General features: G+C 44.2%; 3 protein-coding genes and 1 long non-coding RNA gene across 6 annotated transcripts; 3 read left to right on the forward strand and 1 right to left on the reverse strand.

Annotated features, from left to right (window-relative positions):
• Window positions 1-1725: 1725 nt before the first annotated feature.
• On the forward strand, window positions 1726-17893 carry arhgap22b (Rho GTPase activating protein 22b). Its single transcript, XM_003961539.3, has 10 exons — window positions 1726-1880; window positions 7235-7434; window positions 9356-9443; window positions 14002-14130; window positions 15363-15570; window positions 15636-15768; window positions 15843-15916; window positions 15997-16118; window positions 16276-17272; window positions 17344-17893. The coding sequence occupies exons 1-10, from the start codon at window positions 1838-1840 to the stop codon at window positions 17564-17566; spliced, it is 2217 nt and encodes a 738-aa protein (XP_003961588.3). The 5' UTR covers window positions 1726-1837; the 3' UTR covers window positions 17567-17893.
• A 2358-nt stretch (window positions 17894-20251) lies between these two features.
• mapk8b (mitogen-activated protein kinase 8b) lies at window positions 20252-36007 on the reverse strand. 3 transcript variants are annotated; one of them, XM_003961538.3, is made up of 12 exons: window positions 35709-36007; window positions 32127-32294; window positions 31635-31764; window positions 31387-31445; window positions 30327-30465; window positions 28952-29117; window positions 27059-27130; window positions 26109-26291; window positions 25380-25504; window positions 24765-24828; window positions 24507-24584; window positions 20252-23965 (listed from the first exon to the last, which is right to left on the reverse strand). In XM_003961538.3, the coding sequence occupies exons 2-12, from the start codon at window positions 32246-32248 to the stop codon at window positions 23814-23816; spliced, it is 1290 nt and encodes a 429-aa protein (XP_003961587.1). In that variant the 5' UTR covers window positions 32249-32294; window positions 35709-36007; the 3' UTR covers window positions 20252-23813. The 3 variants fall into 3 exon arrangements, with proteins under 3 accessions (XP_003961587.1, XP_029691033.1, XP_011603410.1); XM_029835173.1 differs by lacking the exon at window positions 27059-27130 and adding an exon at window positions 27611-27682; XM_011605108.2 differs by having other exon boundaries at window positions 23822-23970; window positions 35709-36006.
• Window positions 35882-53647, forward strand: frmpd2 (FERM and PDZ domain containing 2). Its single transcript, XM_029835157.1, has 30 exons — window positions 35882-36092; window positions 39135-39256; window positions 39360-39523; window positions 39999-40064; window positions 40149-40328; window positions 40435-40510; window positions 40811-40889; window positions 41071-41227; window positions 41319-41390; window positions 41482-41656; window positions 41733-41868; window positions 41957-42095; window positions 42352-42504; window positions 42595-42780; window positions 42862-43021; window positions 43099-43297; window positions 43449-43549; window positions 43774-43854; window positions 44793-44900; window positions 45054-45170; window positions 45525-45700; window positions 45914-46012; window positions 46142-46223; window positions 48747-48832; window positions 50128-50323; window positions 51451-51665; window positions 52805-52871; window positions 52952-53102; window positions 53248-53300; window positions 53473-53647. Exons 1-28 carry the CDS (start codon window positions 35986-35988, stop codon window positions 52987-52989), a joined length of 3537 nt encoding a protein of 1178 aa, XP_029691017.1. The 5' UTR covers window positions 35882-35985; the 3' UTR covers window positions 52990-53102; window positions 53248-53300; window positions 53473-53647.
• Window positions 53648-54102: 455 nt separating this feature from the next.
• Window positions 54103-57773, forward strand: LOC115251144 (uncharacterized). The gene is made up of 3 exons (XR_003889700.1): window positions 54103-54274; window positions 55656-55757; window positions 55922-57773. It is a non-coding gene; the product is annotated as an uncharacterized lncRNA (long non-coding RNA).
• The last annotated feature ends 707 nt before the right edge of the window (window positions 57774-58480 follow it).

Genomic DNA, 58480 nt, shown 5'->3' on the forward strand with positions numbered 1-58480 from the left:
TCCTCCGTGTCTTTTTATGTTTTGCGTTGTTTTTATTTTATTATCTTTTCACCAAACATCACTGTCTGCGATAAAGGATCCCGTCTGGGAGGGCCACACCCTCCTGAGGCGACCTCGCTTCCATGCTGCCCAGGTCACAAAGCAAAGGCGGGGATCTTTTTACTGCTGGCCTGATTTTGTTTGTCAGTGTGTGTGTCTGTGTGTGTTTTGTGTATGTATGAAGTAAGCTTTTTTTTTCATTTGATGCTTAATTTTGACCGTTTGTTCCTCAGAAGAAGACAGCCCCTGTGTCTCCCTACATCTTTACTCTGTAATAAGAGCAGCTGTGGTTGACATGAGGCCAGCCCTGATTCAATTGCATTGCCAGGCTGAAGGCTATTATCCTCTGATACACAGAGGAGGAGGAGGAGGAGGAGGAGGAAGAGGAGGAGGAGGGAGGCCCGACTCCTGTGGCACAGCTGCTAACAGCTACAAAGAATCAGCCCTGGAAATCCGCTTAGGCTGCAATTAACCCGAATAAGACTTCGCAGAAGTTTCTGACAGCCGCTCCAAACTCTTGTTACAGCCAGCACAACGGCAGAGTTCGGTAATAATCAGCACCATAAATAAAGACGAGACAACAAAAGAGGCGGAAACATAACGAGTTTAGGCTCTACCATCTTGTATTGGTGATGCAATTTGTTGTCAGAAGCAGGACCACAGTATAAAACAGATGAGATTAACCGGTGGCACCAGCTAAAGGGTTAACAGTCAATCCCGGGCTGTGATTTGCAGATTTGACACGTGGATCGTCGTGGACACGGCCAACAAGCCCCCGGGCTTTAAATTCAGGGCCAACCACATTCCTACGCTCGGCGTGTCTGGAGGCAACATGGAATTGTCTGTTAGCAAGGTTGGCGTATTGTTTTCCCTCCTCCAGATTGTCTGTGTTTGCACCGCTGGAATGCCTGTAGCATGTAATTACGACCCCCTGACACGAGTGGGGAACTTCCCACAGGGGACAAGAGTCGCTGTCGGACTCGAGCGGCAAAGAAAAGCAGCGTAATGTGGCAGATTTAACAAAAAGAGTGAGGTGGAGGTATGGCGAGAGGTGGGTGGAGGTCAGCGGCGGTCCATCCAGAAAGCAGCGTGGCAAAAGAGTTATTAAGGAGGGGCTCTGTGGCTTAAATTAGATGTGGATGGAGGAGACACCTGTCAGATGAAGACCACCCCCCCCCTCCTCCCTTTTTCACGCTCCCTATACAACATAATGACACATCAGACGTCTGTTGGCGGTCAAGCACAAAGCAGGACCTCTGACTTGAATGTCTTTAATCTGGGCCGCGGTCTCCAGTTTAGGGTTCAGTTTGTACATTTCTGGTGAACATATATACAAAAACACATCTCGGCTCTTGATGATTTTAAATACTGTAATCAAAATATGATCTCAGTTTCCTGTTTTCACAGAAAACAAAAAAACACATCGTAATTAAGAGTCTTGCATCATGGGACATTTATGCTCTACCTCAGGCAGACACACCTCTATAAATGATGTAAAGGGCCACTGTGGCTGTGTGTGTGTGTGTGTGTGTGTGTGTGTGTGTGTGTGTGTGTGTGTGTGTGTGTGGGTGCACACAGAAAAAAAGGGGGTAGTTCCTCCTCCTCCACCTCCTCCCCCCGCTCTTCCTATTCTCCTCCCATCCCCTGCTCACCCAACCCCCTAGCTACCCGGCTGCACTGCAGAAGGTCAGAGCGAGAAAAAGAGGAGGAAGAGGAGAAAAGGGAGGCAGAGGGAGAGACAGGGGTGGGGCGGCTGGATGCGCACGAACATGCCGAGAGGTGAGCGTGTGGCCGAGCGATGACAGCCATGCTGAGCCCAAAGATCAGACAGACCCGGAGAGGTAAGCCCACCGTTTGTTAGTCCTCCTCATCTACCTGCTGTGGTCCATCAGGGTCCCTCCGATCCGAGAGTCCGTTTCTCTGAGTGTTAAGATTGGGATTTTACACACAGAAAAGAACACTTTACTTTACTCTGTGTTTCAGAGTTTTTGTGAATAAAGGGGCCAGGGTGCCCAGGCTGCATGTGTACATTAGCGTCCTACTACAGCTGGCAGCAGCCGCCGCCGCTGTGAATTCTATTGGGGGAATCGAGCAGCATCTCTGGTTTCATCACTGCAGCGCTCAGCGCTATCAGGCTGCTGTCAGCTGCTGCTGCTTCTGTGTGTGTGTGTGTGTGTGTGTGTGTGTGTGTGTGTGTGTGTGTGTGTGTGTGTGTGTGTGTGGGTGTGTGGATATATTAATGTGCCTGTGTGTTTGCACATATGTGCATGTATGTGTGTGTCCCTCCTTCCCTCTTTCCTTGGCACTAACCTGCAGGACTGTAATTATACAGCTGGGTCTGACTGAGGTAGAATGAATAGTTCCCAAGAATGAAATGTCTGAATCACGCACAGGAGCAGCCCGACACCGGCAGAAGAGCGGATTAAGTCTCTGGCCGTACGTTAGGCTGCATTCCCCACAGGATTCACTCTATTGTAGAAACACTATTCCATCGATCATTCTGATTACAGCATCACGCCAACGTGAACGGATATGAGAACAGGTGTGTGAGTAACGTTTTACACGCTTGCACGTGATTGTAATGTGGTTAAATCAAAAGTTGGAGGGGGGGGGGGGGGTGTTGCAACATACCACCAGATGGTGCTCTGAAGTGTTTCAATCACCAACTGACTTCTAAAATGGCTCAAAGATGAAAAAAAATATGAAAAAGTCCATGAAGGATCAGTACAACCGTTCCAGGTTAAGGTTGCCATAGCAACAATGCATACATTCAGATTAGGTGACTGCGATGATGCCGCTGTAAGTAAATGCTAAACACTTATGGTTTGAGCTTCAACTGAGAAATAAAGCCTGATTTTAAGCAGATCTTTGCTGCATTTGTGTTGGCTTGGAGAGGATTCAAGTTTCTAGCTTGAAGCCATCTCTTCCCTCGGCACATTCACGCCCACTTCACAACCCATTTGTTGCGTGAAAAAGCCATGAATAAACGGGTATGTGACAGATGTGGCGAAGCACCACAAGTCAGCGGAGGTTAAAGCGGGTCAAAAAAAGGACACAGCGCTAGCGGGCTAGCTTTTAGATGATAGGTTCAGATTCTGAATGAGAAGCCGGAAGATGACAAACTAGAAATGGACCTTATTCACGTTATCGACTGTTTTATTGATCAGTGAGATTCATGACTTATTTGAGGCTAGAACTCAGGAGATAAGCAGGACTGTGTAGTAACAATGCTAGTTTTTTGACAAAGCTTAGCAACCACTGTGCCTGCTGTGCAACAGTCCTTTCTAACCATCTAATGGGGTTTTATTTATATGTACTGTAGTTCTGCCAGTCACCACAAACCAGCAGAAACACATTTAATTGCCCACATATCTGCCTTTTCCCCCCATGTCTTCATGGCGTTATAATCAAAATCCATATGCAGAAGCACCCTGTGACATTCTGCGTTAACGAGCCCAAAACAGTCAGTAAAGGAGCCTGGAGAGATAAGCTCACACACTGCTACGCTCAGAAATGAGTATTGGGAATGAACGGATATTCTGCACAGCCGCTGTAGATCGGTTCTGCTCCACTGCAGCTTTAACGATCAGCCTATATGTTATTGAACACACCCCATTTCGTGTCATGCATACACACAAGTGTGTGTGAAATGGATAAGACATTAATCAACTGTAATAACTGGAAGTTGTGCACTGGTGCACCTGTAACTGTCATTTGTTACCCACCATAAATCAGCACTGAGGGACCAAATTAATGAAACTGAATTTAAGTGCGTGTGCGTGTGTGTGTGTGTGTGTGTGTGTGTGTGTGTGTGTGTGTGTGTGTGTGTGTGTGTGTGTGTGTGTGTGTGTGTGCGCGTGCGCGTGTGTGTGTGTGTGGTGGCAGGGGGGATTTGGCATCTCTCCTGCTAATGGAAGGGTCATCTTTCCACTTCCTGCTGATGGTTAATATACATTATGACTCAAACATGCAGCCAATGATATCATGCACAGCCTGCATGGATCATCATCCTCCCTCCAAACTTATGATACCTACATTTAACAGCGTGACCATCAGGCTTTAGCTAGTAAATTAGCCAGTTAATCATTTCTAATACATTAAACCCAAACCACACACCCGACCATATCCCTCATTTTCATTTTAAATTTAAGTTTAAATTACTGTTCTGGAGGAATAACAAACAACGACTGAGCCTACAAGCTACTGTATAAACCTGCAGCAGGTTACAGGTTAAAATTGGAGCAATTCACTCCATTAGCACAGTTAGCATTACTGTTGGGGGGATGTCACACTTGTTAATTTCACCATGTCAGAGAGCGAATCCACCTCATCACTGGATCTCTGATGGCAGGAGGTGTGAAAACAAGTCAGACTGAAAGTGTGACCAGGAGTATTTCCTGAACAGCAAAGCAGCAAAACAGCAATGATTGTTATCAGGTTACGCTTGAACTTTTATAGTACAATATGCCACAGTGGTCATATCTCATATGACTTTCACATTTCTGGGACCTCAAATAATAAAATAAGGAACATGTGAAAACACCAATTTACACTGGCAGAATACCAATGATGACTTGGAGATGATAACGTAAATATGCTCATAAACAAGTTGAGATGGATTTATTTGGGTGCAAATAGAGTCCAGAACCCACTGTGGTGACAAAGATGACTCTCAATACGATTACATCTGAGTCAAACTGCACATTTGTTATTTTTAGAGGCCCTGCTTCCTGATCCAGGGGGCTCCCAGGGTAGCTACTATTATTGTAGCTACGCCTCTGTTCCCCGGCAAATAAAAATAATCAAAATCTGCTCGTGCGTCATGTAGGAGCTAATTAATGAGGAGAAAATCCATTTGTTTTTCCCGGCTATTTAATGCCAGACCCACAGCAATTCATCCGTGACACAAAACCAATTTGCATACAGTAATTATAACGGGGATGTTGGGGGGGCACATCATGATAAACAACACGTGCGTGCTGCTCGTCAGCCATGATGATGAGCAGGATTATCATAATAACTTCTTTCTGCATGAGCTGCAGTTACATGTTCTGTTTCGGTGAACTGTTGCGACTGTGAGGAGAAAAGTTCTGACTGTGTTCAGCGCTGGAGCTGATAGAGCCCACAGAGGGGCTCCACCCATAGACAAGGAAGTTCTGAATCACCCTGAGCAGAAGGTCCAAACTGGCGCAGTGGAACTTGGCCGGTACACACACACAGCCACACGCTGTGACTCAGGCATGAATCATCGGTCAGTCTGTGTTCCACTCTGTCAGTGATCCAGACAGCTGATGCGTTAAACGGTGCCGTTCGTTCACACCGACACCGAGTAGGATGGAAAGAACCGGACCTTACGCTGTGAGGAAAGACGGAGGGGTGAAGGAGAACCGGCACGGTGCGTGTCAAGACTTAGATGCTCGATTTGTGTTTCACACCAACAAAGAATGGAATACTGAGCTTGATACGCAACCAAACTGATGCTTTTACGGCCTCTCCAGAATGTTCTGACACAGAAGAAAAATGGCCTGTTCTATAAGCCTCATGGACAAGTGACTCAATATAAAAGAATAAACATTGATTTTTCAGCCCCCTCCTCATTCATCCATCTCCTTATGTTCTTTGGGTGTCTCCAGCAGAGCGGACGTCTGCACAATTGATTCCTATAAATTATACATGATCATCAAATAGCATTGCCCCATTTGCCTGAAGAGCATGTAGCCCCCAGCAGGGATCCAGGGGAGCAGAACGGACGGTAAAGCAAGATTTCCTTGGTAACATGATAACCTATAATAATCAGCTGAACATGACAAAGTAATTAAAAGGCTTCACACGTGCAGTCGGGACGTTAAAGACAAAAATCCAAATGAGTTCTGTCAAAATCAGATGAATTCATGAAAGACACAACCCAGTCAGACAAATCTAGATTAAAACCAAATATTTTTTTGAGTGCAATTATATGCAAATTTAGCACAGCTTCGATTTAGTAACATAGAAGCGGGTTTGGCTTGAGGCTCCTTCCCAGGTAATGGTCTGCCTAGAAATTACAGGGAATGAATATCAGGCCCCCAGGAGGTTGCTGGGGAGGTGGTGGGATTGAGCTCTGAAGCACGGAGCAGCAGACTAGCGCAGAGCAGAAATAATAGCGAAGGCGGCAGAAGGCAGAGCAGCATGAGCAGCATGCACCAAGCGCAGTAGCAGCATGGAGCGATCAGGAGTCGCCAGGTAAAAGGGGGATTAAACACCAGTCCTAATCAGGAATCGCACGCAGCAAGTTGTCTGCCTGAACTAGCCCCACAGGCTCTGCATCATTTCTTTTAACTGGGACATAAACCAGCGTGTCGCGTGTGGTGAATGCCCAGGAAAATAATGAAAAATGTCTTAAGAGTGAAGACACAATGGTGTCTCTCACATCCAGTCTCCATGCTCACCTCACAGGTTAAAACCTGGACATGAGGCTGGGAAATCATACAGGTGACACGCGAGGACAGCGGGACCTGCTGAAGGGTAACAGACCTGGCGTCACCCAGAGACACAGCTGGAAGGCTTCAAACCGCTTTTTTTGGAAACCTGTCCTTGACTGAGCTCCAGTTACACACATGTGATTCAGGCAGTCAGCCAGCCAGTCCCATGTGGTCTTATTAACTCAAAAGCCTCTGCCATCGGGTTACTGCTGCTCACATCGCTTCCAAGGGCCGCATAGAGAGCCGGAGATCCCTGTGGCCTGAGGCTGTGTGTGTGTGTGTGTGTGTGTGTGTGTGTGTGTGGGTGTGTGTGTGTGTGTGTGTGCACCCTTTATGAGGTCTGTTTTATCTGCTTTCTGTGTTATCAGTGGCTGCTGCCTCGCTGTAGTCCCACTCCCCTTCATCTCTTCATATTCAGAGCAGAAGGTCGTGTGTGTTCATGACGGCAATGTCCAACAGAGAGTGTGTGTGTGTGTGTGTGTGTGTGTGTGGGTGTGTGTGTGTGTGTGTGTGTGTGTGTGTGTGTGTGCAGCATACACAATGAGGGATAAAACACACTTCTATTAGTGAGCAAATCGAGCTAAAGATATTCAAACAATAAAACAGCCCCAGCAATTTATTCTAATCCCATTTAATCCACCAGCCCCTCATGTGCTGCTTCTGTAAGTGTGGTATAGAAAAATAGAAAAAAGGAGAAGAAAATAAAGCTTTGTGTGTTTTCTGGGTGTTTGCAGCCAGATCCAAGAGCATGGTGATGGGTGAGGTGTCGCGGGGGTCATGCCGCCCAGTGTCACCCAGCCTCCAGGAGGGGGCGCTGAAGGCTGGCTGGCTGAAGAAGCAACGCAGCATCATGAAGAACTGGCAGCTGCGCTGGTTTGTGCTGCGCTCAGACCAGCTGTTCTTTTACAAAGATGAGGAAGAAACCAAACCACAGGTGAGGATGCTCTGAACGCCCTCAGATATGTTGTCTTACCCTCACATTTGATGAAATCTGGCCTGGGATTACACACACACACACACACACACACACACAGTCTTCAGAGTGCAATAATCATCTCTTCATGTTCTTCACTGAAATCTGGAGCCATTTATTGATTCCTTCCTTCTTCGCTCTGCATGACAGCTTTTCATTTAAAAAAAAAAAAAAAGCAGCCGTCTGCCTTCATTGTCCGTGTGTGTGTGTGTGTGTGAGTGATGCACACACACACACACGTACAGTAGCAGACACAGGCGAAGCACAGGATGACGTCTTCCCTCTCCTCTGTCTCCGCTCTGGGAGGAACAGCTGACTGAACACATTGATTCACTTTAATCAGAGTGTTGCCAATATCCTTCCAGCAAACATTGATTTGTGGCATCAAATTCAAGCCAGACACACACGCACGCACACACACACACACACACAAAGACAAAGACAAAGATGTGTGACAAGGTGTCAATTTAGCCCCATTTTGGTCTATTGCTCATCTTCTAATCAATAGGAAATTTGAGGCTGTGAGTGGTGGTGGTGTTGGGGGGGGGGGGGGGGGGGGGGGGTTACTGGGAGGAGTTTTTTCTAGGTGAATTACTGCAAGGCCACCCCCCCCCACCCCCTACAGATGAAAGGATGTGATAATTGGTTGAAAATAAGGTACCATTGTTGCACCAGCTTTAACTCGGGTCTAGTTTTTCATCTCTTCATGTGCTGACAAATGGAAAAATGCCTTATCTACACATTATACAAGCACTGAAAATGTAAGGATAGTTCCCCCGTCCTCCCCATTCTGAATTCTCATGGAATTTCTGTCTTCCTTTGGATGGGCCCAGTAAAACAGCAGAGTTGGACACACAGTAAAGACAGTAAACATACAGGAAAGGAGGCCGGATTGGAGAACAGCATCACAACATGGTCAGTGTTTCTGTTGTTAAGGAAAAACACCAAAAGAATCCCACCATCCCTATTTTCTGGAGCCTCCCCTGTATCCCAAAGAATGCTCAGAATCATGTTTTCTCATTCCGCCTCCCATTTGCTCTCTCCGATGACGTGTTGCTTCTATTCACCCTCCCTTGAACCAGCCACTAGCTACTCATGTTATTCCGTGCACATAGCACCCTTGGGACTCCCCCATCTCTGGGTTCTTGCCCTTCCCCTGTGCTCCATCCATCCATCCACGGCTCCCACCTCTTCCATTTGTTACCATGGTGACTAATGTTGGCGACAGCCTGGCCCTCTGGTTGAAGCTCTCCAGCAGACTTCCTCTCGCAGCTGATGGGGGATGCCAGTCTGCAGATTAACGTGGGCCGGCCCGCAGATGCTGGCATCTCTTCACAGCTTGCTTGGCCTCAGTTCTTTGGACTAAGTGCGTATTGATCTGGATAATGTATTCTGATAATCTGCGTTCGGTCTCAAGAGGAGCTGCTTAAAATTTTAGAGTGGGGCTGAAGAATGAAGGGGAGAGGGAGGGGCCGGGGGGGGGCAAAAAGATGGATTATTGCTCTCATTGCTTGACGTGAAATAAATAACTTCTACTCATAGAACTATGAACCAAACCAAGGGATGGTGTGGAGGTGCAATGCTGAGGATGGTTCTGGGTTCAAATCCCAGAGTGGGCCCTTCCTGTGTGGAGCGTCCATGTTTTTTTTTTCATCAGTTTTGTCTTCCACAGTTCAAGGACTATCCTTTGGGATACATTCCAGCACCTCCTGTGGAATAAGTGGTGGCAAACAGTAGCTAGATAAAAGAATACACCCATCTGTAGAAAGTCATGGAACTGAATTTGGATAAAAGAAAATCATTAAAAATTATTAAAATCAAAAGAAGATCAGGCTTGAAGCAAGACATGAAGATACTAACTACATCTGTGTGTCTGTTTCAGGGATGTATACCTTTGCAGGGTTGCCAAGTCAACGAACTCGTAGCCAATCCAGATGAACCAGGGAGACACCTTTTTGAGATTGTACCAGGTGAGGTTCCCTCTAAAACTCCCTCCCTTGTTTTACCTGCAGACTTTTCATAAGCCAATATTAGCATACATGTCTGCATTGCTGTGACTGTGGTGTTTGCCTAAATATTAATATTTATTTAGCTTGAGAATATAATTCAAATGGTACTTGCCTAAAAAAGAACATAATTCTAGTGCGGCTATTCTTTACATAGACCATAGAGGGCGCTGCTGGACAGTGATTAATCCCTCTGGGTTCCTGTAGGGTCGAACTCATATTTTATAACCTCACTGTTGTTGACATGTCCGGCACATTAATGGCTCCATAAATAAAACAAACAGAAAGAAAATGGTCAGCCCATCATCTAAACCACCTTCGGCTGAGTCATGCTTAATGTTTCGCATGTTCGAAACCACACAGAGTCCGCCTGTGGCTGACCAGCTTTTTCAATTCTGCATTCATTAAGTACCTCACTTAGTCGAGGTTGTGAGAACCTGCTGAATCTTTAACCATATAAAAACTATTCACCCACCTCGGTGGAAAAGTGAAAGCTGCCGTGCAGCTGCTAAGCTCAGTATTGGTAGCAGCCATCCCTCCATATATCGCTCCCGCTGTCATCCTGGGAGTATTTGCTCTGGGGTCTCTCCTTGTGTTTAGAAGGGCTCACACACTTGTGAGTGTCTGTGTGTTTTGTTTATGGCCGGTCAACATCACAGAGGGGTGAGAAACCAGGCCAGTTCCTACAGAGGGGGCTTCAGGCCAGCAGCCGGCGGGGCAGAGAGAGAGTCTGTGCTTTTTCCTGCAGATAACTACTGAAACATAACCCTGACCCCCCGACCCAGTGCAGCATGTAAAAGGTTTGGGTTGTGTTGGACCAACACCTCCAACAAAGTTCACATCAGCAAAAAGTTTGGATTTCCTCAAAATGAAAACAAAAACTGTGTCTATCTGTACATTGAGCAGATCTTATGTTTTTTTTTTTTAAACACTCTGGTCCTCTTTTCTCGGTTCAGTTGCAAGTAGTGGCTGCATGATGGTGTCCTGCTGGTTTGGTCGCCTTTTAAAATGCATTGGGACGTAAAGGGAACCAAATGGGGGTGTAAAAGCCTCTGACCTCTGCTCACTCGCAGCTCTCCTTTAACATTGGCTGCTGGGCTTTGTTTGTGTGTGTGTGTGTGTGTGTGTGTGTGTGTGTGTGTGTGTGTGTGTGTGTGTGTGTGTGTGTGTGTGTGTGTGTGTGTGTGTGTGTGTGTGTAAAGCCACCTGATATGGTGCAGTTTCAAGCAGAAGAGACAAACCTGTGAGCCCCCAGCACATGTTGAGTTAGCATAAAACTCTTTTACATTCAGCTGAATAAAGACAGAAAGCATCCTAAATAGCTCTGAAGGAGGGAGGGAGGAATTTCTATGCATTAGTATCTGAAGAAGCAGACAGTGATCCGAACTGCTCCCGTTCCTGACTATTGCTGAGTGGACCCGGAAACATGACAGCTCACTGTGCTGCTCTTGGTGATTTCCTCTTGGCTTGCACATGAAAGACCAGCAGCAGTCTAGCATGTCAGCAATTAAAAACTGAACACCCACCGTGCTTTATTTTTTCTTATCTTATGCACTCCAGACAGAGCGAGCAGTGCTCCCAAACAAAGCCGATTCAGCAGTCATGTGGCCGGGCCTGAATGGAGCCCCGTTAAAGCCCGCCGGCGTGACGGAAATGGGCAAATAATTAGCCTTTCAAAATATTCTTTGTGTTCAACAGCTGCCTCGGGGCTGCGGCCCTCTGTGGTGGCGCAATGAAAAGTATCTTTTGAGCATTATGTCAATTCTCCGAATCTGGATATTATTGTTTTTTTCAGTGAAAACACGTTTGGTGGGTGAAAAAGGGGTGATTTTCTTTCCTTTTTTACACGCATCGGTCAGATTTACTCTCGATGTTTCCGTCTTCTTCAGTGGATGGCGTACCGACTGATGTTCGGGATTTCAGCACAAAATCACGGATCCATCACTGCTTTTACTTTTTACTCACGGTTCAATGGCAATTTTGGAAAATTTGTGGTCAAGAAAGAGAGACGGCTTCACGCCAAATATGCAGGGAACCATTGACTGTGGGGCTGCTGTGAGGACCCTTAGGTACAGACTTTACACCATAAATAGGGATTAATGGGGCCTTGCACACACCGTACGCAAAATAGAGCCCATTCAGGGAATGTTATCCAGATTTCGGCTGTGGTTACACCAAACCAAACACCTCAGGATAGTCATCTTTGTTTCACAGTTTGAATGAGGGAAGGTCCTCCACTATTCTAAGGTTCATCCCTGGACACAGAAGGCAACTGAGAACCTTAGCATGGCATCTTTTGAGCACTTGCAGCCACAGTGGAAGCAAGATTCTTCATATTCTCCTCTTCCTCTCGTAAAAAACACCAACGCTTGCTCAGTTTTGGCAGAATCCTCCCAGTGGCAGGGCAGCTCTCTGAGAAAGAATCTGTATCTCCCAGAGATTGATTAGTGCTGTCTGCCTTCCTTTAATGTGTACACAAGTGTGTTTGGTAAAGACAGCCCATCTCCTTTCTACTGCACACACAGAAGGAGAGACGGGGCCTTGTTACACTCCTCCTCGGGGATTTGCTTCTCCCCGGGGTGCTGAGGGAACAGACCTGCTGCCCACACTGCTGAATGAGACAGGCCGGGATGAAAGGAGGGGAGTGAGTGCGCTGAATAAATGAGCGAAGGGCGAGTGGTGGGACCGGTCTGATGGGGTTTTGTTCGGGCTGGCACCGAGCATGCCTCACTGGCAGGTTGCGTCTTTCGGTTCTACCTGCGCACTGATCCGCTTCCAAGGGGACACGGTCGGGACGGAGAAGCCGTTTCATGCTGCCGCTGTAGGCCAGTCCCAGCCCAGGCAGACATGGGGCCCGTTTGCTGCAAGCCCGACAGCCTGAAGAAGCAACATCTCCAAGGTAACGGGAGACGGATGATGGAGCTTTATTTGATAACAGCAGAGTGACTGGTGGAAGCTGGGAGATTACTTAGGTTTGGTTTTGCTGGTTTCTGATTTTCCTGGGGCAGGGGCATGATGGAGGGAATACAAGGTCGGAGCAGGAAGCATCTGTAGGAGCACTGGCGTGTATTAGGGTGACCACTTCTAATATCACCTTTTAAATACATTTTAAATAAATTGGAAGTTTAAAGAGCGTAGCTAGTAATTCATAGCTGTGCTCTGATCAGCCTCTCACGGCACAACTTGGTTGTTATGGCAACATTGTGGGGAAATTGCTGCAACTTGCAACGTCCATGGGTCAATCTCAACATCGCCATGGTTTGGGGTTTTTTGCAGCGTTTTTTAAAATATGGATTTGTTGCAACAGGTGTGAACAATCATGAAACATTATTATTATCATTATTATTTAAATTATTTTCTTTTCCTTTGACGTTGTGCTTTTTTTCCTTTAAAAAAAAAGAGGAATAATGCAATCTTTTGCCATAAATGTGAGTTTTTACCCCTAAAATGAGATCAGTTCAAAGAAACCTCGTTTCCCAGCTGAACCGGTGCAAGTTTAAAGGTGCATGAAGCAAATCTCAAGCTGTGTCTCTTTAATACGCTGTCACCATGACATCAGAAAGGATTTGGTGCTGTAAAGTTTCTTTTGCTTTTCTTTTTTGTAGCCATTCTGGCATTTAAGTTAAAACCATGAAGAATTACGACTTCACTTCTTAAATGTCACCCAGAGGTTTGGGGGTTTTTGTGGAGGCTCACATGTGCAATCACCCCTGACACAGAAAAGTGTTGATAAATCATCCTGGAGAGTTTGGCTGTCTGTGGGCATATTAAAATCAGCTTGGGCACATCTTTACATGTGAGGTAGGCCAGGGTGGGCTGTTTATCACGACTGTGTGAATTTGCAAAGCTGGGCGACAACGGCCGCTTCACTTTACGACACCGCTGTTTATATTTGGATTCCTTCCTCCCAGCTAAATGCCTGTGACAACAATGACACTGATGGTTCATGCTAATAAGGACTAGAGCATTTTTCCTCATTTGTGCATGCACGACAGTGAAAGCTGCATATTAACCAACAGATGAAAATATATATACATTCATGTGTGGACTGTAGATTGTATTGTTTCTGATAGTTCAGATATATAAGAAAGAAACAGCAATGTTCTTATTTCATTCTTTTCATGCTAATGGGTTTAATGCATTTGATACATTTAGGAATAAAGTAATGAACTGGTCTAATATCTGTTTGAAATAATCTAATTGCAAGAGGTTTAGAGGGAAATCTTTTCTTCTACATTCATAATATGGCAATTCTGCCACCTGGTGGCAAATATTAACATTGTCGCTTAGAATCTATGACATTTTGCGGTTTAACGTTCTGTTTTAATGTTGTTGTTTTTTTATGAACGCTGTGAATTTTATGACTTAACCCACAAATGAGGTTTGCAAGACCTATTTTAACCCAATATTCAGTACAATATTACGTAATGAGCTTCCCTATCTGAAGTTGTCCCAAAAATTCTAAAAATGTGTAAATTCTCGTGTAATGAGCTGTTTCTCTGGCTATCATCTGTCTGTAAAGGAGGAACTGGAGAAAAAGAGCGCGCACCAATCAGCCATGAGTCCTTCCTGCTCATGGCCAACTCCCAGACAGACATGGACGACTGGGTCAAGGCCATAAGGCGGGTCATCTGGGCGCCGTTTGGAGGAGGTGAGCTGAAACACGAGTTGCTTTCACACCTGCTGCGCGTGGCTCAACACAGAAATGGGAGAGGTACGGTTGGGCTGGCAAAAAAAGAATAATCAAGCATCAAAATGTTCTTAACCCACCAGCATCAATCCGTCGACGCACCAGTTTAACAAACTGGGAGTAAGAACAGACGCTCATCTGACAAAGGTGGAGGAACAATGACCTGGTTCATCCAAGCAAGCGGAAACGATTGATGTGCAAAATGAAGACGCTTGTTTTGTGTTCACAGTCAGTCAGCATTGTGGTTCATTCTCACCCTAGCAGCTCTGGTCTGTGTCTCTAACTGGTGCACTTGACAGGAGGTCAGAAACATAACTGGGGCTGTGGGTGTGAACTGGAGCAGCTGAATCCGGGTGTCAGCTTTCAAAAGAGGCGTTTATTAATAGCAGATAAATGTAGAATAGCACAAACTTGATAAAGTGTTGGACATGACTGCTCTGGGTTTAGAAATAGCCTTGAAAAGCACAAACTTCCTCCTGGAATTCCAGGAAAAGTGTATAGTTTATGCCCTTTGTGTAGTTTTTATCTGACCAAGTAAAAAAAGAAAGGAGATTGTGAAGCATGGCAAAACATAATTCATTAAAACACTTTGCAAATCCGTGGGGAGGGTTCTAAATCTGTTACACCCGTGTTCAAGCAGTTATTCAGAGGAGAACAGCAGCAAATTCAGCAGAATTCTGCCAGACCAGGATGATGTAAGGCATTACCTCACACTGGCACATCCTGCCTCCCTCTCGGGTTCAGTGGTCTGGGGGTGTCCGTCTGGCACTTCTCAGTCCAGAATAGATCTGTCGCCAACTCACAGACCCTGTCGTTAACGGCCCGGCGCGGTCGCAGCACGCTGACCTCCATCGGCTGCTGGTTGTCGGAGCTCCTTCAACGGTCGCTGTGGTTCATCGGTGCCGCAAGAGCAGGACTGATCCCGTGGTGGCGTCAAATGCCAGAATCGGAATGGATGGACTTGGTGAAATGTGGGTTTGGGATGTATGAGAGTCTGTGCAGTTCCTGCTCGGTGAACTACTATGATTACCACGAGCTCTCCTCCAGCTGCAACTGCTGCAGCCAGTCAGCAGGTATCAGTCAGAAGGGGCTTAAAAGACACTGGATCTACTGAGAGTCTGGCTTTTCTCTTTAAAACAGATCTTCATAGGTGGATGAATTCTTCAAATAATGCTTGCTCCATCCGTTCGCAGGGATTTTTGGTCAGCGTTTGGAGGATACCGTCCAGTTTGAGAAGAAGTTCGGCCCCCGGTTGGCCCCCCTGCTAGTGGAGCAGTGTGTGGACTTCATCAGGGAGAGGGGTTTGGACGAAGAGGGTCTCTTCCGGATGCCAGGACAGGCCAACTTGGTCAAGGAGCTGCAGGAGTCTTTCGATTGCGGCGACAAGCCTCTGTTTGACAGGTAGCCACAGGAGCGCACACGACCGCCGTCATAATCCAGCCAGTCCTAATTTTTCTCCTTTGCAGTAATACAGACGTCCACACTGTGGCGTCCTTGCTGAAACTTTACCTCCGGGAGTTGCCTGAACCAGTCATCCCCTTCTCTAAATATGAAGACTTCCTCACATGTGCACAGCTTTTGGCCAAAGATGAAGAGGAGGTATACGAGGCATAGCCAGGAGAGTGTTCAGGTGCATTTATGGGTCTAACTACTGCAACATCTGTCTTTATCAGGGGACCCAGGAGCTAGGAAGGCAAGTTAACACTCTACCTCTACCTAACTTCAATCTCCTCAAGTACATATGCAAGTAAGTCCTTTGCTGGTTTTGCGTCATCGGATCTTAAAGGTTGCGAAGCTTTGATTTCTAGCGTTGATGACTTTCTCTAGGTTCCTAGATGAGGTCCAGTCTCACTGCAATGAAAACAAGATGAGTGTCCAGAACCTCGCCACTGTGTTTGGACCAAATATCCTTCGACCCAAGATGGAGGACCCGGTCACCATCATGGAAGGTTCGCAGAGTCAATGGTAGCTTTGGTCATTGTGCAAAATTTAGGAATAAGCAAAAGTAACAACATTTACAGAGCAATTATGAAATCTATGATCTAATGATCACGCTGGAGGGTAAAAGCCCTGAATGTAATCGTGTCCCCCTTGACTGATCCAAAGGCACGTCTCTGGTCCAGCACCTGATGACCATCCTTATTAGGGAGCACATCCGCTTGTACTCAGGGAGGGAGCACGAGGGACCCCAAACAGAGCTCCCCGTCCAGGGGCATCAGCCTCAGCATCGCAGTCTGGGCGCATGGATCTCTGAAGAAGACCTCCAGAACTGTCCGGTCTCCAACCCCGAGCAGGAGCTTCACAGCAGCGCCTCGTCTCTGGATGCCAAACTCTGTGCGGCCGTCACTCCCACCCAGACCCCAAACGTGAGCTCTGGACCAAAATTGGGATCTTCGGCTGGGAAGGGAGAGACGCTGGTCAGCCCGAGTAAACAAGGCAAGACTGTGCCCTCCTGGAAATACTCGTTCAAGAGTTCCTCTGCTCCTCGGTCCCAGGCTCAGACCAAACAAAGCAGCAGCGGCAGCTCTGCGGCTGATGTCACCAGTGTGTCCTCTGGAGGTGGAGGTAATTGGCTCATGAACGGCTTGTCGTCCCTAAGGGGACACCGGCGCACTTCATCGGGCGAGCGGTCCACTCGAGACCGGGACTCCACCGGCTCCTCGCAGAGACTCTCCACTTACGACAACGTCACCTCTTCCTCGAGTATGGGGAGTGTTCTGAGCGTGGCGAGCACCCCCTGGTCCACCTCCTCCTGCGAAATCTCTGTCCCTGACTTGGGAAGCGAGCCGTCGGCAAGGGACAGCAGTGGGCTTGGGGGTGACGGAGGGGAGAAAAGGGACAGCCAGGCAGAAAGTGATGGGACGCGGGATGGAGCCATAACAACAGATCCCAGCTCTGAGCAGGACAGCTGCGAGGCCATGGAGCTGTGCAGCAGCAGCGCGGCCTGCAGCGAGAACGGAAATGTGGCCCCGCCCACCGGAGTGCCGTCCATCATCACGTCCGAGGACGGAGACGGGACCAATCTCACGCTCGGTAGTTTGGTGGAAGATTTCAAGGAGGATTTGAGGAAACAGAAGATTTCCTACGAGGCCAGAATCCAAAAGTAAGTCCTTCCAAAGGCTCGGTAGATGTGTGATATTTTTAATCCTGACTGTGCTGTGCTGCCCTCTACAGGCTGGAGGAGTCCAGTGCTGCTCTGCGCACACAGATGGAGCGTTTGGAGCAGGAGATGGAGCAGGAAAGGAAGAAGCAGCGCATGCTGGAGATCAAACTGCGAAACTCTGAACGGGCACGGGAGGATGCAGAGAACCGCAACCGACTTCTGGAGAAGGAGATGGAGGAGTTCTTTTCCACACTGGGGGACCTGGCTTTGGGTGCGAGGACTAGCGACATTTGACCCGACCGTGGTCTGAACTGCTACTGGTTTTATTGCGAAGACGTGCGTCTTAACATTCCTTCAAAAAGAGGAGCGAGAAAATAAAGGAACCAAAGGGGGGATTTGAAGATAACGGGAAATTCTGAGGGGTCTGGGTTGATGTTTCCAGATTACGCATGCTCGAAATGACGTGGTGGTGCTGTTATGATTACTCTCCGTCCGTCCAGGGCTTGTGTTGTATAGATAGTTCATGATCAGTGGACTCTGACAGTCTCAGTACTAGAAAGCACTGACTTCACCAATCACTGATTTAAAAGAACAAAATGGGAGGGGGGAATCCTAAAATGCAAAAAAAAAAAAAAAAAGAATTAAAATGGTACATTTAGGAAGTTCTTCACACTTGCCAAGGATTACAAAAGAGTTTTCCAGTTTCAGTCTCTATGCATATCAACAAATAGTTCTGACTTTATCTGGCTTTAGTGTTTTTCTAAAGAATCATGCTAGGCTAAGGCCGTTTTCCACCTGGGAATACAGCTCAGCTCAGATTGGTATGTGCATTAGACAAATGTTGGGAACAGAACCAAAATAGCTTCACCACTACCCCATGGGGCACTCCTCTGTTGGGGTGCCACACAGTGAGAGGCTAGTTCAACTAGCATTCCTTTCAATGTTGCTGTTCATGTTCCATGCTTGAAAAGAAACACTGAAGAATCAAGGTAGGAATAGTGTACAATTTCAGTTAGTTCCTGTTCTACTTTTTTGGGGGGGTGGGGGGGGGGGTTAAATTATTAGCTAACTTGGCTAACTGCAGCGTGGCACTGTTACGATGCTCTGCTAATAATATAGCTGGTGTGGCTATTGTTATCTAGACCACGTGCTAAGATGAACTTATCGTCTTAGAAGAAGAAAATGCATCTTTATCTATTTTGAAAGTGTCTGGTTAATATCAACAGAGTGTGTCTGTACAAATCCAGGTTCTCGCCATGTGTTAGCTGGGCTAAACAGCAGGTCAGTGTAGTCTCACATTTCTCATTTAAATCTCAGGATAAAAGCAGACTAATGTAATTAACAAATTTAACTGTTGGGCTAGTTAAAATCCTATTTTGTAACCTGTATAATGCATTTCTAAATATTGGTGGGTGGTCATTCTAATTCTTTTCATGTGATCAAGAAAGAAAAAGCTTGGTTGTGGATTAGCATAGCTTCAAACGGTAAATGTGAAAATCGGTGGGTTGTTTTTCTTTAGGATGGTTCAAGTTGCAGAGACAGTAGATAACCCGGCTTTTATCGTCCTTTACTGTAGTTGCTCAGCAGATATTTTCCCCCAAACAACTACAATACGCAACAAAAATATCAAACATATATCATCACAAATACAGATTGTCAGGAAATAGCAACCTTTGCAATATCTCCCCGCGAGCCATCTTCTTCTCAGGCCCGTCCAGTGCCTCTTTCACCATCACCGTTATTTCCATGTGCTGTTAACGTTAAAAGAGTCAGTGTTTCACTCCAAACCTCAATGATGTCCACACCCCTTTAATAATGCACCCGTAGAACAAAAGGGACGGCTCAAAACAAGCATTTGAAACCAGCACATGCTGCCAAGGATGCAGGAAACGTTGCTGGGGTACAGACAGCGTGGGTTTTTCTGGAGCGCCTCAGCTGGTGGCCCAGTGACGTTCGGAACGGCCCGTCCGGAAGCCGTGTTGATTTTGGCTCACAGAGCTGAACACTGCCCTCAAAGAAACAATGGAGTTTCCTGGTTGTGCCTTCCAATAGGAAAAATGGAGCGTTACTGGCGCGTCCTGTATGATATTGCAACTATTCCCGCATCCTCCACAGAGAGGTGGCATTCTTGTTAGCAAAAAACAGCAAGGAAAACCCTGATGACCAATGATCGAGTGCCCCTCGAGGCGCTGATTCTTAAGAGTGATATTGAGAATGTAGCCCTGCAGTGAATGTAAAGTGTTGCTGATGGTGGGAAATATCATCAGTGGGAGGGGGGCGTGCATCAAGGGTAGGCCGCTTATTGGCACGTAGTAGACAGCTCCTGTTGTGGTCGAGTTGCTAAATATTGGCAACGTGTTGCCAATCACAACATCGAAAGGTGGTTCAAGTGGCAAATGAGTACAAGCAGTATGATTACAAGTGAAAATGTGCTTTGTTTAGACAATGTCTGTATCTTATTTTATATTGTATAGAAACACATTCAACACAGGTTTACTTGGGGATTCATAGGACTTGGTACTAATACAAGCTGGTATTGAAACGGAGACAGTGTTATAGAGGGTCGGGACACCTTTCATTCCTGTTAGACGAGGCTAAATGTGTCTTATTGCTCTGCTGATGATTGATGGTGCTTATTTATTATGGATTACCACTATTGTAATGAAGGATGTGTATGAGAATAAAGGAAACAAGGATGCAAGAAGGAGAATAAATCTCAATATCATCAGGTTCTCATTTTTCCTGATATCAACAGGTCAGACGTCAGTAGCCTTTAATCCTCAACCGTAATCCTTTGTGCGTTTGTTACTGTCGGGAAATCTGACGACGGATTCTGCCGCTTTGTTGCGGCGACGCGAGCGTTCTCACGCCAGATCAAAGCCACATTTCAGGGAATTCAAACAGCGAAACGTTGACGACTTTGAGGCGACCCAACTGGACGCACAGCCAACAGCAGAAAAACGAGGCGACACCCTTCTGTCAAAGTGTATTTTGTTTATTTGCAGTACATGTTTTATTTCTTTTCGTCAGAGGTGGCATCGTCCGATCCCAGTGCTTTCATCTAGTAGTGCACTTTTTTGATGGTTGCGGCTTTTGAGACGCGCAGATCCAGAAATTCTTAAAACTACTTGCATGGCTGGATTCACTAGCAAACATTACAAACCAGCACCATACATACACTGATTTCCCAAAGATATTTATGGGATTTTTTTTTTTTCCTGTATTAACATTATTACTGTTGCCACGCTCCAAACCAAAAATCTGCCGGCGATGTCGGAACATTTGCCGTCAGATCTGTTCGGAGGGTAAAACAGTTTACATGAGATCATGACTATAAACAAGTCACGGAAATAAAAATGCATCTTATCTTTTAAAAAAAAAGGAAACATGGATTGACAGTACCAAACATCTCGTTTACCTTCAGAAGACAGTTAATAAAGGCTAGGCCCATCACATACTACTAGTACAGTTTGCTGAAGGTATTGCACATTTAGTTTAAAAAGACATAAAATGAAAAAAAAAAAAACATAATTCTCTCACTTCTAGTTGAAGTATCCATAATGTACAAAACTAGAAGTCTGTTGAAACCAACAAATAGTACAATTTCAAATAAATAAATAATGGAATCTGTTATTCACACGTCTTTAATAGCGATTTCTGCAGGCGACCGAGTAGAATGCAAGAACTGGCAGAAATTCAGCGTGAGGTAGTTCATCAAAGCCAACTCAAATCATAATGACATTGGTTTAATACATACGCGTGGATGCACACATATATATTTATATAAAAACAACTCTAATGAGGACAAACAAGCGGAATACTCCAATTAAAAGCACTCCAGACAGCAAAAGGGTTTTCTGATTGGCGATTTTACCTAATGGGACAAATAGATCTGAGATCTGATTCCTGTCAGTACTTGTTCTAGATTTCACCGCCTGCTCATCTGAACACGACTGCCACATTTAGTCTTGTGTTGCGACCTGCTGCTAACCTGCAGTGGCTCCTACAAACCAACGCTAGTCTGAACCAAACTACCGTGGGTTTTTTTTAAGTGGAGACGGGGACGAGGCACCAGCTTTTCATAAATGGAGGCGTTTAAAACTTCGGCGTCATGAAGTTTAAACGGTTTGCACCTTTCAGGTTCTCATAATATTTACAACTGAAAGAAAGATGACCGTCTCTTGCTATGTAAACGCACGGTTCAGTGGTTCAACCATTTTTCACATCAGCGAACACTAAACAGCCAAAAATCCGACTTCCACACGAATGACCTTGTTAGCTATTACGTCATAAAAAACACACTAGTCATAATGTTCTTTAAAGATAGAATCATGGAGAAAATATATTATTTCCCTTTTCTGTTGAGGACTCCAAACACCCTAAAAGACCCTAAAAGACTGGGCGTGGCCAATGCACACACTTATTTACTAAAATAATCAGTTATCACAGGTAGCTTTGAGCTAGCGCTGTCTTCTTCCGATATTAGGATTGATATGGCTGACAACAACAGGAATAACGTGTTATCATATTAAATAAGCGTAAAGCTAACTGTCAGATCAACATACGCTCAAACGTTACAACAAAGTTAATGATTTCCAAAGCTAATGCTCATTAATAGACCAAAGGCAAAACTTTATAAAACGCCAGTCAGAATAGTTAAACCGAATATAATAAGATAGAAAACAAACACTAATGCAAAAGATATTTAACATTGTGAGAGACCGCTCAAATTGACGCGTATTCCTGTTAGTTTAGATGCTATGAGGAGACATTCAGTAGGGAAACAACAGGGCAACACAATTGATTTCATTCACAGTTCGAAACTAGCAAGTTGTCAGGACAAACTCAAAGACAACCAACTGCGGCAACTTTATGAACAGCTGGTGCAGCTGCAGAGAGGGTGAAGCACACAGACGTCACTGGACGCTAACAAGTCCAGGTCAAGCGCAGTGGGAAGCTACACTAGCTGGTGGATCGGCCCCACGGTTAGCACAAATGCTGCTGCAGCGTCAGTCTGGAACCTGAAAACAACAAAATACTGAAAAAAACCGATGCAATCAGAGAGAACCCTCCCTCTACGGCCATTACTTCCAAACAACAGAGGGCTCAAACTGGACTACAAACTGAATAAAAAACACTTTACTTTGATGAAAGACCTTGGTAAAACTGCCTTTTCCCCTGAACACGCGCAGAAGCGTGCCAACATCATCGTCTTCGTACGCCGCGAGACTCCAAGTCTCCAGCCGGAGGGCTACAACCAAAACATGTAGAAAAATATAGCACATTTGTTAGAACTACAATGACATCATGCACTAAGGAAACCACTGTTGTCCAGATCCCTTTACACACTTCCTCACCGTTCCTTAGGAATGAATGACAAACAGGCACTTTTCCTTTCAACGTTAAATCCTGAAGGGGGCGCTATTATTGCATATCGCGCTAATCCTCCTATTCTTTTGATATTTGCACTGCTGTGAAACGGTTTATTTGGCCGACGTTCTGAAAACGCTTTTCACACTGGCAAAGATACATTACTAATAACAGGATATAGTAGTGGGAGAGGTCACCACCACGCTAGAATCCCTAGAAAAGCCTGCCGTCGACACCTTCAAACGCGTTCTCGATGATCATACACCCTACTTGACTGAAGCACATTCTACTCACAACAATCACTGATTTCACAATCTCGCACAGCTTCTAAAAACCCCACAAACCACCGTGACAAGAGCAACATTCTCGATTCAACTCTTAAATGACCATCATTGGAAGCCATCTCAACGTGTAGGATCTCTCACATCTAGTCCACTGAAGCAATAAGACCTGCTACCTATAGGATGTGGCTCCATAAACACATGATACAGCTAAAAGAAAACCCCCCACCTTCTCTAGCAGGACCTAGCTATCCTCTTAGCAAACCCTAGCTTAAATGTTTCCCTGTATGAAGCAGCTGCAAAACAACACAGGAAATCCAGGTGATTACAGCTCTGGAAAGTGAATACATCGCATAAATCTTAAAGATGAGAGCTTCGAGCCCGTATGTCATGCCAATTATATTCCAATGGCTCTCTGCAAACGTATACGGTGGATGGAAATCTGTACAAACTCATTCTACACATACATGACGAGTGGTGGAAGCCTACAGGTGAAACGAACAACGGTCAGTAGATTATGTCGAAAGAGTTTCCTTTTTTTATTTTAATCGCTCTCTGTCAATCAAAAGAAATGTGAAATATGTTATCTTAGGTTTCTGAAAAATGAAATTACGACTAGAAGGCAGGTAAAAGAAATCCTCTTTAAAAAAAAAAAAAAAAAAAAGGCTGTAGGTGTAATAAAAAAGTTAAAAGATACGTCCTGTTAGAAATCAAAACATTTCTCCAGCTAACTAGCTAATCGCTAAACTACTGACAACACGCACGGACGCGATGTGGGAAAGGGGACTAAGCTGGAGGGGGAGGGGCCAGTGTCAGGTGCAGTCTTTAATAAGACTGGGTGGGGGGTGGGGGGGGCTCAGCACAGGACCGGAGAGACATGGAAATGATAGTCATCTGCAGGAGCCCAGGGAGGCGTTGGCAGCGGTGGCCTCCAGGCTGCTGTCTGTGTCAGTCAGGGTCGGCTCAGTGGACATGGAGGAGACGTCGTTGGTGGAAGAGGACGTGGACCCGTGGTGCTGGGGGCTGCTGCTCACTGCTGCACCTGTGCTATGAGGAACAGGAAGAGAGCCGTGGTCAACGCGACTGCGGGGGGGACTCTTGGATGAACCAGGAGCAACAGTCATTAAGAGCGAGGGAAGACATCCGGAGTTCGAACCTGGAAATGTCACCGTTTCTAGTCAAAATGTCAAATTTAAAGAGTCTTTTCTGGAGCCACGCTGCTGCGTGAGGTCCAGAAGCTTCCTGTTCAGAGGGTTCAGCAGTTATGGCTGAAAGTCTCCTTCTTAAAGAGGAAACCACTTAAACCGGAACCAGAGAAAGTTGCACGGTGAAGTTGTGGCTGGAGCCAAACCGTTTGCTTTCTGTCTGCCACCCATAGCTAACCAGAGCTACGAGGAAGTGGACAGACATGTCCCGTGGATAAATTCAATTTCATCTGATTACCTAGCAGGATAATCTCATTGGCTGAACGTGAACAGGGTCGTGTCCCACATGGACGTTTCTACTGGAACAGTCCAAACACTCCATCTTCTCCACCATTGAAACTCACAGTACGGCGATACGGCTCTTATTGGTCCACTAACCTATGGATGCTGGCTGTCCCTTGATGACACCGTTCTTCGTCCTTTCTTCCCAGTCCAACACCTCTTTGTATATCAACTCTGCAATCAGACAGGGAGTCTCAGGAGGTGAGCAACTGGAACCATCCGCAGTACCCCTGGTGCTTCAGAATAAATGTGCTACAGGCAGAACAACGCTGACCAAACAACAATCAACAGGGCGACTGAGGTCAATCCGACTGCTAATGAAAAGGCCCGGAGAAAAGCGGAGATGGTTCCCACCTTTCCACTCCTCCACTGTGTGCTCTCTCTCATCCAGCTGCTTGTCTGTGATGGCAGGTGGTGGCTGAAGGACGAAGAACATTTCTAGTTCAGGTTAAATGGGAAGAAGATGGAGGCTGATCAAAACAAACAAAGCCATGGAACAAGTGGAGTGCAGGAAATCCACAGCGAGTCCAATCAGTGAGGACGTGTGTGTGGGGGGGGGGTGTGAGGGACAGAAAAGAGTCCATAATCGATCACTGTCTTCTGAACTCTGCCTGTTGTTGTGTGAAGGAGCTCGTGTCCACCACAGGGATAAACAACATGGAAGCCTAGAGTGGACACATGTAAGGCTAAAGACAGTGTAGTTTGTTTACCAGCATCTTGGCATTTGTGTCTCTATAGTGTTTGCATGCGGTGTGAAACAAGAACTGTATTATTTAAGTATAAGCTGCAGCGTTACTTAAATAAAATATATAAAATGTTGCTTCAGAATCAGCCACTGAAACCTTCCAACTGTTCCTGGTATTTACGACACAATCGAAAGGTTAGAACTCTGAGGAACCTCCTGATTATTTTACTGAGCTCAGAACAGATCTACAGAAAGGAGAACAACCATAAATGATGAGGACTCACCGCCTCGACTTCAGTTGGATCATACCACACGTTGATATAAGGGTGCTGAAGAGCTTCGTCCACCGAGATCCGCTTCGATGCGTCTATAACCAGCATCTTGGATAGTAAGTCTCGGGCTTGGCTCGCTGGGAAATCAGATAAAATAAGAAAGTGAGAGAAGCTTCCTGTGACCATCGGGAGCAAACGCAGGTTCAGAGGAACAGTTTCAGCGAACGTCTCCTGATGGGGCGGGTTCTATTGTGCCTGAAAGCCTCGTCGGCCCGCGTTAGCAAAGCTCTCGACTCAAATGTGAACGTTCAGCACATGCAGGCGGAGAGAAGCACTTCGGGGGGAAACGCAGTTGTCACGAGGCCCTGCCTGAGTCATCTGATGAGCCCGGAAAAAGCTGAGCGCGGTCTTTCTCTGGATGCGTTCGCGGCGACTCTTCATTTGCATGCAAACTCGCGTCAAGTTCAAAGCCTTTCGCCGCAAAACGAGTCAGAGTGATCTACAGCCCACGCTTTAATGTCGGCAGATGTTCGGGAAGGCTGCGGACACAGACTGATGCCTGCGTTCAGAGAAAGCACCTCGACGCAGCTGCCACACTCACAAGATCACCGTGGATCCATTAAGAGCCGCTTCCTTTCCCAATACTGAAGCATTTAAAGGTGAGCTACGTGCAAGCGTAGCGTAATAAACTAGCCGAATGCGACACGCCGGTGGGGTGACGGGAGGCGGGGGCAGCTTTACCTTTCAGTTTGTTGTGTTCAGAGTCCGCGTGGAACAGCACGTCAGGGAACAGCTTCTCGAAGGTGTAGCCCGCATATCGCGGCCTGTTCTCCACGTACGTCCTCACCGACTGGTTCAGCTTCATCAGGAACTCCTGCGACGGCGTCCCCAGCTGCTCAATCACCTTGTTCCACTGGTCGATATCTGATGGTTCATTGTCAGGAAAAGCACCGGGCTGGGACTGTGAGGCATTTCACACCTGCAGTGTCGCAGCACGTGGCCGTGCACCATTATGTCAGACCGCTCTCATATAACGGCAACCGTGCTTAAAGATAGGGAAACCTTAATTAGCCGCTAATATTTCTGTAGGGAGTAGACATCGTTCACAACAGGAAGGTGGAATATGTCGAGATAAATTGAACATTTTTAAATGAACAAGGAGGGAAAAAAAGAAAATCTAAAGTTCAAAAACCTCACAAATAAACAACTGAGCCAATAAAAACTATTTATTTGAAGGCCAAATTCACTTGTATTAGCAGAGAAGGCTCAGCTTAATTAGTTCCAAAGTTTCTGAGGAAGCTATTTTCAGTAAGCCCTTTGCTAATTCCATAATATCCATTATTCAATAATTACAGTTGAGCTTTAGTAGCACTGATTAGCTACACCTATTTTTATACAATGCATCTCACAGTAAGTCACTCACACAAGTGTGATAAATAACCCCGATTTTAAGCTCTCTTGCTTATTTGCACACAGCATTTTCACTCCAACGTCACCCATTCCATGAACGCCACATGGGATGTGAAGAGGCTGGATGTCAACAGTATACAAAGCAACATCAGCAGTCCCAGGACAGGTACAGGGTGAACTCCACTGTGCGTGAACACGATGGCTAAAAACAAGATGAGACAGGATGGTGTTTTGGAAGGGAGGGGGGGTGGGGTTTGGGCTGATGTTGAACTCAAGGATACGATCAGTGCCTGGAAACAACACACTACCCCGGACCATTTCAGCCATGATGCAGCCAACAGACCAGACATCAACTGAAAAAATGAAATGACAACCACCCAATTAGCATGCAGGGCTGGAGAAAACAAAAGAAATTGATGCAGACTAACACACTGAACACACCATCAAATGACAGAAAAAGTAAAAAAAAGGAATCATGTGGCGATGTGTGCGACACAAATGAATAGCATGCAAATGGCATTTCGTGGCTTGCAAAGTTTCTGCGCAGCTGCAATAATAAAATGTCTCATTTTTGGCTACAGGAAGAAATCTAATGAGATTCAGCCTTTGGGTGATGATCGGAGCAACAGTTCTGCTGTTTAGGTGAGCGAGTTGTGCGAGTTTTATGCACCTGGAGGAAAAAGCAGGTGTGTGGCTGCAAGATGAGGTATCAGACAAATAGCAAGAAACAGGAGGATGTGAAGCGAGCTGATGGAGGAACCGTTTCGAAGCTTGAGTGCCGTGTTCTGTTTCATAACAAGAGCCAGACACAGCTGCAAACAGCTCAAGGATACAATCCCTTCCTGGAAAAAGGATTTTGTGGCGAACCATTTCTGCCATAATGCAGCCCACAGCCCAAATATCCACTACATGTGTGAAGCATAAAAGGGAGGAAAAGAGAATAGGAAAAAGAATGCAACAAATCAGCAGGACAAATTAAAGTTCAAGGTTTTGATCAAGGAAGTAAAGGTACATGTACATAAGCATACATTCAGGACAGGGTCCACCTTGCTAAAATGACATTAATTAACCATTATCTAGTTTAACCAATTAAAAGGGAAAAATGAAACTAAAAGATGCAGCAGTGTAGCAAAATGAAAGCTAAAAGTCTCCCTGGATATTTAAATCTAAAACTGTGCAGATGTGTTGGTTTTGATGTTGAAAACATGTATTATAGTGATTAACCCCTAAAATGACCCATCAGCCTTAATCTGCTCATATCAAGGTCACAAATTGAAATCGGTATGATGTTGTCTCAGGAAATGAATCCCAGGTTTTCACGACTTCCTGGACTTCCTGATAATTCCCAGATGGACTTGGTGAATTAAAGGCTGCAGACTGTAACTGGACCCATGAGCAAGGCTTAGAGCTAATGTATTGCTGACAACAGGAGCCTGATGACTGACATCAGTGCTGGACTGATGAGGTTAGCCAGAGATTAACCATGAAAGTTTGACACTTAGTTTGAAATAGTTGGATTAATCACAACAGCGCCGAAAGATAAGAACCAAACCAAGAATACAGTGTATAATGTATTAATTGTCAGCACAGTGGATTTGTTGCTATGCCCACAATGTTAAGCCCATAAACATTAAAACAGTCCCCAATATGCAGAGGGATGCCAGCATTACATAGCTTTAAGCTAACTTTATGCTAAAATAAATCATTTCTCTCATTCCATATAAACATATTTCCAAAAATGTTAGTTTTCCTTCGAGGGCATCTTGAAAAACCAGCTGTAAATTCCAAAATGTAGTCCTGAGTGAATTAGCTGAAGCCTGCTCAAGTGTCATTCATCCTGGCTCTTTTACTTCTGCAAAGCTGTGAAGAACTCTGGATAGTCGCCCTCTTAATAAAACATCAAACACATGCTACAGCACAGCTGGGACCTGGAGTCTCCACAGATGGGAAGATCCCCACAAAGCACTGATGATCAACTTGCAAACCTCCCCTCTGAGTCTTAACCTTTACTCTGTGCATGTGTGTGTGTGTGTGTGTGTGAGAGGATTATATTTGTGAGAAGTGTGTGTTCAGAGGCACTGTCAAACAAAAGCCTCCCAAGGGTCAGGCCAATGCAGCAGCTCAGCAGCCCCCAGGTGGCTCGGCAGCAACTGCCCCGGCCCTTCACCACTCACCATTGGCCTGGTACCCCATGCCCAGGATGACCTCTGGGGCACGGTAGTAGCGGGTGACCACGTAGGGCGTCATGAGGAGGCCGGTGGCAGCAGTTCTGGCCAGGCCAAAGTCCAGAATCTTCAAGGTGCAGTCAGACTTTACCACAATGTTGCTGGGCTTCAGGTCCTGTCCAGAAAAACAACACAAGCCTGATTTAGAGGAGGAGGGGGCACAACATGATGCTTTATATGAGGAATATGCCAGACATTCATAAAAATCCATCCCAGACTGCAAACATACCTATCTCCATATTTCGACAGAAGCTACAAAAACTCCATTATCAAATTTCTTAACTTTATAGATTCAACATGTTAAGTGATTTCTCTGCATTCAAGTTAATCTGATGCAAAATGATTGACAGGTGGTGCCCTGTCATGGAGAAGACTCCGCCTTCTCTGCCAGGGTATTTAATGACCCTGGATGTAAGTACTTTCCATTAAGCCTCATTTGCATATCAACAATTTGGACCCTTTCCCCGTCATTGCAATCACTTCTGTCTCAGTTGGGACGACTTCCTGTTTAAAGAATCACATTTGTTGGCAAAACATAAATAAAATAGCTTCATTCAGAAAAGTGCCGCAGGTAGAAATATTCATCAATGCCCACAAAGCTTCTTGGAAATCAAACCATTAGACTGCAAAGCTGAAAGCGCCAGTGATTACATTGGACTGGAGTGTGTTCTCGGGCTCTTGGCAACTTCCCGCATGTTTAAAGAGGGCTTGAGAACTTTGGTCACAAAAACAAAGCCCCAAAGAACAAGGGAATCTGTGTTTATCCATGACTCATTGCATCTGTTCACTTTATGAAAGCTTTGCGTGACGAGTTACGCTGATGTGCGCGGCGCTGCTCGGCTCGGCCTGTGGCTCAATTAGTTCTGGCTGGCGGAGCAAGAGGAGCTCCGCTAATCTACTGCTGTGTCTTTCACCGAGCGTGATTGACAGTGAGCCATCGCTCTGCGTGCGTGCGTGCGTGTGTGTATGTGTGTGTGTGTGTCTACAACAAAGGCTCTGTCTGCTGCTGACGCACCAGGGCGGCTGTGAGCGTGCGTGTGACATGTGTTTGACTGCGGCCTGCATGGCCTCTCCTCCATATTACATCTATTCGTGTTTGGCTTCAGTCGCGAATCCCCTGAGGTGCGTTTAACGACTAATAAAGGGAAAGAATAGTGGAAACTGTAAGGATCAAAGATTTCAATTCACAGGACGCAGCACTACATTGACCTTTGACCCTTGGAGTGTTTGCCCAACACGTGAAATAGCTAGCTGGGGCTAACTGCATGGCAGCGTTCTGATGCTGGCCCTTGTGGACGTGTATGTGCATGTGTGTGTATCTCACCCTGTGAATGATGCCAGCCGCATGCAGGTGTTTGATCCCACACAGCATCTGGTAGAGCAGGTAAGAAAGCCTCTCGTGGTCCAGCTCCATCTGAATCACCTGGCACAGGTTGGCGTCCATCAGCTCCATCACCAGATACCTGCGTGGAAACGCAGACATCCTCTAACGGCTCGTCCTCATCTCTCTCACAGTGGACACTTAACAACCCACAGGGTAAATGTGTTGCGTGGACAAACGCTGAGCTTCCTTCCTGAGCTCTTGTTTTACATGGCATTTAGGAAGTGTTCATATTTTCAACACAGTTGATGTTTCATTATTTGGCAGCTGTTGTGTAATTAGTCTCGACAATCCTCCTCCGCACAGTACAGACCTTCAGACTCATCGTTTATGCATAAAGAAGGTTTTACTGATACAAGAGCATGTTAACAAGCTGGAGGATCTCCCTTTATGCTGCATGCTTTAAAACAAAGAGTTGCAAACTGAATAGAGATTGTACTCCAAAGTGTGTGGACAGTGTCTGCTACGCTTAATCCACTCAGATACATGATCACATGGGCAGAATTCACCCTCCATTATTTCTGTTTTTTGCCCGAAAGCCCCCTAGCTGTGATTTCTCCCCCAGTTTCCTTTTTAGTTCCAATCAAGCAGAGACACAGACACACACACTTTCCAGAGGATGGGATTAATCATGATGCATGCTGAAACAAACCTCTGAGTTCTGTATTCCACAGTAAATTTAGGCATCCTGTCAGGCTCCAAACACACTCAGGGCACTGGTTTCTCCACTCTCAGCTCTAATGTTCATTTGTTTAGATTTTCTCCCCAATAGGTATGAGGTCGATGTGTTTCACCGACTGGATGTAATTCTTTACAACATCCTAAAACATGTCCACTCACTCTATTTACATATACTTCAGTTTTATGAATTCCTAGAAGATAAAACACAAACTCCAAGCCTCTAAAAGTCAAAAAAGACCCTCTGAGCTGCAGGCATACTCTGTCCTGTATTGATTTTACAAGCAGGCGTTGAGCAGATGATATCTTGCTCAGTAATACTCACACATCTTGGAACTCTTCCAATGTCTTCTGTGGCGTGAACACATTTAACAGGCCGATTATCTGGGAAAAGTGTGATAGATCGTCACAACCTCTGCAGCCAAATGCGTAACATGACAAGTTTACATTATTAATCATCGCCTGCCAATCATACAGGATGGGCAGACGCTAACACAAGTGTCAGCCCACCATCTTTATGTACGATTCCCTGTGGAAGTACCTACAGAAATGGAATGAAAAGAGAAAGCTTACATTTTTGTGGTTGACACATTTCATTAGCACCAGTTCCCTGTAGGCCCGTTTGGCGTGGGTTTGATTCTGAAAAGGCCGGCTCAGTTTCTTGATGGCGACATTTCTTTCCAAGTTGTGGTCGTATGCTGAACTAGAGTTTGAAAAGAAAATAATAAAAACATCAACAGCTCTGTACCAGTAGCAATCCCTCGACTAAGGACGTGACGGCTTAATCCATGAGTGATGTGGAAGATTATTGGACTGCTTCTGTGAGGAATTCTATAGTGAATATCGCGACTGCTGCAGCATGCGTGCTCAGAAATAATGTTGACTTTCACATTTCATACCATATTAATCATTATGAATCAGGAGTTCCCAAAAAAAAGTCCAATATAAATAGAAGAACCAACACTGTCGACTGGACGATTACCAGTTACAGCAAGTTACTGTTTACTTTTCACCATTTTACACAGCCTTTGTACACAGAACCCGTTAAAAGAGGCACACACTCACCAGACAATCCCCTGTGCGCCGGATCCAATGGGTCGGAGGTTTTGGTAGCGTTTTAAAACTGTGAAGGTTGAATCGCCCACATCTATACTATAATACTCTTTTTCACGCTTGTTCCGGTTCATGGTGAAGCCTTAGACGAGCACTCCAGCAGGGCATCCAAGTCAAGACCTGCGGCACACACATTAAAAAAGTTTTTCTTAAGTCAAAGCTCACACACTCAAAGGCCAAAATTTTTGTAACATGAATGACAGAAGCACAAAAAAGAATAGCAGTAATGCTCCTAATATTAAGGTGATTAAATGTTAATGGAGTGCTTGTGCTGTAGGTCTGATTGTCCATTAAAAGCTTTCCCAAGAGTTGACGACAAGGCTAATTGTCCCCCACACAACTCTAGAGGACATTGCTGCTCTTGGTACTGATGACAAGCTTTATGTATTCCCAAAAGGATGTCCCAATCAAGCACGGTCATCCAGTAGTCAGGATGATGCAATGCAAGTCAAAAAACTCTTTTTGCACAAGCCGTGCACACAATCTTGCACCGGGGAGGGGGGTATCAACTGTAATGGCCGCTGTATGAAATTCATGTGATGATGGAAGCAGAGAGGCAGAAAACAGGGATGAATACAAGGAATCATTAATGGGATTTAGAACATCGGGCTGAGGGGGTCAGCTCTGCCACAATAGCTGCACGTTCCACGAGCCACGAGCTGACCTCTGGATTTCTCTTAGCTCGGTAAACACACCCCTTAGCCCCAGAGGGTTCCCTCATGGAGATGATATTATTGCACCAAAGCCACTGATCATCATTCTGTCTTCATTTGGCAGGAGTGCAATCACATAGGTGAGATTAGGAAAAGCAAAAGCAAAATCAAAACAAGTTAACTGTAAGAAATTGATATAGCGTGTTTTGGGCTTTAACAGACATGGCCAAAATAAAAAAGAATAAAGCAAGGTTTTATATTAAGATATAAATGTGGGATTTATATTGTCCCCCCTTCCAATCTCGATGCTTTTCTGATTCCTTTTTATCTTCATCTCTCCTTTGGCTAACATAATCATCTCGGCTCTCCTGCAGGGGAACCTCGGCTACGGTCTCACGTTGAGCAATAGGGACAGATATAAAAGATCAGACTTTCATTTTATCTCACAGCAAGAGACATTCTTTCCAAACATCAGACCCAAAAGTTAAAAGTGTAACCAGTCACAAGTACAGAAACAGAAACACAGATATTTTTCTGATGAATTCAACGTTGCTTTGCATCGATATACAGTGAGTTAATGTCTTCAAAAAACACTACTGACATAATATAAACACAACCAAAAAGAGGCCATAGACAGGTTGTCCTGGTAAACAAGGTGACAGAATAATTGCTGATGGCTTAAAACCTAAGATGTTGCCTTTAGATGCATCATAAGACAGATTTGGTGACATAAGTACCTTTTTTTCTATCTCAGCTTTTATTTACAGTCATCACCACACTTTGAAGAGCTCCCCAGTGTCCTTAGTGAGCAGTTCAACTTGGCCAAAAGACATTTGCTTCAAGGGTTTACTGGAAATCAAACTGCCTGCGCCTCTTTGAATATATTAAATTGTTCCCTCGCAGATTGTAGTTGGAAAGGTAGGTTCAGATAGGAAGAGTATTTGTATTCATGGCAAATCTGTCTCTGGAATTGATTATCCAGCAATGTGGCAGTGGTCTGTCCAGCAGTCTGCCCCTCTTTGCCCTCATAAATGCCGATGCCCAGTGGTTGAACTGGCTTTATTAGTTCGGATTTGCCAACTTGTTGCTGTTTTTTCTTGTAACTCTCTTCTTCATATCAGTTAGATGTGAAGGCACAGGACACCTCCCTTCATTGCAACACTGGGTTTAAAAGCAATCTTAAACTTTAGGTACAACCAGATTGACCCAGTTGTTGCATTGATATTGTGAGTTTTAAATCAGCAGGGACAATGCAGTAAAAACTGCGAGTGACTCAAATCAATTGAATGTCTGAGACCTCCTGCGGCAGCATACGGCGTACTACAGATTTCTGACCAGCTAGACATGATACTGTTGACGGCATGTGAAGAGAACCCTGTCAGAAAGTTTGATTCTTCCCTACAGCTGGTCGTCACAATCATCTTCTTGATGAGATGTTCTCAACCCGAGTTAGACTCCCTAAAGAGCATCACCTAACTGTGAAATAAGTCAAAATACCACCGATCCCATTTAAATGAATCATCATCTAATAAAAAAGGCATGTGCACCAACTCCAAACACCCCAACCCTGTACAGCAGTCGACATGAGAAACTCTCCTAGAGAAAATCTAATATTAATGTGTGAGCCACACTTCCTACTTTTTTAATTAAAGGATTTTATTGGGAAGACATAGCCGTTCCTGATGTGTGAGCTCCAAACAGAGCTGCAGGAAAACAAAACTCAAATAATGGAATTTAAACATGACAAGACACGGGAAAATGCAGCCGTGCGTGGCAGCTTTAATTCTGGTATGCCGCTGTGGTATCTGCAACCTGGCAATCAGGTTCGTACAGGCAACAGTTACATATTTTTGAATTCACCCAAACTAATGAGTCAAAAGATATTTTTACAGGTAATTTCATTTCCAAAATAAAAGAAAATCACTTAGACGTACCTTTGCAACTTTATGATAACTAAAGATTTCTCTGTAATACCAGAAAAATGTTAAATGTCTATGAACACGAATTTACCAATATCCAATCTTCATCTATATTTTTGCTGTTTTTTTCCTGATGTTCCAAGTAGTTAATATTTCCCACTGCCTGCGGAAAGCTGCCGAAGCTCAGTATCAACCCATAAAATGATCGTTTAAGGTAAAGCAACGGCAGCCTGATCAGACAAGTCACAAAAGACAAGTCACTGTTGTGCAAATTCTAACAGGACCTCTTGTATTTACTGCTCATTTCAACAGTGATTATACAACTGATATTATCCAACACATCTAAAAAATGACATAATCAGACGCTGCACATATAGACAAATGTGAATAAGTAAGTTGTTTAGAGCTGGGGTGAAAATAACAGACATGCGTATGCAAAATATAGCGCCGTGATTTACGTTTCAATGTACCGGTATACATCGATAGTACTGTGTTATCGCGATAAAATATTGTGTATCGGCGAGGACACATTACACAGGTTGTATTCAAGGGCACAAATGGGGGATGACGGTTTCCGTGGTGTTACCGTGTTTAGGAAAATACAGAATGGAGGTCACGGCGCCATACATGAACGTTTCTCTCCGGAACACCACCCAGATTGCAGTTTAAACGAGGAGCTGAGCCAAAGTGTGTGTGTGCGTGTGCGTGGTTGTGTGTGCTGCTGACATAGATGCGTTAGAGACGTGTGCTGGCCAGTGTAGCTACACAGTCCGGTTGCCCATTTCCCCCCAGTTAGGCCAGACCTGTCCTGCCTGCTGTGGTCACCGTTCGCGTTGAAAATAGTATCAGGGAGAGGCGACAGTCTATATAAGACACATCATTTGGTTCCCGTTCCCCAAACCTTGTTAATAAAACATCGGAATTGTGTGGGAGGAATAAAAACGGCCATATGTGGCACTCACCCCCTCCGTTTAATTCCAACAGAATCGACCCGCAGTCGCTGCTCGCTGCCTATTGGAGACACAACCCGGTCGTTTGTTTTTTGGGGGAAAAAATAAGTCCTAATCCCTTTTCCCTCTAGACACTCTCCCGCTTCCGCTCACGCTAGCAGGTCGCAGACATGATGGAGTAAGTATCGAGTTCCAATGTTACTGAATCCCTGCGCTTCCGTGACAGAGGCAGTTTCTGCCATTTCATACCAACGTCGTCGAAAGCTTGCGACGTTTCCTCGGCTGCACAATGAGGAACAGGGGGACGTTCAAGACCGCCAACGCGTTCCCGGCTCCGACGCGTTTCGTCAAAGCGGAAACGACGGTTTGCAACCAACAGGAAGAGACAAACCTTGTGTACGTTTCAGTAATGTTTATATTTCTCACAGTATTTTAAAGAATACCGAAACACCTATTCTACACTCAAAAACCCGCATTAAATAATGTTTTGGTTTTTTTTACTAAAGAGGAAGTGTAAAAAAAATATCTCCCAGTTGCTTTTTTTCTACGTCCTGTTTACATTTACATTACAGGAAGTGTTGATGTGTACATTTGTCATGTTGCGGGGCAAACAACTATTTGCATTTTCTTTTAACACAGGAAAGGTTGACTGCAGTAGATTACCTTAGATACACATGTTAGATACACATCTCACTTGGAGCAGCTAAAACTTAAACAAGCATGCATCATATTCTAATTTTATGAGGTTTGAGTTTCAAAATGAAATATACATGATGGAATTTCACGAGCTGGAGTGCAGTTCAAATGTATTATTGAGCACAATTTTCATTCTTTATTCCCACATAAAGTAATTGACATCCCCTGTCTTCTAAGAAATAAACTGAAATTATTGACTTTCTGTATAAAATAAGCAGTGTGCTATGAGCTTTTTCTATATATTTGATTCTTAAACTTCATGCTACAGGTCAGACACAGGTGTCAGCTCAATTTGTCTGAGGAAGTTAATCCTGAGAGGATCGCATGATTTATTTTCCCCTGTAGGTCCTCTCTTTAGTTAAAGTTATGTCATCAGAATCTTTCACAAACATTGGTTGAATGTATTTTCAATTTTATTAAAATGGAACAGTGGACCCTATTTCACAATGACTAATAGTTTAATTTATCTTTTTAGGATTTTGGAATGAAGCCAGGTCTTTCAATAAACATTAAAATGATGTTACAAATGCTGGTCCAAAGAGGATATAGATAAATCATAACCTTGTAGAAATTGGGACAATTTATGTGTCACTTGTGCTTAAAACATCAGATTAACACAGTGCTGCCGACAATGGCTTGGTCCTTTGCTGCCCCATCCGCTATTAGCTAGCCCTGCAAATCCAATTAAGGTCTTATGCTCCTTCTGCTAAAAATAGTCAAAAATGAAGGAAAACACAGCAGCAACTCGTCATTAGTTGGGCGCAAACTATGCTACGGAGCTGTGTTGCTGCTGTAGTATCGTGAGGAAATGAGGTGCTGTGTTCCGATCAGGGTGAGGTGGGCTGAGTATGGCAGGAATGCATAAGAGGAGGAAGGATTAGTGTCCCGAGTAGTGGATGTCTGAAGGAACTTAACAGGATTCTCTTCAGACATCAGGTGAGATAAGGTAAGTATCATAACATCTTTCAATAAACCTGTCTATTGTATTTGCAAGTAAACATATTATTGATGTGTTTGCTAAAAGGATATGGAATCAGCAGTCTGACTTAAAAGTTGCTCTGACCTCTGTGGTTAAAATGTTTTTAAAATGACAAAAGTAAACAGAATATGCTGTGTCATATGAAACCAGCATCTTTTTATCTGTATCAGTTTTCCTGGCATGGAAAAATGACATATTGGCTGCCACCAGAGAAAGGTCTGCACTTTACTTTGCCAGCCAACCCAAGCTATCTCACTTTAAAGAGTCCAGAGTATGTCTGCATTTTGTCAGTGTTATCAATTCTGGTGTTCTGTGTCGGCAGAGCTCGCACAGCAGCCCGCCTCTCTAGAACTCTAGACAAAAGGCAGGCAGGCAGACATTTAACAAGAACATTCAATTAATCAGTTGAAGAATGACAGTCCACAGTCCACCTCTAATCCTCTAATGTAACAGGGAATATCACATCCGGCTGCTGACCAATGAAGATTCTGCTAACTGGGGACATAAATGTCGCTAAAGGTCGTTAAAAACTGTATATTTTACTTTTACTTCTTGGTGAAACACAAAGAAATGGGTTGTATAAACTTGAATATATATTATATGCATATATATCATATATTATATTCCATATATCTCTTTCACAAGATGTCCACATACACGAAGTGTATGAGGGTCCACCCTGCTTGTGTCAATTAGATATAATTCCACTAAACCCTGAGCTTGTTTTTCTCAGACTTTGACCTTTGACTTGCTCTGAGTACGGTGGGATTCTAGTTCACACACTAAGAAGTTCTGGGAAAAATCTTCTTGAAACTCTTCCGGTTAACCCCTGCTGTGACCAAGTTGCAATGTAATGCAGCAGCTTAATGTCTAGCAACCATTCCTGTTTAGTCTTAACTTGTTTTCTTGATTAAATTTTTAAAAATTAATTAAATGTACAGATAGAAAAACATTTAGAGAGTACACACCTTCACCACTTCAAAAACTTTCTACCAGTGTGTGTGTGTGTGCGTGCGCGCGCGCGTTTGTATTTATATGTGTGTGTGTGAGTGTGTGTGTGTATGTGCACGTGTGTGTGTATACAAAGTTACATAACATCAGAACATTGGCCCATTATAAACATTTACTGAAAATTACATTAAAATCTGTTCATAACTATTCAAGTTAACTTGCTAACAATCCCTGCTCTCACATAGCCTCCTCCCTTGGTGGAGTTAAATATATGTGGTGACCTGGATGGCAAATTATATAATATCATCAAAAAATCAAATTCATGCTTGTAGTTCTCTTAGGAAAAATGTTATTGTTGTTATCTGGTTAGTCGATTTCATGTTTTTTTACACCCCCATGAAATAAAAGTCACCCAATGTCGTTTCCTTATATTCCTTGTATAAAATATTGAAGATGAAACAAATACAATTATCTTCTTGATTAAACAACAAATCCATTTTTTCAGTTCAAAACCCCTTCCAAAACAGAAAACATGCCTGGAATATCTGAATGCAGCATCAATCTCTGTCTTGATTAATACGTTTGTTTGATCTTTGAAATGCTGTAAATGAGTTCAAATCTTAACAGTTGTCTCTTTAATCACCTCCACTTATTATTTCACATCTTAAAGATTAATGGAGAAAAAAAGTAAGCAGAGCCCTAATCCATAAAATTATTAAAATTGAATTTTGAAAATCCAAATTGTATCCTTATTCTCCAATATCCCATTATTGGATTATTATGATTAATGTTGGTTGTTGTGTTGCATGCAGGATGGGTACGTTTGTGACCCTGGCAGAGGTGTTGGAGGCCCGGGGTTCACCACTGGATGAGGATGAGGTCTGGTGTCTGCTGCTCGCCACCACTGAGGCCTTACTGGATATTTCCAAAAAAGGTCAATCCTCCATTCGTTCTTTTGGCCTTGTTGTGCGTCATCTGGGCAGCCTAAAAGTACAATTAGAAGGAAACCCTAAACACTGTGCCTCTTGTCTGTTTAGGTTCAGGCAACATATGTAATGTGCTGAGCCCAGGCTCCATGCTATTGTCTGCAAATGGGAGTTTGGCCTTTAAGAGCTGTGCCCGATATGAAGACGTGGCCTCCTACAAAGCTCCAGAGGTCCAACAAGGCCACCCTGCTTCCAGTAGGACTGCAGCCGAGAAGGTTGGAAAGCTCTGACTAAAGACAGAAAACAGTAAAAACATACATTTGGCACAATCAGTTTACAATCAGTTTGTCAAGGATTTTCACAAAAAGTTTAATGGCTGCAATACGTACATAACCCATATTGTATCTCCATCTATATCTATTATAAAGATATGAGCCTGCAGCACTATGGAAAATAAATTCCATAGTTCTCCAAATTATTCATGCAATGTCTTGAAAATTATTCCAGTGTTAAAGTGAAGTAAACTCAAAGTTAAAACCACACAAAAGAATGTAGCATTTCAAAGTAAGATAAAGATAGACAGGATAGTACTGAATGTTGCAAATTTGTTAAATTCACATTTTCAGATTTTAAGTCTTTTTATGAAATACACCATATATAATGATAATGAATGATTTTGCAAGTACCCAAGTACCATACACACACTTTTAATCGATGGCTTTAACGAACGTCCTGTTCATGTATCCCCAGATGGTTGTGTACTCGTTGGGTATGACTTTTTATTGGTGTGTTGATTATCGCCTACCTCAAAATCAGGTACTTTCTACCTTCTAGTGCCTCTTCCTAGTACTCATTGTCACACAATAATGACACAATGTCCACCCTGCTGTTCCCCCACAGCCAGTCCATCTGAGTTCAGAGCTGGAGGGTTTGCTGCTGAGCATGTGCGAGGATGTGGCAGCCCGCCGGACTGACCTGCTATCAGTGCTTGAAGCCTGTGAGCTCCATCACAGAACAACCATGCTGCTTCCTGCTGAGCGGCTCATCAGACAGCTGGTGGAGGAGGTCTACAGAAACTCAGTGAGCATTGGTTTATTTTCAGTGTGGTCTCTAAGGTCATGTTTGGTTCTACAACCATTTCTCAGTTGGCGTCTCTGGGCTCAACACCGTCTCGATCTCTTTGCAGGCTGATCACACGCCTGTGGCTGAAAATGGATCCGAGCTGACAGATCGCAGTCAAATGATCAGGCACAGATTACACAGTAAGATCTAATATTTGTCACATTGTTCTCAATTGGATATGAAATGCCCCCTCCCTGGAGTAAGATAGTTCTTGGTCATATCCCTTCATACCCTGTATTAAAAATAATTGACTGTGTGACTGCCATCAACATAAGGGCCGAAAGCATAAACTAAATAACACCAGCATATATTTCCTGTAGAGCAGGCTACAACCTTGCTATTTGCAACCTTCCCTTTTTTGCGCGCAGCGACCAGCTGGCTTTTTTTCTTTGCAACTTTCAGAAAGTGTCAGTTTTGTGAGATCTAGAATCCTTTTTCAGGTGGTTCTTTTAGCAATTCCACATGGGAACTGAAGAAGAAGATTTCTAGAACATTCTCTGGATCATGCGAGCCCACAGGGTATGAGTGCAATTTTAAATAAACAGTAATAGATGATTATGAATATGCACATAATACCACAAAAGAACACTTGTTGTAAATTAAAACCAAACTTTATTTAGAAAAAACACAAAATCCTTTTGTTTAAACCAGTGTCATGATGAGTGGCAGCTGTACCCAAACAGAAAACACATTTTTCCAGGATTCCTCCTGCAAGCCAGCAAAGGGATAGTTACAGCAGCTGGCAGCAGCTGAATCGCAGCCCCTGCAGCCCGTACATGGACAGCAATCAAAACACAACCTCTAGATCCCTCACCCAGTTTGAGTCCACGAACAGTCTGAATGACAAAAAAGTGAAGGTGAGCCCGGATATCAACAGTGGTATTAATCATTAAAATTAGTAGGTTTTTTAAGGTGTTTTTTTTTGCCTTACAATGTCTTCTTCTGCAGGAAATGTGTCCCGAGTTTATTCGGATGTTAGATGAGCCCCAGGTTGTCTTAGAGCTGCCTTCATCCATCGTGGTGAGTTAAAAGTGACAGAAGCGGCAACATCAGTTGTCTTAAATTTTACTTTCAATTACCTCTGTTTGTTTTTTTTTTAACTTACTTTCAGTCAAAAAAGGGAAAATCTCCAAGCAATCAGAGAGAGCTGAGTGTGCTGATGCCAAATGGTCAGAGCATTCTGGTCAAGTGTGAGGTGAAATCCAGAGGAGGAGATGTCTTTGACATGATTGTTGCTCACTCTAACCTGATGGAACATTTCTATTTTGGCCTTGCCTACATTGATGGTAAATAAGTTTAAAGAGAGAAAAAGTGGACACATAGTTTTCAAATGCTTTCAGTCTTTCTCTGTTTTGTCTTCAGATAATGAGTTTTTTTTTGTGGACAACGACACAAAGATTTCCAAAGTTGCCCCAGATAGTTGGAAGAAAGTGCCTACAACCACATTTGTCCTTTACTTCCGGGTCAAATTCTTTGTCAGTGACATTTCTCTTCTTTTGTAAGTATCAACAATCCTATCCTCATAGAGAAAGCAATCTCTCCTTTAATATAGGCAGAATTTTAATACGTACTGTTTTCTCTGACAGGCACAAACAGACCCACCACCAGTATTACCTCCAGCTGAGACGAGACCTTTTGGAGGACCGGCTGTGCTGCCATGAGGATACAGCTCTGTATTTGGGAGCCCTGGCCCTGCAGAGGGAGTGTGGTGACTGCATGCCTGAGGTTTTTGCACCAAACATTTAAAACCGGGACATAACAAAAGCACGCTCTAGCTATCAAATCCTAATACAGTACAAAAGTTAAGTCTATTGGCATATGTTAGGCTGTAATACAATTAGAGATGTTAGTGTGATCTTTCCCATTAAAAATCAGCTTTTGTCTCTCAATGTTCCCCAAATTTTACCCAAAATATGATTTTGATTTAATCTCAAATACATAACGTTGTTTGTAAAATAAAAAGGTATTGTGTTGTGTTTAGGTGTATGGGAGAAACTACTACCGCCCTGACCAGTACGTGCCCAAGAGCGTCATGGAGAAACGTGCCTTGCCTTATATTCAGGGGGAGCTAACCCGGCTTCATGCCAACAATGCCCAAATGCCTGCTGACGAGTCTGAGCTTGAGTTCCTTAAGGTAACACGATCAGTAGTTTTGACTGTCCTGCAGTACTGTCATCTAAGCTTTTCTTAGAAGGTTTTTCCATGCATGATTTGGGATCCTTAGGGTTGCCAGCAATTGCCCGAATATGGTGTAATGTTTCACCAAGTCGTGCGTGAGAAAAAACCTCAAGAAGGAGAGATCATCCTTGGAGTTTGTGCCAAAGGAGTTATCATCTATGAGATTAAAGACGGCTGCCGATCTACCAGCCAAAATTTCCTCTGGAGGGAGACTTCAACAATTTCCTCAAGCGTGAGTAGAATAGTGTCAGTACGTCATGTGTTTGGCAGAGAGAGTATTTGCGGGCTAAATATTCCCTCCATATTTCATCAGCGCCGTAAATTTATAGTGGAAAGCCGGCTGAGCAAGAAGAGGTACACCTTCATCACAGAGAGATCCAAGATAGCCAAATATCTCTGTAACCTCTGTTCCGCCCAGCACAAGTTCAACAATGAAATGAACTCCCGTCAGCTCACCCAGAGCCTGGTCTCAGGTCAGTAGTTTTCAACTCCTGCACAGCTGCTTAGCTAAATGAAAATACTGATGATGATTCCATTTGTTTTCCTCTAGAGGAGAATATGTCACCATATCCAGCAGTGTGTCACACCCAGAGCAGATGCCTCAAGACATTCTCCTGCTCAGAGACACCACAGGATGACAGCGGCCTGACCACGCCTCGAGACGACACCCTCACCAAGTTGTGCAATGATGTCACGGCTAGGATTGAAACCCGAATCAAACAGCAGCGCCAGAATCTCAGTGAGCACAGGTACTTATGTCAGCCCAGATACACCTTTGTCTACATCCTGACAGGCAGTCGGGTTAGCCAAAAGGGGACACAGCTTCAAGCTACTCAGACCATGTCCTTACCTCCTTATATTTTATTTGATGATATAAATTGTGATTGGCTTGTTCTGCAGCACTTGGTCCAGCAGTCAGCACAGCAGCACCAGTATACGATCCCCAGCCTTGTCTCAGAGGAGTGGATCTGAAGCCCCATCTGGCTCACCAGCAGCCAGAGGTATACCTACTACTATTCTGTAGACCTCCATATGAATAAATCAAGGATTAAATGTAGCGGGTTTGGGTCTAACCCTAATCCTAACCATATGTTAAGAGTGGGACATGTGATGGCATCTAATTAGTTGCGTTTTCTATGTGGTTCTTTTCCTTCTCTATTCCATATTTTCCACAGATTAATGTGTAAATATGTTAAAGTCTGTGCGGTTTCCCTACATTTTGCAGATACCCCAACAAAGCTGGGCACCTCATCAGAGAGAGAGGTTTTATGTGTTTCTTTAAGGAAAGACCCAAAGCTTGGCCTGGGTAAGCTAAGGAATGGAGATATGCTTTATGTCCTTTTTTCAAAGTTTTGGCCCTGATTTACCAAGATGTCCAACAAGGAGCACTAAATTTCATGACTTTGCGTGTTGCCTCTTTTCCATTATGGGTTAGGATTGGATTTTGAATTTCAAAGAAATGATATTCGATTCAACAGAGCTGGAAGTGCTTGTAGAGGAGGCATATAAACACCCAAATGATCTCCAAAGGAGAAATATAAACATCACACAAAGAAATCTAATATTGGAGCAACATCTGTTGTTGCTGGCAGGACAATAAAATCATTCTGAAACCCTTGATCACAGGATATCATCCATTGCACAGGGAATGGCACACTTGGGCCATTGCTGCACCCACCAAACAGCTGGTTAGCACGATGTCTGGTGCTAGTCGACCACTGCGATTACTCTTGGGAAGCCAGAAACCACATAAAACCCGTGTTTGGTTCGTTAAGTGCTTCCAGTGTCGCTGGTACTTTTAAGGACCTGCCCATTCTGCATGGAGTCATTGGAGCATTGAATCATCTTATAGCAAACCTGAAAGCGGCTCCAAGATGGCTTGGCTCTTTGGCAATATGCCTCGATAGTTTTTTTCTTCTCCCATTGCAATATACTGATGCAAATGAAAAAAAAATCATTCTTCCTGTGTCTCCTCCTGGCAAAAATAATGGCAGCTATTGTGCATAAAGCAATTTGCCCCTGTCCTTCCAATGTGCTACATTTAGAGGCAATCACACCACTGCAGATATTTTCAGGATTAATAAATCAAATCAATCATTCTAAATGTGCTAACATTTCTAATCTGTATCTTATGTTTGGGTGTATGCAAACCTTTAGTAAATCAGGCCATTCGTGTGCAGTATCAACAGAAACAATGCAAGTGTCCTTTCAATGTCAAGATGTGTTTCATTTGTATCCACACAGGAATAGTGATAGTCGGAGAGGACGCTGTAGGCCATTTTGATTTGGGGATCTTTGTTGCTTCTATAGTGCCAAATGGACCTGCTGACAGGGACGGCCGCATCCGGGCAGGTAAGGAATGGTGATGGCCAACACGTCTTTGAATCAGACGTCTCTTTAATTTCCTTTCAAAGAGTTTAGGGTTGTGCCTAGGTTCAGAAATCCATATGAGCTCTGTCTTTGCGGAATATTCCAGCAGTATTCCACTGTGACATTTGTCTGCAGGTGGTCGCCTGATCTCCCTGAACAATATCAGCCTGGAAGGCGTGACCTTCAGTGAGGCAGCAGAGGTCATACATAACAGCTCTGAGGAAGTGCAGCTCATCATCTCACAGCCAAAAGGTGCCCTGTGTTTGTCCACTCTTTTCAGCTACAACACAAACTTTATATGCAATTGTAGATTTGCCAATTCAGATGATCAACACTTTCAACCCTCTAGCTCTGTTTATGTTACTCAAATATAAACTCAGCACTAAGATCGAGAACATGCTTGTATTCTTTTTGAAAGCATATATCTACTTACTTTAATGTTTCCATTGGCCTATTTTGGTCTCATTTACCAACGGTCTAGAATTTGCAATATTAAAACCATTACTAAGCCATAACATAGAAAAACACAACCGGTCTTATATTGGTTTAATACAGATTTACTGGAGCCAGTATTTTTAAGATGTGTGTCTGTCACTGTCCCCACAGTCCTACTCAGCCCCATGAGTCTTCACTCTTCTTCGTTCAGGAATTGTGAGTCACAGACTACGCTAATGACAGACAGACGCTCAGCCGATGATAGCTTGGATGACATTGTTTCGGTTCCGATGACGCCGAAGAACTGCAACAGGCTTCACATCCCACGAAAGGTCTTCGGTGCACAGGTGCACTCTCATTTAGACCTGTGCACAAATCATGTTGGCTTGACTTGTGAATCATGGTCCAACACCTAACACGACATAGCAGAGAGCCCACGGGAGTGTCTACACAGCCTATTTTCTACACGAAACTAAAGAAAGTGGGCTTGCCACTTTCTCCAGGAGCTTTGCTCTAGCAATCTGTAACTTCTTACATGTTTTGTGCTTTGTGTCCTTTAGGATGGCTCCTCTCTGAGTCCTCCGCTGAACTGTGTGAGGCCTCGGGAGATTACTCTGGAGCTCAGGAAGATATCAGGCAGTCTGGGACTCAGCATCACTGTGAGTTTATGACCTTGGCTGTTTGATGCAGTTGTGAATGGTAGAACCACAGGAAACAGGGCAATAGATTCAAGGCATTACTGTTTCGCAATCTTCTTTTGAAACTCTTCATTAATGTATTACATTCAGGCTTGCGTGGGTAGTGGAAGAATCTACATAAGAAGCCTTGTTCCAGGAGGGGCTGCTGAGAGGGACGGGCGCTTACATGCAGGTAATGCAGCTAATGTGACCAGTTGTGGTGTTGCGCTAATTGAGGATGACCTTCTCTGACTAGCTCTCACAGTAATAAAGTATGGGTAATCGTAGCCATTACTATCGGTAAACTACACCTTTACAATTTATCTTTTAATTACTTTGTTTGTTTTTTTTCATTTAACCTTTATTTAACCAGATAAAACCCCACTGAGATTGGGACTTTTTACACAGAGGTGACCTGGCAAACAGGTCAGCAGCACATGCCATAAGAACAGCTACAAGGACGCAACAGTTTGGTGCAAAACATACAATGTTTAGGGTGAAATAGAGCTTTTCAATAAGAAATGCAGAAGCTGCAACCCAACTACAAACAAATTAAGATTTAAAACACCATTACTGTTCAGTGGTCTCACGCCGTTAGTCAGTCAGGATAGAACAGGTGGAAGAGCTGCAGAGAGCTTCAGTTTCACCAGGACAATATTCCATGCCAAAGGTGCAGCCAAGCTGAATGCTCTTTTTCCAAAATCAGTCCTTACCCAAGGAACAGATAACACAAATGTAGTGCACTAACACTAGGCATAGCGACTGCTTGGTTTTTTGCAATAATGCACATAAATAAGAAGGAATTGAGCCTAAAAGAGCCTTATTAAGGTCAGCCAATTGAGTGCATTCAAAGAAAGAAAGTTTGATTTCCTATACAACTCAGAGACAGGTGGGTGAGACGACTAAGCCAGTGACAAATTTCAACTGTAAAAAAATCATCCAAGGACTGGAGACATTTGGCAGCAAGATCACTGTCACTGATTTCTTTCTGAGAGAAGCAGGTTCTATTTGTGGAAAAAGAACCAGAAGTTCACCCCTAGTTTAGTGACCAATATTTTTTTATATGGGCTTTTAATTACAGCTCCTGATCTAAACTAAAACCCAAGTACCTGTATTTTAATATGATTTAATTTATTAGCTGCTCCATCTGTTTTCCCTTGGATGTTACAACATTTGTATTGTCTGCGGTAGCACCTTCGTATGAGGATAATATATAGCAGCTTGTATATTCCGTATTCACAAGCCTGAATGAGTGAGTTTAAATAACAGTGTCATCTGCATAGAAATGACTCATTGCTGTCAAGCTGTCACAGAGATTTTGCATTTTATATAAATTGAGAATAGAATGTGTCCCAACACTGAACTTTGGGGCATCCCTTTCGTAATGTCCACAAAGGAAGAGGTAGATTTAGCCACCAGAACACGTTGTTGATAGTTGAATAGGTAGTTGGCCAACAAGGCAGCTGTATATTTATATAAGCCAATATGTGATTTCTACTGTGTCAAATGTTTTGGATGAATCATTAAAAAGTGCAACACAATATTTTGTGCTTCCCAGAGCTTCAGTTCAGTCATTAAGAACCTCCAGCGCAGCTGTAACAGTGCTGTGCTGTTTCTAGAACCAAATTGGAATGGAGAAAAAATATTATGTGATTCGAAAAAGAAAAAAGAAATCCTGTCGCTGGTCACTGAGGATCCGCTCACAAAATTGAGCTAAAACTCACAATTTAGAAATTCAGCTGCAGCTACATTTGTGGATTATGCCCCTTTTAACAGAGGAGTACAAAGGCCGACTTGCAGATCTTTGGAATTTTATTGCTGGGAAGACTCAGGTTAAAAATATGTGAGAGAGGCTCTGCAATAAAATCAGCAGCCAACTTTAAGAAAAAGGTTTCACTTTGATCAGGCCCTGCTGCTTTACTTGTGTCCAGCCGCGTTGGTGCATTGTTTACCTCAGAGACAGATACAGAAATAAACTCAAATGGAGAAGCAGTGCTTCCACTTACAGCCTGCGGCGTCAAGGGCTGGTTTACACTAGCCAGACCAGCATTTGTCAGCTCAGAGTTTAGCGACTCAAATGGGGATCTAGCAGAAATAAAATCATCATTAAAAGAATCTAGTAGAGGTGTTTTATCAGACAGGGTATCAGATTTCATAATGAAAGAACTTTGTCATTAGTTGTCACGCGATTTGAAGATTTTATGACTTGACTATGAATTTTTGTGTAATTTGTACTGTGAATGGATTCATTCAAATAAAATTCAGACTTAGCACTCTTGATAAGGGAGGTACATTTGTTTTTAAGCCAGTATACATCCGCCTTTGTTTTCCAAACCCCGGTCCCCTCCAGCAGTGTCGCTCTCTTTCAGAAGATTTTAAATTTCAGAGGAAAACCAAGGATCATTTTGGCCCTTTACCCTACATTTCTATTAACACTACATCAGCAAATATGGAAACTCTACTCTACACTCAAAGGCAGCTAAGTCGTACTGTATATAAAAGTAGAGATGAAAAAGTTTTTAACGTTCCTTTTGGCCTCACTGACATCATGAAGCACAGGTACATTTAGGTTTTGAATCATTGACGTCCTCACTGACCACTGGTCACTGACGTTCAGCGACTGTTAGGACTTGGTGACAGCTATTAGAAGAGAAAAAAAAACAGGAACAGGAACAGGAACAACTGTTTTGAGTGTGTTGTTCTTTTTCTCCTGTAGGTGACCGATTGTTGGAGGTGGACGGCATAAGTTTCCGGGGGTTTTCCTACCACCAGGCTGTGGATTGTCTGAGCAAGACTGGCGAGGTAAACACTTGAATGTAGCCTGTGACAGACACCAGCTGTGAACGGTGGATGTTTCCACAACACCAGAAAGGACACTGCTACATTCAGTAAAGGAACCATTGCACAGCATATAGGACTCTAGTTTACTCCCCACTACAAGAGGCGCGACCACGGTAACGGTAGTATCATGATAGAGGGATTCTGAGATTCACTATTTATCATAATAGAACTATGATATATCTGAAATATATGAACTCAGATGTATACATAACCGAAGGGAAGCATATTTTCCTGAGAGGTGCAATGCCGGGGCTCTCCTGGCTGAATCCAAGAGTGTATTCGTTTCTAAAGAACTTCAGGTACATGCTGGTGCAGGGAAAGGTGAAAGTGACACTAACCTGGAGCTTTGCCTTGACATTGTGCACATCCAAACGATTGCCTAAATGTCTAAACGCCTGTAGGACTGGTGGAGCTTGGTTGACTGAGCTCTGCGGTGGGTATTTGGTCATTTTGAGATGTAGCTTCTAGAAAAACCAACTTTAGGGAAGGGGTACCTGCATGCAACCTGTATGTTGCTTTTGTGTCCTGCTAGCCTGCCTGTAAAAGCACCTTTTCCTTGGGAACTAATGTCCACATCACACCGACAAAACAATCTATGTAAGTCATCCTTGCTGTGTTTGCTGATAAATGTGTGATCTTCTGGCCATTCAACATCTTTTTAGCATATTTACCCTCGATTAACATGATGCTACAATGCAGCTAGCGCATGTAGGCTTGTTGACATTGTCAACCAATGATATTTCAACCTAGAAAACTCACTTGGAGAACACCGATCTGTGCCAAGCAGGTCATTTCTCCACATTGTGGCTTACACCTGTATTATACTACTACTATACTTACATACTACAGATACACCTGTAGTATGTAAGCCACAATGCGAGGAACACCTGTAGTGTGTGCTATACTGTATTGTATATATGCAGTACAGGCAGAAGCAATGCAAGGTTACGTAACATAGTAGGTTGCTTTATGATCAAAGCCCTTTGGCCTCTTTTGGATAAAAGTTTAGTCACTCCAGAATCCAGAACATCACTAAAATTGAATCCGTTATTCCTTGGCCAGCTGAAAAGTCAAAAGATTGAAAGAAGAAAGTCTTACAGCATTTGGCAACATGCTGAATAACATTCAAGTGCAACTTCAAAAGGGGGGAAGGGGATTTAAATTAGATAGTCCAGTCTAAATCCAGACATATGGCTGGAGCCCTTTTGACTTCATGATTTTGAGGTCAGATGATTTATCTTGTTTTCTTGCTCCAGGTGGTGATTTTGGTCGTGGAGAGGGATTCATTGAAGCTACCCAGGGTCTCCGTCAATGCAGACACCATCAGCAGCATAACCAATCACAGCGGCAGTTCCACAAGCAGTCCCCAAATGGTGAACAGCTGTTTGTCCAGCAGGTCGCCAAAAACCACAAGCCGAGATGTTCCCAAAGAATACAGCTTCGTCACCAAGGGTAGGTAGTCGACAGCTTGATTTTAGTTGAATGGAAAACATTACAACTCCTCAAGTAGCTGGTGCGTGTTCATCATACAGATTAGAGCTCCACTTCCTGGTCTCTGTTGCAGAGGTTTTGGGTCATTCATGACGCGGCAGCAGTAGGAGGCACATATAGCAGCAGCAGCTAGCAGGTTAGCTCAAGATGTGGATGTAAATTATGTGTAGGTAGCACCTCAAACCTAAGAAAACATTTGCAACACATGCAGATGCAGAAATGCATCTCAGCGTCACGCCCAATGAAATGATAAAGCTGGTTGTTAATCACAGACTGAAGCCGAGACTTTCAATGACGGACTCTCCATCTTTCAGAAAATTGGGAAAATATCGGACAGAGGCGAAAGAAAACTTTCAGGTAACAACAATTATCATTACAAATGACCTTAATTCCACTGGTCATGTCACTCCTGTGTGAATGGAGCATTATCAGCTCTTTTGCAGACCCACATGCAGGTCTAAGGGGTTCCACATACCAGTTTACTGTAAAATGGCTCTTGTATGGCATTATAATGAAATGAGTAATAAATATTAACTGTCGCGTTTTTTAAACGGGTAGAAAAATACTGTCTGTGTCAGAACCTATAGACTAAGCTGCCGTTTGGTTTGATAGTCGACCAGGACACAAAGGATCCTTCAAAGTGAACTTTTACACACTTCATCCTCATCCTCCTGATCTTCCTTGCTCGACTCTGACCTACCCCTTCTCATCCCTCCTTAGGCTAGGACGATCAGCCACTTGCTAAAGGCTGTGCTCGGAAGGAATATTTAGTAATATCCTAGTGTTTCACAACATGCTACTCATGGGTTTGTCTCATCATTAGTGATTGTATAATGACAAGACTCTGATTAGCGTGCTGCTCATGTGGCTGAAGCTATTCATCCTACACACCCAATGGAAATGCAAGCTGTGATCAGGATGTACCGTTCAAACTGACTGTGTTGTACTAGAGTTTAGCTGCGGCACTTTTACTGCAGACACTCGTTATGTAGCCACAGAGTCACACGGCTGCCCTCTTAGTGGATATAACGGACCATTTAGTCCAGATTTCTCTCAACGTTTGGATTTATTTATCGATTGATTTCCAGAAAACACCCAGGAAGTGACCCTGACTAAGAGCAGCAGCGGCCTCGGCTTCAGTTTCCTGATGTGCGAACTGGTTCCTCCCATGCGGGATTTTGGCACGTTGGTCCGAATAAAGAAGCTGTTCCCGGGGCAGCCAGCCCAGCAGAGCGGGAGGATCCAGGAGGGAGACGTCCTGTTAGCTATCAACGGACACTCACTTAAGAAACTCACTTATCCAGTACGTCCTCATCTCAAGTCACGCAAAAGCGGATTTGCTTGTGCGGCAGATTTGTACATTTGAACTTTAACATTTGTTATATGTGCATTGGCATTATGTGATTTCTTCATCTTGGGTGATGAACTTGTGTAGCTTGTTAGGAATAAACAATGTAAAATAGATCAGTAGAAATCCAAATCATTCACCCGCTGAGTGCTGGATTCAGAATCATACAATCTGCCTAAACCCAGCCTGAATTCGAATTTAAGACATCTCACAATGTGGCTCGGCATCGGCGCCTTCATCCTCCAGGAACCCGTGCCTGATGCCACCATACACATGTGCTCAGTGTGAATCTGTTCTACGTTGTCAAGACAACAGGTGGCGAATGTGCCAACTCTGGCATTCTCTGAGAAACGCCAATCGAGTTGCACAGTGATGTGAGCACAGGCCCCACGTGTGCATCAAGCTCTCCTGCCATCCTCATTGACTCTTTCTGTCAGTTTGGGCAGAAACATGCGCACGAGTGACCTGGCAGAGGCCATATGGTAGAGCTCTGTACCATAGTACTGTGGAGCAGATAGCAGGTCTTCTACTGAGTTGATGCCCCCTTGGGGTTCCCTGGCCAGACCCTTGGAATCTTAGAGGGAGACACAGCAAGAGGAGCTTCTCTTCCTGAATGAAGCGCATATTCTGGACTGGAGATACTGTTTTACTGCCACAACTGATGAAGACTACAGAAAACAAGAAAATTGGCCAAGAACCAGACATTTTGTTTGTTTGTTTTTTATTTGGTATTTGAGCACATCCACCCAAAGAAAGAAAGAAAGAAATTGTCTGAAAATCTGTTGGAATGTAAAACCAGCACCAATATTTTTGGAGGAAAACAAGGTAATTAGGATTGGGGTATTTGGCAACAGGAACTGGAAACTATTAACAAATGAGCTATAGCTAGCCGGACTGGCAGAGCTCCTCTGCATGTTTTTAGGTTTTCTATTCATGAAGCCACAGTGGGACAAAAAAACCCCATATTTTTTGATCAGTTTGTTGCGTTCCTTCAGTTGCGCAATGACCACATGTGGTGCACCCAACATTTCTGAAATAGTGAGAAGAAGCGAGTTTAGCGCTAACGTTTAAAGTTTAACGCTTTCCGTCTGCAGGCAGTTCTGAAGCTATTCAAGACGTCACCGCCTGAAGTCCGCCTGACTCTCTGTCGGCCTGCTCCAGGTATGTACACACACACACACACACACACACACGTGCACAGGATCTGCCCCTAACTTCACACCTATGCCTGTTTTCTGCAGGAGTTCTTCCATCTATCGAACAGCTTATTGGTACATAAGTGACGTCACCATTGTTAAACCAGCGCCAGCATCAGTGGATGTCCGTCAGCGACACAGAGCGTCCTGATTTTATCAGGATGTAGCAGCGGGAATGGAGGATGACTCAGAGAGGGTAGGGGACATTATGGGATGTGTAGTAACTACAGCTGAACCAAACAACTACATTTAATTCCCTATTCCATGTTCTATTCCATGATACATGAATTGTTTTACCTATGTGACATCTAATGGCTTTATGTTTTATCTTTTTTATCCAGGCAGTGTCAGATGTGTGAGAAGAAAGAGGTGAAGGCTGGATAGGTAAAGAAACGTGAGTTTCTAATAAGTTAGAAGTGACAGATGGGAGCAAACATGCTTTAATTTCTTGTTCATGTTCTTACCACAAGGTGGCAGTATGGTTCTGAAAATGACAGTTGTCCTTTTCTAATCCCCAGTTCCATTTTGTGGAAAAGCTAATTTTACGATTCTTTTCTGCTCCACAGAAATCTAAAAAAGATGTTTGCTCACAAGCAACCGACGAATGAAACCAGACAAGTCTTCCTTTTGTTTTTTATTGGAAGTAGAACATTTACACCGATGTGCTCAATATGTTGTTTCAATGAGCGTCAAAGCAGTAATTGTTTCCACTTTTCATCATTAAAGTAAAATGCGACATTTTTGCACCACATGTTGGCTTCATTTGAGTTGAGAAATCCAAAGGAAAGCCCAATAATTTCTCCCCAAAACAAAAGCTGTTAAACCGGGTTTGACCTGAATATGGATGATCCATCCCTAAACACTTATTTAGGACTCAGGAGACAATGCACATACGCACGCACACACACATGCACACCTCTCTGGATGAGGAGCCAGTAATGGCCCCTCATAAATAACGGTTCCTGTATTTTTGGTGAAACCCAGTAGTGCATCTGGATCCCATCAGAGCCTGTGTTCCCTTTGCAAATGATCCCAAATGTTTCTAATTATGCCAGTGGAGTCGGCACGAGGCTGTGTGTAAGCGCTTGTGTATGTGTGTGTTTGAAGCGGCCTGATGGACATGCACACCCATAAGCTGGCCTCTGTTTATTCAAGAGCGGCGCAGTGGAGATGGACAGCGTGGTCGTGACCCGCGCGGCCGCTGTGGAGGTCGACACACGTGGCAGCGGCTGACGAGTGAGTGACGGAGGCGTGTTTTTCTACGCTAGGTTTGTCTTCTCTCTGCTGTTATGGATGATAAACAACAGTACGAGTCTCATCGGCCAAGAATTAGTGGTGTTTACAAAAGGTTTGCCAGACACCCACCAGGTAAGCCCCTGTTCCGTGTTCATAACAGTCCAAATATAAATTGATTTAGCATTCAGATCACGTCGGGGCAACTGTTTCCACTTCTGCTGTGATGACTTGGACACCAGGGACAGTACACATTTAAATGACTTTCTCTAACTGTTAGTATTCCAGTTCCTTTCTTTACCAATTCCTGATTAAGAATATTTCTAGCCTCTGGTGTTCCCAAGAAAGGGAACGTGCGCCTGCAATAAGAGCAGGGAACTTTCTGCCCCAAAATAGACTCAAAACGTACCTGTTCTCCTCACCTTCTCTGCAATAAAATCAAAATCACATCTTTATTCTGTATTTTAACGCCAGAAAAGGGAGTGGAGATGTACGCTGGTCACTGTCAATCTGGTGATCTGGAAAACTCAGTTGCTGCAGACGAGGTGATTAATGTCTGGGAGTATTTCAAATGTGATGGTGGAACTGGAACTACAAGGAGATAAATCTTGTATGTTCACCTACCAGACGTTCCTGGGCTGGTTTTCCTCCGACAACTAACAATCGCAACTCCCACCAGATTAAGGTTATTTTTGTTTGTTTATTTGTTTGTTTGTTGTTGAGCCAAGCTGGGGCGAAGTGTGTCAGAGGGATGGAAACAGAGCTGTAAGTAGCCACGTGAGCCTCTCTGTGTAGACAAAGGTTTCAACTAGGCGGCCATGTTAGTCATATGACCTTTAGCCAACGCCAGACATGACTGAGTAACCTATTAAAGCAACTTTAAGGTTGACCGATCATTTCTTCCCCCGGATCCACTTTGCTTTCAGACGCAAAAATGCAAAACACCGTGACTCCAGTCTGCACTTCTACGTCATGAAGTTTGAGGGTGCAACGATTTCCCACCCAGGTCATGTGTTGTATGCTAGTGTGCATTGTGTGGAATTACAAAGAACAGCATTATACTGGAGCTGGACGCCAAACAGCTGGCCTCGTCCTCACCTTGATGTAAGCAAGGAGAGCGTGACATGCGAGAGGCTGGCTCCTAACACCGTTAAAGTCATTGATTCTCTCCACCTCGCGGCTAAATGACGGCGCTCCCGGAGTCACAGGCGCTGGGCTCCGTCACCCCCTAAAGTCGCATGAAAACGCCACCCAGAAAAATGGGCACGGCGCTGCCGTCTGGCAGGCCTGAAACACGTCTCTCTGCGTGACAGGACACTGGAAACAATTCACATTTTCCACTTGACACAGAGGCAGCAAAGGATCCTGGGTGATTCCACGTGTTTGGCTGCTTGCCTCCGGCTTTTGATGTCACCTTTCGGTTGAGCAATTGCCCCAATTAACATGATTGTGCGAGTGTGCAAAGTGGACGATTAAAAATAAGTCTTTTTGCTTTTTTAACACCCCTCCCTCCAAGCCATCGCCGCGACGACCGAGCAGAGGGGAATTCATCAAATGGGATTTAGCAGCGAGTGGAAAGGGAAATCCTCATTACGCCGCGATCCATATTTCAAAACTGGTAACTGTATTTTTAATGGAACCCTCAGCCAAAGAATTTCACCTTTGTGGGGGAGGGGAGCAGAGAGGTGAAGGAATGAAGAGAATTAAAGTTTCATATGATGAATGGATGAAGGCTGGATGAAGAATGATGGGGTGAATAATAATGGTGTGCTTTTCATACAGAGATGGAACTGGAAGAGGAGGAAGGTTAGAGGACAAATCCTGTCTCAACACAAACCCTCGTCATAGATCAGCGAAGCAAAACACCTTTAAGTGAGGACCACGGACCTGGGCCGCGCTTCACACACGGTGGACAGATCTATTCATTCTGATGACAGCGAGGGGATCCCCTCAGGTGCTAAGACTTCCCACGAATCCCCAAACGTGTCTCCTGCGGACAGACGGTGTCTCTGATCGATGCTGAAGCTGCGGCGATGACTCCATCTTCCTTTCATCTCTGAAGCGAGTGCCTGCAGCGAGTGGAGCCTGAAGACTCGCCGGTTCCTGGAGGGGCGTCTCGACCATATGTTCTTTTTCAGTCACACCTTTTGCGCTCACGCCCACTTCCACGTGGGACTCGCATATCAGCAGTTTCCTACTGCCGGCTGCTGAGTGGACCCAGTTGAGGTTCACATGGTTCTTTGAAAGACTGAATCATTTTACAAGCAAGTTGTTGTCTTATGCCACTTTCTAGTGAATTGCAAACTAGCGTCTAATTAACACCCTCTGCTGTAGACCAGGACGTGAATTAGTTGGGTTTAATTCCCAAAAAGAACCATGCTCGTCCCGCATTTTATCGTCCTCTCTGTCCCTGACAGCCTCGGTAGATGGAATCCACAAGGAGGCTTCTTCTTCCCTCCAAAGGCCCCGTCTTCATTTTTTAAAAACCTCACTCAAAAGGTTGCTATAGGAGGATGTGTTTGCTGAAATGGAACTTGAGTGAGCACCCTGGAGTGGTCTTTATTGTTTTGTGCCTACTTTATCACATTATATTCACTTAAAGTGCACCCAAGTGGGCACTATTCCCATCATTTTCACTGGTAGAGCACACATCACGGCACCTTATGAACCCATCATTTTGTATTCAGGCACACTCACACACACACAAATGCAGAAGTGGACCAAGACCACTGGAACTCAGAGAGAGAGAGTGACATTATTGTCTGTCCTTAATCTGTTATAGCGTTATTAGCAAGTATCTGTTAGCTGATATATTTATTATTTACTGCTTTTCAAACAGACAGGTAATGTGTCTGCGTGTGAGCAGGGCGAAGACCACATGGGCCGTCCCCTTGCTTCATTCGTTGGCATCCGAGTTCCCGCACCAGCGTCTGGGCTGCAGCTTAGGTGATTATGAGCTAATATTTGATAAGAGAGTATGAGGTCATAACAACAGCCAGGTTTCTTATGGATCCGTTTCGCAACACTCACTCTGTACATGACTAAGAAACATAGAGACTGATGGTATTTCTTCAGTAAAAACGCGTACAATGCGTTCAATACATGAGCCATTTCTTCGGGTGCTGCAAATGTAATGATCCCATGTCAGTTAAAGTAATATCAAATGTGTCACCTGTGGAAATGCAGTAAAGAGCAACTCTGTGCTGTCGGAGGTGCCGTCTTGGCAACTGTGCTAACTGCTCAATGTCAATGTAACAGTCGACAGTCGCTTAAAGGGCGCATCTGAGCTATTGTATTTAGTTCCACCTATTTTATAGCAACAGACATTGACTCCACCTGGTGCTGTAGGCGTGAAGTACAGCAAAAATGTGTTTTTAAATATTTTTTTTACGCTATCCCAACCCAGGTTACCACAACAAATATACGTCAGACTAATGAAGAAGAATAGACTGATGGCTGTTGGGATACAGACGCCTCACAGTAGACCAAACTTGGCTTATAAACTAAGAAATGAAAGCTAGCTTGTGGGTTTCGTGTTGAGTGTTGATGGGATCTGACACATCATAAACTGTGTATAACGTGTTCCGGGACTTGTCATGTGTTTTATTTGGAGCTATTAAAATGACTTTTCTGTTGCTTATTTTCACTTTTATGCAGTAATGGGTCAATGCCTGGGCTGGGAACCTGCAGGGCCCTGGCCACGACTGTGATCTCTAACCTCTATAACTTCATGAACAGCTGTATAAGTCCCACTCTTGGACTTTGATTTAGTACTGCATTTGACTCTGTTTAATTCAGTGTGTCTTTGGTGCATTTGAGAGATAAATGTTCCCCCAATGACACACTACCTTCATCATAACTACAATTTCCTGATGACCATCTGTGTTTTATTTATGCAATTAAGGCTCACATCCCTGGATAAAATATTAGCTGATCTTATATTCAGATCCACCGGATTGGCTCATTCCCCTGAGACCTTCTCAAAAGCATCGATTCAGTGTTTTTATACCATAAACCTGGTTTTTCAGTTCTCACTCAGCACCTTATCTTGATGAAGACATCTGTTGAAAAGATCAAACATCCAGGAGGAGCAAGGCTCATTCCCCCCGTAGCAGAAGTTAGCTCAGGGTCCAAAGATCTGCGGAAATCAAGTCCAAGTCTTTTGGTTATGGTCTAACCATGAGGGTACAGTGGTAATCGGAAAAGGAGCAAGGGGACCTCAATTCCTCTGAATCCCTTTATAGTAATGACAGGACCAGAAGGATGAGGTATTGTTCAATCTGCTAGCATGAGCAGAAGAAGTTCGTGCAACTGTTTAAGATACAGGAACACCTGATACAA

Source organism: Takifugu rubripes, chromosome 1 (assembly GCF_901000725.2).
Source record: "Takifugu rubripes chromosome 1, fTakRub1.2, whole genome shotgun sequence".
Lineage (NCBI taxonomy): Eukaryota > Metazoa > Chordata > Actinopteri > Tetraodontiformes > Tetraodontidae > Takifugu > Takifugu rubripes.

Coding starts and splice junctions, on each gene's coding strand:
- arhgap22b (XM_003961539.3), top strand. CDS start 1,838: ATGACAGCCATGCTGAGCCCAAAGATCAGACAGACCCGGAGAG. Junction 15,917..15,996: donor CTCCTCAAGTACATATGCAA/GTAAGTCCTTTG, acceptor GACTTTCTCTAG/GTTCCTAGATGAGGTCCAGT. Junction 17,273..17,343: donor TACGAGGCCAGAATCCAAAA/GTAAGTCCTTCC, acceptor TGCCCTCTACAG/GCTGGAGGAGTCCAGTGCTG.
- mapk8b (XM_003961538.3), bottom strand. CDS start 32,248: ATGAACCGGAACAAGCGTGAAAAAGAGTATTATAGTATAGATGTGGGC. Junction 26,292..27,058: donor GTTGTTTCCAGGCACTGATC/GTATCCTTGAGT, acceptor ATGAACCATCAG/ATATCGACCAGTGGAACAAG. Junction 24,829..25,379: donor ATCCAACTGAAGTCGAGGCG/GTGAGTCCTCAT, acceptor TTCGTCCTTCAG/CCACCACCTGCCATCACAGA.
- frmpd2 (XM_029835157.1), top strand. CDS start 35,986: ATGAGGAACAGGGGGACGTTCAAGACCGCCAACGCGTTCCCGGCTCCG. Junction 45,701..45,913: donor GAAAGGTCTTCGGTGCACAG/GTGCACTCTCAT, acceptor TGTGTCCTTTAG/GATGGCTCCTCTCTGAGTCC. Junction 48,833..50,127: donor GTCTGAGCAAGACTGGCGAG/GTAAACACTTGA, acceptor TTCTTGCTCCAG/GTGGTGATTTTGGTCGTGGA.